Raw genomic sequence first — 72089 nt, 5'->3', positions numbered from 1 at the left:
GGGCGCCCAACACCCTGTGGCCGGTTTGTGGTTTTCCCTCCTCTGACCATATTTCACATGTGATGCTGTGACAATACTATTCTGTTGTTTTCCTTTTTATCTCATGCCATGCTAATAATATTGCATATGGCTGGGCTTATACAGTTCTTGGTAATGTTATATTGCATTCACATGTCGGAAATACCATAAAGATGAGATGGCAACTTGGACATTGTTTGGAACAACTTGGAAATTATTTGTTTCTATGGCAACACTCTTTATGACAAAACAACTATGTTGTTGACAACAGCAAAATATTTATCACTACATCAGTTCTCCTCTATACAGTATGTTGTTGCACAATGTTTAAGAACACCATTAATACATATCCATGTTCAATTTTAAGCACATGTTTGTTACTTTTATGCAATAAATAATGTTTATACTGTGTCAGCAGTTGACGTTGAATGTCAAATTCAGGTCCTGACCAGTGGTGTAGCCAAATGTGGTCACCCAAATTAAAATGTTGTTGCCTATAGGGTGACATTTTCATCATCTTCTGGGGTTTGTTTTTCATGTGAACTTTGTGAACACATCATCTCTTTATCCCAAATCTGGCAGTGGCTCAGGGGAAATGTCTTTGAAACAACATTTTGGAGCTGGAATGTGTGTTTTGGAAAGATGAGGGTGCGTGGTATCTGTTAAGGGCTGCTGCAGTTTGACAAATATGAGGAATCATCCCAGGGAAAGATCTATTCAGACAGCCATCATGGGCACTATGTCCTGTCACTTCAGACAAGACCAAGTAGGCCCCAAGCTATGGTTTACACAAATTTCCTCTGTAGGACTCAATGACTGAACCAGTTAGCCAGTTTTCATGCTGGAACGTTATTTCCAGCATACACTATCACTTTTAATCTTCTGTGGAACACAGAGGAGACATTTTGAAGAATGTTGATGCTCCACAATTTAGAAAAAATACAGAGACATAAAACATACACTCTCTCACACACACACACACACACACACACACACAGAACCAGGGCATCAATAATAAAAGCTCTACAGCCATCTTTTGGTCATTGTTGGCATTACAAGTCATCTGTTGTTTTCTAGCAGATGACAGCAATCTGACACACTCACACACACACACACACACACACACACACACACACACACACACACACACACACACACACACAAACATTTGCAAAATAAATTATACTTTACAATAGAAAGTTTGAAATTGCACAATACTTACTCTGATTCTTCTGTGTTATACACTAATTACATTTTAAATGTTAATTTCTGTTTCTTGGTATTCATTTTATTGACATTATTAAGCATTTATTTTGAGTTATTAAACTTCTATGATTGAAATGAATTATTGGTAGTAAAATGTTTCTTCTGTTTTCTCTTTGTAACATCATGGTCAGTTTTGATGACAAGTATAATGACACAAACTGCAAAAAGTGACACTTCAAACTAATTTTAAAATGCTAAACGTTGACAAATAATAGTTTGATAATGTCTAAATATGTATCCAAATGCATATCTTTTGATAAAATATAAAATTAGGTTACAACAAGCCATCAGACTACACAGTAGGTGGCTACAGCTGGCATGACGTGGTTTAAAAGTCATGGCATTTATATTTTGTTCAGAAGATGGCAGCAATATTCCTCCCAATTTATGTCACATTCAAACATTTTCTTCACGTTTCAATGTATAGAGGTGTAGGTTCTGAATTCAGATTTTTCTTTTCATATCAAATTAATGGTAAAATGTACACATGTACATGTAAATAAGATAAAAATAGCATAGAATCCCTAAAGAAATGCATCGTATTCTTTGTTCTTACTTCAGGGAAGAGGAAATTGTATCATGATCATCTTCATAAAAAAAAGGATATTCCAACAAGTCCTGCCTACTACATCAGGATTGGCTATTAGGAGCTGCTTGCAAGCGCTGTTATTGGATAGTTGAGGTAGGTACAGCAACCATGAACATCTTAGAGTAAATATTTAAGAAGTGCCAATAGGCACAATGTTCCAGGTTCAGTACACACTTTATATTCTGTATTCTGTTACTATTAAAAAATAGATTTACCATGTGGATTATAGACATTCCAGGAATACTGTAAGGATTAATTTACTGTAATGTAAGTCTTTCTAAATATAGTAACCTGGGATCATGCAATGCTAAGGAGTTCTTTTTTTTATTTTATATATATATATATATATATATATATATATATATATATATATATATATATAAGTGCTGTCGATTTAACGTGTTAATTCACACTGCCCCTGGACCAAAATAAGGAAGATTCCTGAGAAATGAAAGCTTGTAGTACCACCTGTTTACTCCAGAGGGCAGTAAGTGAAATTTCAGCTGTATGAGCAACACACAGTTTATACAGTGAAGAAAACACTTCAGTAGGCAGAACAACACAGACATGTGTTACGTTCTTGCATTCAAAACACTCGGAGCGCAAATGCGATCTAAGGGATCTCAAGATGTGTTGAAAGATTGAGTATTAAACTATATTTAACTTGACACAGTGAACTAAATATTTTACTTTTATGACACAACACACCCGAGACGCTACACAAGCATGTCTGATGTAGGTGTACATTGACGGGTCCTTAAACAAGCCCTCATAATAAATCTCCAACTGTTTGACAAATTCACTTTGTGAAATGGATTGCTGTGAACTGTATGCCAATGATTGACTTATGATCAAGAATATGGTAGTAAACAATACATTGTATTCTAAAGCTGCTTTTTATATTGTCTTATCAGTGATTAACTGTTCTACCACAAGAATGTAATGCATTTGAATTATCTCAATATTTATATATATATATCATTTTTAAATATTTAAAGATAACTATGTATAATCATTATATATTGAGTTATTGTTATATGAGGGGCTTTCTCAGCAAATATTTGTGTATCGCGATTAACTAATCGGGACACCATGTAATTAATTTGATTAAAAATTGTAATCGATTGACAGCCCTAATATATATATATATTTATTTTGTTTTGCTTTTTGCAGTCTCAAACAATTGATGTTCAATATAATGTACATTTGTTTTACCCCAAACTATGATAGGGGACATAATTAGCCTATTTTCCTTTTCTTCTGTTTCTTCTCATTAATAATTTTTGCCAGAAGGGTTGTGGTAGAATGCATAATAGTCATAAAAACAGAATACGGAACATTTAAAGATAACCCACAACTTTATAATGCAAACATAAACATCTTTTCTAATTTATTAACAAAAGTAATGTTCATTTAGGCAATATTTATAATATTCATAATATTTACGATAAACAAGGCTGTTGAAAAAATTGGAGGACACACTAAAGAAGGTGGACAAATACAATTTTTATTATAGAAAATAATATTTATTTTAATAAACTGATAACTCAGAATATTCTTTGGGATAGATTTACACATGGGAGAGATTATGTTAATATAATTTCAGATAAAAGTGGTAGCTAACGTGGCCAACCTTGTAGCTACATAAGTGTAACTTGGTAACCCAGATAAACAAATACTAGCCAAGAGAACCAAATACAAATATAGACCAAACTAATAGAGTTAGGCTGATAGTTATCTAGCTAGTATGCCTATTGGCAGTGTACAGACTAAAAAATAGATTTCATTAAGGTTAAATATAATAACTGCTTTTGTGTGGTCATATTGTTACACATTTTCTTTCTTGAAACAAACTATGCCCTTCTCCAATTTCTCCTGTTTTGATTAGCAGTTTGATATGTGATCTAGCTAGCCAATATAAATTTACCAACTCATCTCTGATTGGCTGAAATTCTGGTACATTGTAATGCTGTAAACTTGTTGAGTAAGCAAGTAGTCAAAGCTATGAGCACATGCAGAGTAGTAGGAGAGAGTGAGTGAGATCTTGCTCATGCAAAAAACAGTGGAGTTACATACATTTCAGAATTTCCATTCAAAAAAATGTATTCATGTGCAAAATTGATTTATGTTTGCTCAAAATGAATTCTTCTTTGCAATAAGATACATTGCTTTACAAAACACCGTTTAATGCACTCCAAATGTCATTGTGCATGCGCAGAACATTTTTGTGTGCTCCAAATAAAATCTTGCATGCTCAAAAGTTTGGCACATATATAACTCCATACACTTTAAGGCGCTGTAAGCGATTTTAGAGTTCTGAAGTGTCCACGTGACTGAGCCATTGCAGTGGGCACAGGCTCACCAAAACTGGACAATTCTGCTGAGGCACACAGATAGTATGCCCACTGCCGCTGCAGCTTTCTATTCTTGGCTGACAGAAGTGGAACCTGATTTGGTCTTCTGCTTTTGCATGCAGCAAAGAATCAAAAGCTAATAAGCAGCCCTGCAGTGGCCAGGATTTTTTGATACATATTATATATATATATTATAAAGGTTCATAATATTTTTTGTGTGAGATTAGTTCACAACTTTGTATTACTGCACTTCTTGTATGCCTCATTTGTAAATAAATAAGTGTACAAGAACACCCCTTGGGGCTTTATATAGCTTCATCTCTACAGGTATAAAAACTTACTCTGAGACATGTTGAACCTATACTGTTACGATTCAGACGAAGGTAGACGGGGAGTGAGGATCCAAATGCAGTTCTTTAATGAATGAAACAAACGGTGAACAGGATAACTCAGAACGAGTGAAACAAACGGTGAACAGGATAACTCAGAATAACTAAACAACACTGGAACAAACAAAACATCCACGAGGGGAAAACGAAACATAAACACAAGGAACATCCACGGAGAACACGGGCACAAATACAATCAGGACAACCATAACATTACCATTTGGATTTGACGACCGACAACGAATGAACAAACAACAGGGTTTAAATACAGAGGGATGATGACTAAATTACACACAGGTGAGAACAATGACACTGGCAGTGATGAGGGCAGGGAATAAACACAGAGCAGACAACGGGGAATCATGACATAACCCCCCCTCTGAGGAGCGGATTCCAGACACTCCTGAAATAGAACAAAAAAATACACAAAAAATAAAACAAAATCGTCCAAGGAATGAGGGGAGGACAGGCAGACCAAGGAGAGCACACGGGGAAACCAGACAGTCCAAGGGGGCACAAGGGGCAAAGAGACAGTCCACGGGGCACAGAGGGCAGGTAGGCAGTCCAGGGAGGCCACAAGACGGGGACTGGGTCAGGTGGCCTGGGAGGCGGCCACCGGACAGGGACAGGTTCAGGAGGCCTGGGAGCTGGCCACAGGGCAAAGACAGGTTCAGGAGGCCTGGGAGCTGGCCACAGGGCAAAGACAGGTTCTGGGGGCCTGGGAGTCGGCCACATGATATGTTCGGGAGGCGGAGCCGAGGGAGGTGGCACTGTAGGAGGCTCTAGAGGCGGAGACCTGGCAGGCTCTGGAGGCGGAGCCGTGGAAGGCTCTGGATGCGGAGCCGTGGAAGGCTTCTGAGGCGGAGCAGTCGAAGACTTGGGTGGCGGCGCCGAAGGAGGTGCAGGCAGGGCCGCAGGAGACTTAGGAGGAGGAGCCGAGGGAGGCGGAACCATGGAAAGCTCTGGAGGCTCGGGGGCGGAGCCGTAGGAGGCTCGAGGGGCGGATCCCTGAGTGGCTCGAGAGGCTCGAGAGGTGGAGCCCTGGGTGGCTCGAGAGACTCGAGAGGCGGAGCCCTGGGTGGCTTGAGAGGCTCGAGAGGCGGAGCCCTGGAAGGCTCAGGAGGCGGAGCCCTGGGAGGCTCGGGAGGCTTGAGAGGCGGAGCCCTGGAAGGCTCAAGAGGCGGAGCCTTGGGAGGCTCGAGAGACTTGAGAGGCGGAGCCCTGGGAGGCTCGAGAGACTTGAGATACGGAGCCCTGGGAGGCTCGAGAGGAGGAGCCCTGGAAGGCTCGGGAGGCTCGAGAGGCGGGGCTCTGGAAGGCTCGAGAGGCGGAGCCCTGGGAGGCTCGAGAGGAGGAGCTGCGGAAGGCTCGGGAGGTTCGAGAGGCGGGGCTCTGGAAGGCTCGAGAGGCGGAGCCCTGGGAGGCTCGAGAGGAGGAGCCCTGGAAGACTCGAGAGGCAGAGCCCTGGGAGGCTCGAGAGACTTGAGAGGCGGAGCCCTGGGAGGCTCGAGAGGAGGAGCCCTGGAAGGCTCGGGAGGAGGAGCCCTGGAAGGCTCGGGAGGCGGAGCCCTGGAAGGCTCGGGAGGCGGAGCCCTGGAAGGCTCGGGAGGCTCGAGAGGAGGAGCCCTGGAAGGCTCGAGAGGCGGAGCCCTGGGAGGCTCGAGAGACTTGAGAGGTGGAGTCCCGGGTGGCCCTTGGACAGTCATGGCTAATGGCGCTGGCTCTTGGACGGTCTTGGCTACTGGCGCTGGCTCAGGGACGGTCGAGGCTACTGGCGCTGGCTCAGGGACGGTCGAGGCTACTGGCGCTGGCTCAGGGACGTCTGAGGCTACAGGCCCTGGCTCACTGACGGTAGGGGCTGCAGGCGCTGGCTCACTGACGGTAGGGGCTGGCTTGCTGACCTTGGCGGCGTAGGTGCTGACTCGCTGACCGTGGTGGGCATTGACTGGGGAGCGGAAGCCTTTCTTCTCCTCCTCCTCCGGGTGGACAAACTGTTAGCACTGGCTCTTTGACCAAGGCAGGCATGAAGGGACGAACCACGGGCAAATGGAGAGTTACCACTGTGGGAGGAGCTACGGGGTCCTCCTCGACGACACCCACAGTGAACGATGAACCGCAGGCCAGCAGAGTCTCCTCAACGAAATCGCGGAGCGTCCAGCCGCGCGTCGCCGGTGGCAACCGCTCCTTGAACGCACCGTTCAGATTAGCCCGGAATAACACCACCAGGGAGGAGTCAGGGAAGTCTCGCAGTCGCGAGAAAATCACGGATGTGCTCTTCAACCGGACGGTTTCCCTGCATCAAGCTGAGCAGACTACAGTTGGCTTGTAGAACCGCTGGATCCATTATCTGGTCGGTCGTTCTGTTATGATTCAGACGAAGGTAGACGGGGAGTGAGGATCCAAATGCAGTTCTTTAATGAATGAAACAAACGGTGAACAGGATAACTCAGAACGAGTGAAACAAACGTGAACAGGATAACTCAGAATAACTAAACAACACTGGAACAAACAAAACATCCACGAGGGGAAAACGAAACATAAACACGAGGAACATCCACGGAGAACACGGGCACGAATACAATCAGGACAACCATAACATTAAAATTTGGATTTGACGACCGACAACGAATGAACAAACAACAGGGTTTAAATACAGAGGGATGATGACTAAATTACACACAGGTGAGAACAATGACACTGCCAGTGATGAGGGCAGGGGATAAACACAGAGCAGACAACGGGGAATCGTGACATATACTTTGTAGTGTTGAATGTTAAATTGCCCAGACAGATATTGTGATGACTGATCATTAGCGATGACACCTGCTGTTAACAAGCAGAATCTACTGAAGGAAAGAGGGAGAGACAACAAGAACACCACAACAATTGAATCTGTCTTACAGCCACACAGCCTTAGATAAACATCAACTGCAAATACTTTAATGTTCTTGGACATTAATAATATTAATAATAATTTCTCAGTATCTCACAGGAGGATGCTTGAAATGGCTCTAAAAACAGTGTGGCCATGTTCTAATTATTTATGCAAAGTTTTTTCCATATGTGTTCATAAGTTGTGATTAAGAATTATTTGAGGTGTTGCTCTATTTAGTGTTGCTGATGATGTTTTTTTAAAATGTTTCATTTTAAGTCTGCATTATGGTTATTAGTGTTCTGTATGGTGAGACAATTGAACCTAATTTTACACCATATTTATTCTCTTCCAGCCAGTGTAGAACAATTTCTTACACTATTGCAAACAGGAGAAACTGCTTTAATTTCTGTAGGACACAGGTTAGAAGTATATATACTAGGAAGTACACTTATGAAAGAATCAGGATTATTTACCACACTTATCATTCGGCTGTCATTATATATGTGGCTCACACATAGTGTAAGAAATTGTTCTACACTGTCTGGAAGACAGGAGCAAACTGGCCATAAGGAGCACTGTGCATTTTCTCGGTGGGGTGCTGGGTAATTTGGGTCAGCCTGCTGCAGTGCAAGTACCAGCCCATCGTACAGGCCTGATAAAAACTGTTTTTCCCAACATACAGATGTTCGGTTAAAACAGCACTACTCAACACGCGGCCTATGCACCTCTCTCGAGCCATCTTTTGCAGCTCGTGTTAATTTCATCATCAAATATATATTTATCAATAGCCTCTCACATGTCACAAATAAGTCATGAAAATAGAACTTTGTGGCTATTTGAATCTTTGAGGCTTACTTTGTTTAAAGTATAGCAGAAAAAGTGCTTGTCAAAACATAGGGCTTTTAAATTTATATGTATATTAAAGCAATATCACACGAGTATGAGTACGATATGGCCCTACATCAGTACTGCTGTGATTCAGCCGCAGACCAAGTGCCGTAGGTCATCACAGCAGTGCTGATTTAGAGCCATATTGCACAATTATGAGTATGACATTGCTTATATACAACAGTTCAATGAACAAGTAAATTTAAAAAAAAAATGGAAAAACTGAGTACGGTAATAAAAACGCATTTGTGCATGGAACTACTTTATTAAGCGGCGGATCAGAATTTGCTGTTGCTGGTTCAAAAGTATGTTTGTGTGTGTGTTAGAGAGAGAGAGAGAGAGAGAGAGAGAGTGTGTGTTGGAACTTGTGAGATCACCTGTTGATGATGCTGTAGTCTGTTATACTGAAGATAATGTCATTTTGGTGAAATGCATTGTAACGCTGTTCAGTGGAAAGGAGGAGGCGAGAACCGGCTTGACAATATAAATAATAGTTTAGTGAGCAAATTAAACAAAAGACACACACACACAATGGTCATGCACCACTGTCCGCAATCGGCCTTTATCCCTCTCGGAGGCTTAATTAGCCTGATAAGGGACCGGGTGTGTATAATCATGACCCGGCCCCGCCCTCCGCCTTGTCACATGCATCCTATATTCTCGGTGGAAAAATAGCGTTTGAGCGGGGATATTCCTCTCTATGTCGTGGTAGGAGGTGCGCAAGAGACCTTCACTATAGAAACCGCAATCTCCTCCGCCATTTTGTCCTCTCCAATGTGGAAAGTCCAGTACGAGGACTTTCCTCCTCCTTTCCATTGAACTGCGTTACACTGGTGATGAAACCCGGAAAGGAGGAGGCGAGAACCGGCTTGGCAATATAAATAATATTTTAATTATAAACTTAAACCAAATGACAAACACACACACATGACGGACATGTTCGTAAACGATCTCTCTCTCCCACACCACTGCCCGCAGTCAGCCTTTATCCCTCTCGGAGGCTTAATTTGCCTGATAAGGGACCGGGTGTGTATGATCACGACCCGGCCCCGTCCTCAGCCCTGCCACAGAAACATTTCAATAAAACATCATCAGCTCTTCTCAGTGTATGTTTTTATACCTGTAGATATGGAGCTATTTAAATCCCCAAGGGGTGTTCATTTACATTTATTTATATACAAATTAGGAATGCAACAGAAGTGATTCATTTTAAAGAGGCAATAATATGAGAAGTGATGTAATACAAAGTTGTGAACTGCATCGTCACTTCACACAAAGACCAACACATCCTTCAACACCCCTCCTGCACTTAAGATCTGTGAAGAAGAGATGTGCCATGTCTTCCAAAAACAAAAGACAAGGAAAGCACAGTGACTAGATGTGGTTTCATCTGCTTGTCTTAGATCCTGTGCTAACCAGCTGGCCCCCCATCTTCACACTGATCTTCAATAGATCACTGGAGCAGTGTGAAGTCCCATGATGCTTCAAATGCTCTGTCATCATTCCTGTCCCAAAGAAACCCAAAATCATAGGACTTAACGACTATAGACCTGTCGCCCTGATGTCTGTGGTCATGAAATTATTTGAGAGGCTGGTGTTGCCCTAACAGAAGGACATCACAAGACCCTTTCTAGATCCTCTTCAATTTGCTTATCGATCAAACAGGTCTGTAGAGGATGCAGTCAACATGGGATTGCATCATGTCCTGCAACATCTGGACAGACCAGGTACATTTGCAAGGATCCTTTTTATGGACTTCATTTCGGCTTTCAACACCATCATCATCCCAGCTATTCTCTGGACTAAATTACAGGTGTAGGCAAAACTACCTGGAGCTGAACATGCTCAAAACAGTGGACATGATTGTGGACATTAGGAACAACACCACACACATCAGAAGAATGCAAAGGACAGTTCAGACTGCTGGGAGGAATATTGGTTGACCCTTGCCCTCCCTTCAAGAACTTTACTCTTCCAAAGTGAGGAAAAAGGCTGGAAAAATCACTCTGGACCCCACTCACCCTACCCACTACATTTTGAACTGTTGCCTTCTGGCCGACTCTACAGAGCTCTGAGCACCAGAACCATCAGGCATGACAAGCAGAGAGGTGGCCAGAGCATATTACAGTGTCTGACATCTTTTTTGCAAGTTCACATACATCTTTAACATTATTTCTAGTAATCTCGGACTGGCGAAGTCAGACATCGTTTGTGCCAACATGAATAATAGCATTAGCCAGCACTTGTAAATTTGATCTGATGTAAGATGCTCTGGCACCAAAAATGAATTTAACAATAGTGGCTGGAGTCTCTATTTCCATGTTCTTTACAATAGAATAACCTATGACCAAGGCTCTTTCAACATGACTCTCAGTGGTTGCATCACTGAGTGGGGAGAATCAATTGGAAACCCTAACAGGAATGGGAGAGCGGTGTCGCTTTGCTGAGCGTGTATGCTGCCAAGATGTCACCCAAACGCCCTGCTGCAGGGGCTGTAGAGCCAGAACCAAGGTGTGTGTGTGTTGCTCCCTGTTCTACCCACAGTATCTATCGGCTTCTCTTTTTCACTGACCTCCACTAGCATTCGGATGCAGGTCTCTAACTCATTAAACTTCTCCATCAGCCTGACTAATTCCTTACATTTATCACATGTGAATCCCTCACTGCTGATGCAAGAAGCTATAGTAAACATGTGGCATGTAATGCAGGAAGCAATAATATGAGTGGATGCCATGACTTACTGCAATTGTTTGTTGTTGTTGGTTGTTCCCGAGCGGCAAGTGCTTTGAGATCGATGAAAGAATCTGCATAACACAGAGGAGAAAACAGGTGCGCGCTGTAAAATGCACGCAGTTTAATCATGATAAAAACAGAAAGCAGACGCACGCGAAAAAATGCAAGCAGTTGAATCACGATAAGAGAATAATTCAGGAGAAAACCTGATGCATGCTGTAAGTGGCAGATAGTAAAGATTAAAAGCTGAAAACTTTTAGATAAGAGATGCTAAAAAAGCTAGCAAGCTACAAACACAGACTCGAGCTAGGCGCCAGCAGCAACAATTAACATTCAAATTTTTAATCAACAACACTTTATTCAGAGGCATATATTTGTGTGTGTGTGTGTGTGTGTGTGTGTGTGTGTGTGCACGCATGTCCATCATGCAATCAGACAACACAGATTCAAATTTGCCACCAATTTCCAGTCTGCTTCGTCCCACAAAAACCTATGTTGGATGTGTCTTGGGTGATTTTGTGGGGAAAAAATATCATGCCCTTTCAGCGACACATATAACATGTGAATAATATTTTCAATGTGTCATACTGTGTGACTGCTCTTTTGTGTTGTCAAGTTGCCAACCTTTAAGCTAATGTTAGCATTCCTCTGATAAATTGCTACTGTAATGTTAGCTATCATTAGCTATCATTAGCTTGTAAAATAGCTGTGTAACCTTAACATTATTGGCAAGTCTTCTAAAGCAAATCTTCAATGTCTGAAACACAGTTAAGCCAATTATCTGAATTTTCAAATTGCTCTTATTCAGCAAGTTAATGCTAATGATATGTGGGTTGCTGTGGGAGAGGGTCCAAATTGTATGATGATTAAGGAAGGATACTGAAACCCGGTATTAAATGGGCCCATTGCTAAATTATTAAAGACCATAGCAGCAATATGCTCCAAAGTTACCGGTTCTTTTATCAATACTTTTAATGTTTTGGTGTAATTTATTATCAGACTACATGTACTCTCCCAGCCCAGTCTGTGTCGAAGATAGCAGAGGTTTGTTTTACACAAGCACAGCATACTAGCTCAGCTGAAAGCTGTCTGTATGTCATACTGGAGTGGTGGTGGCATAGTGGCTAAAGCACAGGGCTGTTAATCAGAAGGTCGCCGAAGGTCGCTGGTTCGAACCCCATGGCCACCACCATTGTGTCCTTGAGCAAGACACTTAACTCCAGGTTGCTCCGGGGGATTGTCCCTGTAATAAGTGCATTGTAAATCGCTTTGGATAAAAGCGTCTGCCAAATGCATAAATGTAAAATGTCACGTATGTAGTCTAACATATTTAGCTTAACTCAAATATCTATTACCCAATAATATCCATTATTATTTATCCATTTGAACCTTGTGGGCCATTTGTTGTCTTTTTTTAAGCCGAAGGGCTGGACTCCATTTACTGCAATTGTTTGGAAGAAAGCTCCCCTGGCAGTAATTTTTAGGTGAACTATTCCTTTAATCACAGTCATAGCCCCTGTCACTATCCTGATAGTAAATTTTATCTTAAGACTGAATGCAAAGATTGCTTACCTGATCACATCTTCATTACCTTGTCTTCAGGCTTTTTATCTGTGACCTGCACTCATTACTCGGCACAGCCTTACACCTTTGGTTTATTAACATCAGGACTAGGCCACTTCCCTTGAAGTTATATTGAATTTTGTTGAAGTTTGGGCTGTGGAGTTTAGTGGCCATGACATAAGTCCAAATATTGCTAAACGTCTTCATCAGCTGCTCCTGTGCTTCACAAGTGTGGAACAGAGTATAGCCTCCCAATACACATTCATTGCATTGGAGAAAATGGTCTCAAAATGACTCTAATTGCACATAATCGGCAAATGGAAGATTCTGCTAGTATATGTTACAAAGACTCCTGTAATCATGTCAAATTAGGCCACCATTTGAATTGTGACATGCCCCTTGCTAGAGCAAAGACTGATCTTACCACTTATAGGCTTAAAAAGTTTGCAATGGGATACTTTTAACAGAATACACTTGGTCTGGGTGGATTTTAACAGAATCCACTTGCTTTCTGTTTCCAGTTTTGCCATGCTATGAATGTTTGGAGGACTATTCAAAGTTACCTACATGTGTAGCATAGGAGCAGCTGCTGGAGAAGATCAGTATTTTGGATTTACAGCTTGGACAGTGCAACACAAAGTTCTACCAAGATTCAGTATCACTTTAAAGGATAAAGCCAGTGTAATTTTGGATTTTACTTACATCTCGCCACTACCAGAAATACTTCATATCATGTAACTAATTGAACTCCAAGGCATTCTAAATTTAAAACAAGTCACAAACTTGCAATTTTGCATTGGTCTGCACTTCATGAAGTTGTTTCCCAGAAAGGTGTAATTACTAATTATGCTGATCAAGGAAATACATAGGTCTGTGACTTGTTTTCACAGGTTTTTGGAATACAGTGGATTTCAGTTAGTTACATAATATAAGAGGTTTCTGATGGTGGCTATTTGGGCCATAGTTGAAATGCATTGAAGGTTTTGCTCTTTTCATAGGCCATGGTGACAATAAGTATAAACCTACAAACCCATTTCCAGAAAAGATGGGATATTTTGTAAAATGCAATAAAAACAAGAATCTGGGATTTGTTAATTCTCTTGAACCTTTATTTAAAAGACAAATGTACAAAGACATTTTGGCTGACTTGATTGTATTTTGTAAATGTAAACAAATTAGTAATTTGATGCCTGCAACACACTCAAAACTTGGAGTATATATTTTGGAATATATTTGGAATATATATATATATATATATATATATATATATATATATATATATATATATATATATATATATATATATATACATATTATGTATTTAGCTGCTAAATAAGGCAGAAACACATACAGACAATATCTTACAAATATTTTTTATTTTTTATCATAACCATAGTGTGTAAAATCCTAACATGCTGGGTTGTAAGCATTAAGAGATTTAAATATGATGCAGCCCTTATGGTGTAACGTTTTTAATTATGAATAAATCAAGTAAAAAATAACAACATGTGGCTGCTATACATGCTATGCATTCATACTTAAAGCAGATTGAATATGGGCCACTAAAAAATTACCTTCAAATCAGTATGCAAATATCAATTTGTGGGCTCAATAAATGAAGTCACAATTGGTTTTAGTTATAAAGAAGGCACTTTATTGCATGTGGTATCATTATATCTTGTGGGTGTTCTGAGTCCTTCTGTTTTCTAAAAACACAAATAATTCAATTTTTACCAAACATCTAAGGTAATATGTCATAACAGCAACATTTGTAAAACCATTTAGAGATTATACTCCATATTTAATTAACATACTGAGATATAGTTCACTGGTTTAATTGTAAATACTATGTGGCTTTCAATGAATTGTTTTATATGGTTGATTCTGATAATGAATCAAAACTCACCAGCTCTTCTTTCACAGAAGATCAGAAGAAGAATTACAGTAGGAGCTGTTAATGCTGCAATCTCACCAAGAAATATTATCACTACAGGAAAAGAGGCATGGACAAATTGATATTCAGATCCACAAAACTGTAAATTACATTATGACCATTTGACTATATTCACATTTTTAATGGTGTAAAGACATTCATACCTCTGCTTGATGACACACCCAAAGTTGGCCAGACTGCCAGTGTTTCCAAAAAAGACAAAAGTGTTACATCAAACATGCAGACACATTAATACAGAGCAGCAGTAAATATGAGTTCAAAGTGAGTGATCATCTATACTCTCTTTGAGAGCCCTGAGATGTTGATTATTACCTTTGGTTGGAATTTCTGATTTTTCAGGAGACAAGCTTTTTTCAGAGTTTATTGTGTTGTCCCTGATTGGGACGGCATCAACTGTAGAAGAATTAAGTTAGAAGTTCAAATTGACATGACGGTGAGAAGATGATGACATAGTTTTTAGTTTAAGCAAATTATCTGTATAGGATGTGACGGATTTGGTGACCATATTTAGACATTTAAATGGGGATTTCTGCCACAGCATGTCTGACAAACCCTTTTATGTACTTTATCAAAGATGCAATAGATGTACTTTTTTATTTCTTTAATTTATATATATTTTTGAAGCTGTGTGCAAAATATAAATGCAGGAAATATAATGCATTTGATTTGGAAATGTTAAAGTTTCTCACCCAAATACTTGGCATTAAAACTGGCTGAGGTCTGAAATTCACTTCCATTGAAAAGCAGACATCTCCACTCTTTGTTGTTGTCTTCATTCAGGAGTGTTATAGTCAGAGTGCTGTTACAGTGTTTCGGGGTGGATGATTTCTGAAATCTGGGGTCTGTTTGCAGATTTACACCAGCCTGATTCATCCAGACCAGCTGAAATCCTTTAACATTGACAAAATATTCACAGTAATATCCATCATATGAAAACAGATGACAGGAGAGAGTCACAGAACCTGCTCTGATCTCAGTCTGTGTAGATTGTTTGGAAACTGAAACAGAAATTAAGACATAAATAACATGAAAGTGAGAAGGGTGCTATTTTAAACGGATCATATAGCCATGCAATTGACTGAGATTCTGACCATAAAGAACATGCAGAAAAACATGAGAATAGTTTCCATTTAGTCTAATTTGGTCGTCCAGATTTTGCCCTTTGACATGTTCCTGGCAGCTGTAAACTCCATAATCATTTTCTGTGACTTTGTAGATGTTCAGAGAGCACTTAGACCCCAGACTCAGTCTGTAATGTCTCTCTGTGTCATTCTTCTTTATTCCATCAGCAAACAGTACAACTGCCCTTGAATCTCTGTTTCTCTCATAGATCCATGTGCAGTCAGCATGAGCATTATTACAGGGCAGAGTGACATTTTCTCCATAACTGCAGAACACATCAGCCTCTTTCATTCCACCTGTACCTGACACATTGTGGATAACAATATTAATATTATAATGTATTTCAAAATATAACAGAAGTCTTTTTTAAATGACTTAAGTACAAATTCTCTATATTTTTTTACCTTACAATATTACATACGCACTATTACACTAATTATGACTATTACTTGTCATAAAGAAAATGTTAACTCATTTACCTCTCAGAAGGAATAGAATAATCAGTCGCAACATACACTTAGCCATTTTCTTTCTCTGTTAGTCAATGTTATTCTTCGATGGTCTTAATACACAACTCTTAATAAATCTTCTGCCCACAGCACACATCAGACTACAATCTGAGCAGTTTGCGGAACCACAGACCGGTTGTAATGTCATGACATAAAAAAATAAAACAGCACAGCACTGCGCAGAGGCACTTAAAAAGTGGCCATATTGACAAACCATACTGACTTACAAGTGAGATACAATTTATTCACACTTAAAACGGACTTAGTTCTTATTTTACTTCTTTCTCCCTTTTTCTTTGTGAAGACGAAGATTTATGTTGTAACATAAATAATAACCTACGGTGATGTAATGGGAATTTTTAACTTTTGGTTTCACTTTAATAATTATGTATTTAGTGATATTAGTTGTGTTGGTTTTTGTTTTGGTCTTGGTTTAGTTTTACTAAAATTTCATATAGGGATGTTGATGGTTACTAGAGTGGTGGTGGTGTAGTGGTCTAAAGCACATAACTGGTAATCAGAAGGATGCTGGTTCGAGCCCCACAGCCACCACCACTGTGTCCTTGAGCAAGGCACTTAACTCCAGGTTGCTCCAGGGAATCCCCCTGTAATAAGGGCTCTGTAAGTCGCTTTGGATAAAAGTGTCTGCCAAATGCATAAATATATAATATAAATATAGATGGTTGACAGATTAACCAACAATGAGACAAAGCAATAGACTTTTAAATAAATGTTGTATCATAATTACATAACACTCCCCAAGGCTGAATGTTTTCTTGGGTGTTTGTCAGTTAACAGCTTCCTTCAAAAGAGAGAGTAGAAGAAACACTGGGTCAAAAAATCCACCCAGCTGTAGAACACCATGATTCCAAGTGGAGCTGTAAGTTTAGAATACATTGAACGGCACTAATAAAGTAAGTGCGACAGAGCTAATAAAAGGTAACAAGTAATTAACAATATGGCTTGCAATAATGCTGTGTGTTTCATGGATACACTAGAATGTTTTAACTTCACTCAGCATGTTAATTTTCCGACACACAAACACGGACATATATTAGATCTGGTTTGCACCTCAGGAGTACTTATTGAACAACTTGAGTGTACTGGTGTATGTGTAAGTGATCATAAGCTCCTCACGTTCAATCTAACTCCTCTTTCTTTACAGACAGTGAAAGAACGTGTTATCTGTTTTAGGAAAATCAGTGATATTGATCTTGATCTTCTTAGTCATACTATGGGTGATTTACCAGTTGCGGCCTCTATTGACCAGTATAATGCTGCTCTTACATCTATTCTGGATGAGTTTGCCCCTTTGATGTTGTTTCTTTTAAGAGATCATCTCCTTGGTATACATCTGAGTTGCGCAAGTTGAAGGCGATAGGCAGGCAGTTGGAACAGAAATATAAAAAGTCTGTGTGGCAGGGCGGAGGGCGGGGCCGGGTCGTGATACTACACACCCGGTCTCGTATTAGGCTAATCATGCCTCCGTGAGGTTTAAAGGCTGACTGCAGAGGGCCGTGCGGGAGAGAGAGATCGTTAGCGGACATGTCCGTCATGTGTGTGATTGTGTTGTCTTTTAAGTTTATCATTAAACCTATTATTTATATTGAAAAGCCGGTTCTCGCCTCTTCCTTTCCATTGATCCATTTACACTGGTGCCGAAGCCCGGGAAGGAGGAGGGATACGCCGTAGTAGAGTTCTCGCCACTACCGTCCACCCCAACGGAGCAGCCGCGGCCATCTGCCGGGGGACGAGGAGCCCAGCAGCCTGAACGAGGACGATGGCCGACGACCGTGAGGGGAGAAGGGGCTCCTAGCCAACCACCTGGATTGGTCTGGGCCGCTGCCAGGGGCGCAGGAGTCGCCTACCGGCCGCTGAAACGCGGCGGGGTTTAAGACCGCCGACCACGAGTGGGGAGGGGCTCACTGGCGACCGCCTGGAGCGAGAGGACCGCTGCCAGGGGCGGGGGAGACCCCTTCTGTTCCCCGAGAACGCGGCGGGGTGTTCCATCCGCCAGGGGCTGGAGGACTGTCTCGGATCCGCCCGGAGAGGTGCGGCTATCGTCCGATAAAGGGTTGAGGAGTGGCCGAGGAACAAGCTGCGGCATATCGGAGAACTGGCGAGTAAGAGTTTTTTTTTTTTCATCTCTCTCTCTCTCTCTCTCTCACTGTCGCTCTGCGTTGGCCTTTATCCTCTTTTAAATTTTACAGTTTTTTGGGGGGTACTACACTGTTACAGGAAGTACCCCCCATTTTAATTATTTCTGTTTCCCCCCCCTTGTCCCCTCCCTCGTCCAGCTAGATGGGGCTCCCCAGCCTGAGAGAACGAGGGAGGAATGTGGCAGGGCGGAGGGCGGGGCCGGGTCGTGATACTACACACCCGGTCTCGTATTAGGCTAATTATGCCTCCGTGAGGTTTAAAGGCTGACTGCAGAGGGCCGTGCGGGAGAGAGAGATCGTTAGCGGACATGTCCGTCATGTGTGTGTTTGTGTTGTCTTTTAAGTTTATCATTAAACCTATTATTTATATTGAAAAGCCGGTTCTCGCCTCTTCCTTTCCATTGATCCCTTTACAGTCTGGCCTAACAGTTCATAGATCAATGTTTGATCAGCATCAGATTGAGTATCATAAAGCTCTCAAAGCTGCAAAAGTGGCATATTATTCTACTATTATTAGTAGTAACATCTCAAATCCCAGAGTTCTGTTTTGAACAGTTAATAATCTAATTAAATCTCCCAGTAACTTAAACTGTCCTACCATTGAGCAGTGTAATGCATTTCTCAATTATTTTTCATCTAAGATTGAGAATATTTATAACGCCATTGCCTGTGAGGATGCTTCTGAATTTGTTGAGGTGCATTCTCCTAATCTCTCTGGTCTTGCTTTTTCAAGTTTCAGTACTGTTGATTTTGATTTTATTTCTAAACTTGTTTTGTCAATGAATTCTACTACATGCATACTTGAACCACTACCTACTCTGCCTGTCATTGTGCCCCACATCACTGCTATTGTAAATGCTTCACTCAATACAGGGAATGTCTCTTCTGCTCTAAAAATGGCTGCAGTTACCCCAGTTCTTAAAAAGCCTGGGAGTGATATCACCGATATGTCAAATTATCGACCCATCTCTAATTTATCTTTCCTGGCAAAAGTGCTTGAGTGTGTGGTTGTTGGCCAACTCCATACTCATCTCTGTATGAATAGCCTACTAGAAAATTTTAAATCCGGGTTTAGATCTGGACACAGTACAGAGACTGCTCTAGTCAGGATCCTGAATGACCTCCTCGTTATAGCCGACTCTGGGGCTTGTGGCATTTTGGTTTTGTTAGACCTTAAGGCTGCATTCGATATCATATGTCACAGCATATTATTGGAAAGATTGCATATGTGGAACGGTCTGTCTGGAACTGTGTTAAATTGGTTTAAATCTTACCTCTCCGGTTCCCAATTTGTTTACCTGGGTTCTAACAGATCTCTGACTGTGCCTCTGTGTCAGGGTGTCCCTCAGGGGTCAGTTTTGGGTCCTGTTTTATTTAGTGTTTATATGCTGCCTCTTGGGCAGATCATTCGGAAGTATGGCTTGAGCTTTCACTGTTACGTGGATGACACCCAGATTTATATCAGCTCTCAGCCTGATCTTAATTCTTCCTCTTCAAAACTTTCTGACTGTTTTTTGGAAATTAAAGCGTGGCTGAAACTCAACTTTCTAAAACTAAACTGCTCCAAAACTGAAATCGTATTAATTGGTACTCCAATTAATGTCAATAAATGTAAAATTTCAGTAGACAATACCCAATTGTCCCCTTCTGGACAGGTGCGTAACTTGGGCGTGATTTTTGATGCCCAGCTAACTTTTAATTCACATTTTAAAAACATAACTAAGGTTTTTTTTTTCCATCAGAGGAACATTGCACGTATTAGACCATTTCTCTCTAGGCCTGATGCAGAGAGGCTTATCCATGCCTTCATTACATCAAGGCTTGATTATTGTAACTCTCTTTTTGCGTGTTTACCAGCAAATTCTATTAGGACGTTGCAATATATACAGAACTCTGCTGCACGTGTTTTGACTCATACATCCTCACGCCATCACATTACACCCGTGCTCTAGCAACTGCATTGGCTTCCAGTTCAGCCACGTATTGACTATAAAATTCTGATTTTAACCTATAAAGCAGTACATGGGTTGGCTCCAGATTACATCTGTGATTTGGTTACTCCATCCATTCCCGCTCTCTCTCTCTGTGTCATCCTCGTTGTAAATTAAAAACCATGGGGGGAAGGGCCTTTTCCTATAATGCGCCTAAGTTATGGAACACACTACCCTCATCTATTAGGGATGCTGCTTCTGTGGATTGTTTTAAGAAACTTCATAAAACACATCTTTTTAGTCAAGTGTTCAATTTATAAGTATTCTTTTTTTTTTTTTAATTATGTATTTCTTTTTTTGATACTTCTATATATATTTTTATTCACATGTTTGATTATTTTGTTCTGTACATGCTGTAGCGCTTTGAGTCTGAGAAAGGCGCATTACAAATAAAATGTATTATTATTATTATTAAGTAATTGAAAGACCCATGACAAACCACATCACAGCAATACAGGATGTTTGATGAAAATAAAAATACATGTCAGAGAGGTCGCTTCTCACTTCCATAAATGGGCACTCATTGTTAAAATCACAGAGAATAATAAGTGAGTCTGTGTATTTTTGTTTCATGTCTGTGATCTGATAAGCCAGACGTTGCAGCGCAGTGCTCACACATGCTTGAGGAGGAATGTAAACACTCACCAGAATAAACAAGGAAATCAAGTAGAAAGAGTCATCCGAGTATCTGGACAAACAGACAGCTAGAATGTCAAGGATGTGCAAAGCTGTCATTGCTGCACGTGGAGGATTTTTTTATTTATTTTCAAATTGCAATATGATCTTTCACATTATTAATGTCCTGACTATACATTGTGATCAGTTGAGTACCAATGTCTTTACATAAAGAGCAAAATCTGTAAATGTTTAAAAACTTTTGGCTGCCAGTGTATATAGTATATACTGCTATATGTATATAGACTGTATTCATTCATTCATTTAAAATTACTTTTTGCAATTGTCCAAGAGAGATATGGATTACATCAACGCTCGTTTGTTCTTCCTTGCATTCGCGGAGGTCATCCTCGAATTTTGAACTTCTCAACCCGTATTCAACAACCTGAATATTGAAACCTGAATTTCACAACCTGAAATCTACACTTGTTTAATAAAAGCTTGAATTTCACAACCTGGATTTTTATAGGTGAATTTACACAAAATATTTTCAAATATTTAAAACAGCAAAATGTTTCGATAACATAAAATTACACTCAGTCTTTTTTTAAGGTCATGAATTCAGAGGCTTTTTCAAATTAAGGTTCTGGTGATATAAAAATGACACCATACTGAAGACCTTCATTTGGAAATATTTGGAAATAATCAAAAATATCACAGAAACAAACATTTGTAAGTTTATAAATGCTTTATTCAGCTACTGCCATTAATATCTCAGCACATGGCAAGTCCTCTGTAATTCTCTGCAATCTTTGACAGTAAGTGAGGCCGGCTCATTCAATTCTTCTGACAGTTCGATGTGCTGCATAGCCAGTACATTTACTTCAGCTGTGCGTCTTGCGTCATCAACCCAGAACTAAAGTGTGATTTAGTTTGATGATGTGAACTGTATGACTGGATACTTACTGAGAATTGGCTCGAAAGAATGATTCTTTCAAGAATCGGACATCACTAAGTGTTAGTGGTACTCCAGGAAAGAATTGAGAAACACTGACATAAATAGATTTTCAACGAGAACTTGAAAGACAGAACTACCGTGAGCTATGAGGTTGTTCATTAATGGCATATGCTTCCGTTGAAGCCAACCGGCTATGTTATCTCAACTACATGGTTTAAAAATCGTGTTTGATAGTGTAATTCATGGTACACAATTATATTACCCATGGTACAGCAGTGAAAGTCCACCAATTAGAGAAGGCCAATGAAACCCGCGCCGCATGATCCCATGACATACTGTGAATGATGTAATCGATGATTACATAATCGGTGAATGATGTAACCTTCACCCATAAACTACTTATATATTTGTACATATCAGAATATTTTTAAATATACTTAAAATGTATTGTTTCCATAACTATAACAACCTTAAAATAAAAGTTGTATATATATTCCCATTGTTTTTTATTCAATGACATCATTCACAATGCTTCATGGGATTGTAGTCTGTGCCCTCATGAAAGATGGTAAGTACACAGCCTCGTACCTTTGTATTTATGCCTAGTCAGGTCGTCACTTAATTATTATTTTTTTTGCCTTAAAACAAAATTTGTGATGTTGTGATTCAGCTCAGAGCTAGCTGGCTTGGTTCATGGCTCACAACTCTTTTAAGAAGGATTTTATTAAAAGTCTATGAAAAAATTAATGGGGAAAAATACTTCCGGAACCTAGATGGCTGAAAAAGTGGGCAGCCACTGTTGCGCTCTATTGACAGCCTCTCCTCATCACACTTGTTCTATCCACAGTTATGATGTTTACATCAAATCATTTCTGAGGCTCTTCACTCACTCTAAAGCAGATGTGCTGGATTTGATTAACAGAAATTCTGATATTTATTAAGCCTGAATTACTGAAAATATAATTTAAATTTTTAATTTTGCCTCACCACCAGCTGATTCTTGATGTATTATATGAAAATATTTTGATATATCAGAAATCGGTGAGTAACCTTTTACCTGAACTGGCTCTAGATTATTTGACCCAAATATGGGGTTGACCCGATGAACGCCCTAGGATGAGTTTGATTTGTATGTTTTTGATAAGTATGTTTTCGATACAATTCAAGCTGGTGGACATGATGTGGGCAGGAATTGTATTGATTTTGGCATGATCACTGAGATCAGAAGACAAAATAATTATAATTCTAGCCAAAATGCATCAAAAGTAACATACCAACAAAGAGTCTGATTTAGAGCTGATTGTAGAGCTAGAGAGTTTGAATGACAGAACCTAAAGTTAGTCAGATAAATGATCAGACCCACCAAAATTGCCAGATGAAAAATTGAAACACAATAAGCTGTCAGGTCGTCACTTAAAAGGTTTATGACAGAATATTTTTTCTTTGGAAGGTACACACATTATTCTGGTATTTAACAGTATCGACACGATATAAGAAAGACATTAAAAGGGATCTTTCAACTAAAAATGAATATTCTGTCATCATTTATGACATAATTATGTTACTCCAAATCAAAATTATTTTCTTTGCTCTGTGGAACACAAAAAGAGAATGTTGGGCAGTCATCCTTCATTTTCATTGCATCTTATTTTCTTTACAAAGACAGTGAAACAAGAGTCTAACATTGGCTTAACATCTTCTTTTGTGCTATACTGAAGAAAGTCATAATTGGCCTTTGTAAACATCAAAAGATTCAAATATGCTCCATTAATCTCTGAGAAAAATTACTTCATAAAATACTATTTAAAAAAAGTTCATAGTATCATATTTAATGCACATAGCATTTGGGCCACTGTAAAAATAGACTTAATTGAAAATTACATTGTTTTTACATTTTGAAAAGAGGGTGTTTACATATGTATGGTATTGTTATATCTTCAGGGTGTTCTGAGCCCTTCTGTTTCCTGAGAAGAACACATACACACACACAAAAAAAATACATTAACAAAAGCAACATCTGTAAAACTGTTTGGAAATAATATACATTTCTATATAATCCACATTACTGAGATTGATATTGTTTACATGTTTAATTGCAACAATTAAAACTGGTGTATATGTGACTTTCTATTCATTGTTGTAGATTGTTGTGATGCCACATACAAATGGATATATTTTTGCTTGAAAATGTCTTGGTTACTGATGTAACCTCTGTTCCCGATGGAGGGAATGAGACATTGTGTCGATGTAGTGACACTAGGGGTTCCAACTTGAGTCGCAATCACCTTTGCTTTATTCAGAAAAGGCCAACGGAAATTGGCAAGTGTAATTTGCATGCCACTCTCCAACTCAGACATATGGGTATAAAAGGAGATGGCATGAACCACTCATTTAGATTTGTGCTGAGGAGCCGAGAGAGAGTCCGGCCATGTCAGCGGTCGGTTCAGCATCACGGCAGGAGGGACACAACATATTGTTCATCCATCCCGAAACAGAGGTTACAACAGTAACCAAAACAGTTGATGTGCCATTGCTGGCGGGGCCCTGTCCAGAGCTCTGATACTGCCTGCCCATTGCACACGGCACACCAGCACAAATTTGAGGCATCCATCATGACCACGACGCACCTCGAGACCTGCTCTAAGTCGGGAAGGGGCTGATAGTCACACGCTGGGTGCCGCGGCGCCATGCCCACCTCGGGACTCCAGTCTGTAGCCAGTAATGGAGCAGTCTCATATGCATCAGCCGGAGAGGGAGTACCACCACTCAACGTTGTCTCTATTTAGTGACACTAGAGTTTCCTATACGAAATGCCGCAGGCGCTGAGACGTGTCATGAGGTATGGAGGTGTGGACACAGGCAAGCTTCAGTGTGCCTTGCAGCGAGCACTCGACCACGTCGTGACCTTACAGCGAGTTAGTTAAGGCTGGTCCCGTTAAGGGTGGGAGGAGGCACTTAACCAAGGAGGCTATATGTGGTGGCCTTTCCTGATTTTTGTATAAAGCAATTTCCCGCTGAGCACCTGCTTGAATAGCGCTGGGGAAGTGCTCTTTCCTCTCCAGGAGGGATAGCACTACGGAGAACACATCCTTTCGGAGGGAGGTTAACATGTGGAGAATACTGCCCTGCAAAAGCAAAAGACCTTAACTCACTAGAGTGTGAAACTGAGAAAAATGACTTTAAAGTTTCTGTTTTGTCCAGACAAAAGTATTATAGGTAGGACTCCCAAAATTTCACAACTAGTTGCTATACTGAAGAAATGTTTGTATGCAAAAAATCTTGAGCTCAAAATTTACCTTTGACCCTTGTTTGGCAGTTACTGTACTCTGCCTTTGTATCATGTGCCAAAAATCAGGAGTCATGCAAAGGCAAAAGGCCGTAACTGACATATAATCAATATTTACTTGCTGTTCACCATACTTACATCCATTATAAGAACACCTAACCAAGGTCTAGTCATCATGGTATTTGTTTTAAATTATATAGAAGACCTTGGTTGTTCCTATTTAGTGCTATAATGTTAAAGATAGTGCGGCAACACTAACACGTTAAACAGTATAACAGATAAGTTACTTTGCAGTACAGTATGTACAGTATGAATAAATACAATAAATATTTTCACAATACAGTAGCACACATTAGACCAATACATTAGAGACTGCTCATTCAAGTTTTTTACTGCGCCCAAATAAAATCTTATTGAAAGCTCATTTTTTGAAATATCAACCTAAAATTTGGAACACAATTTGTCCATAGGTATATATGACAAAGCATTCTTGAAATACAACCATTTAAGTTTGGATAGTGATTTTCATGTCTATGCGAAAAAAGGGGGAGGGGTGACAGTTAAAGGGTTAAGGGCCACCAAACTGCTCAAGATGCTCAGTCAACGAACTCGACTTGGATTTTTAATTCTGAGATAATATAGACAGAGTATACCGAAAAAAGTTGGAATTACTTTTACTATTTAGGTTAGCCTACTTTGTATGGACGTTAGCGATAACTAGCTGTAAAATCTGACGTGAACACCTGCAAGAAGGAAATATGGCTCAAACACGTATGGATTGATGTGGATACAGCAGATGACGTGCATTGCTATGGATTATATCTTCTATGGATTATATCAGATTGCATGGAAAGGAAGGATGCCTCTGTATTTAATATTTGGTTTTCAGCATCTGATGCGAGGCGAGTGTCAGCGTCAACGTTAACGCTAATTTACGTGACACAGATTAAATTTAGCTAGCCCGGGGCTGTCACTGACATTGACAGATCTGAACCATCGCCCTATCACATCGGTATCACAGAGTAATAATACAAACAAGCAGTTGGCAGTCTACACTTTAATTCAAAGATGTGTCGTGTGTATGTTACGCGGTTTGGTGACAATAAAAGAGCGGTAATCTTTGACAGTATGACAAAGCCAGAGTACAGTAACATCACAGCGGCACCGTAACATCTCTCTTGATGCCAGGCGAAACAAAGTCAGAACACCTTAACTCAACTTAAGCGTGCCGGAACAAAGGCTAAGAGCCGTAACAACTGTTACGGCGTTCTGCTGTGGTTTCTCATATGGTTTTGGATGTTACGGTTGTCATAGCCCTTTAATTTCTCGTTAAAACAATCAAATTGACTCACGATATTTATTCACATGATAAAGGAGGTCTTGAATACCCCAAAAATGACATTAACTCAATTTTGACCAAACATGATGTTACGGCGTTTTGCCTTTGTAGGGCAGAATACCTCACATGGACTTACCCACGGGGAAGTTCATATATGGAATGATACCACTGGGAGGGCCCTGTCTACAGAGAGGGTACACAGCAACAGGCAGAGCAAAGCCGAACAGTGGAAACACATAATACGGGATTACTGAGGGGGGAAATAACCACGTATGGAGCACTGAGCCCAAGTATGCAGGCTCACTTGAAAAGGGGCATACCACGAGTACCGGGCCTGATGGCGTTACTCCTCCACAGAGTTTGTCACCGAATAGTGCTTAAGAAATTAAAGAGGCATCCAGCGTTCACCAGTTGTGGGGAACTGTTGGGGTCAAGATAGCGCACATAATCACCTTGAAAGGGGAAAGGCGCCATGCAATCGATACACCTGACCGGCTGCCTGGCCTACCTGTTGTTACTTCATAACACTCAGGTCGAAACCGGTTCTATGCACAGGTTGTAGAACCTTGCATACGTCTGTTAGAGAGGCACGCTCACCAGTGCCCAGCTTTCTCCTTCTGCTGCCCTCCAGAACAGACAAAGCAACTAAAGCTCTGTGTGCATTCTAGATAGATGTGCAGGGTGCAAACTGGACACAGCAATGACAAGGCTCTGTCCTCCTCCTCTGAAGAGAGCGCTTGCAGATTCTCCCCTGATACAAAAAGAGAGTGGTGGTATGAGATTGTGCCGGCCCGAACTCTAGGCATTCGCTGGTGACAGAGCACGCCTGCAGGTCTTGATAGAAATGAGCGCCACCAGAAGGGCCATCTTCAGTGACAAAGTGCTGAGATTGGCCTGCTCCAGGGGCTCAAAGGGGGCTCTCTGTAGGAAAGGTAGGACCACAGAGAGATACCAAGAGGGAATCAGGCATGGCCTAGGAGGATTCCATCTCCTCACACCCTTGAGGAACCTGGGGATCAGGATGTGCTGCCGTGAGGGTCTCCCATCCAGTGTATCGTGATATGCCATTATAGCAGCCACGTACACCTTCAGGGTAGAGCCCTACAGGCCCTTCCTGTAGGGCTGGGCATTGAGACTTCAATGTCTGCTGACTCCAATGGAGGCGGTGGTGGGCTCTATCGCTCCCTTCATAGGGTTCCAATGAAGCCTGATATTAGCAGCCACCAAGGCAAGCACAGCTGCCAACTCAGCGTCTTCTTCGTCCTGAGCTCTACCGCCTGAGAGCGTTCTCTTCCGAAAGCAGAAGCCCACCCACTGATGCTGCCACTGACAACTCATACTTGTCGCGAACCGCGAACGAGAGATTAAATCCTCCCTGAGGCGGACCGCCTGCCTCGCTCGTGAACTCTACCGGGTAGAACGAGCATGCTGGGGGATGGGAGGAGCGTGGGAACTGAGCTGGCGGAGAAACTCCCATATCCCACATCCAAATAGCCCACAGCACTCACTGACCCAGCCGCCTGAGTTTCAACGCAGGACAGACGGGGTCGGGAAGCAGCCGCAGTGGCTCTCTGCTTCAGAAGAGAGGAAGAGGGCCGTGACCGCAAAGTTCTCATGGGCATGTTCTCACAGTGAGAACATGATCCCTCCGCAATAGCTGCCTCAGCGTGCTGACGAGCACTTGAGACTTCGAGACGAGATTTCATGTTCATCCAGTGGGGAGAGATAACAGCCACACCCAGTAGCACAAAGGCGAAAGTACATCTTTAAAAAGACGGCAGTCGTTTGTGCAAGCTCTTTTAGAGAAAATATACTCTTTTAGAATATACTCTTTTACACCTGTAGACTCAGGGAAGCACAACACTCGACCGTGCGAGGGTGACTACTGATATGAGTTGTAATTCTTGCTGCAGACAGCAAGGTGACGGGACAAACATGCACTCGGCTCTGAAGAAGTCTGAATGAGTGGTGCACGATATCTCCTTTTATACCCATATGTCAGGGGTGGAGCACGGCATGCAAATTCCACTCACCAATTTTCATTGGCCTTTTCTGAATAAAGCAAAGGTAACACAATGTCGAGTGATAGACAGGGAACAAATTTTTTTCACTACATTTTGGCCTTACATCCACACTGAGATGACTTTATATCAGAAAACATTTTAGCGTTTTGAAAACGCTCTCCCAAGTGGCCCCATTTTAAAAGCTATCTTTGCATTGTAGTGTGTACAGTTGAAATGGAGATGTCATGTGATCTATTCAACTTAAAACAATCAAGATGGCGGCCCATGTTGTAGCGCCGTTGTTGTGCCAGCTATTCACTTTGATTGTCTTGTTAAAGATAAATGTTACTTTGTACAACCTTCACATTTCATTACTAAAGGTGACAGACAGGAAGTTTACTCAGAATTGCTGTCCGGTGACGAAACATGAGGAAAATTGCATTTCGGACTGTACATGGAAGGCGATTTTTCACATGTGCAGTAAGGGGATTTGAGCATTTTAATATGGTTCAGTGTGGACGAGAAACTTTTGGAAAATGCCTGAAAACGCTGTTTTATTTTGTTTTGTTTTTAAATGTACCCGAATTTATGTGGACATCATTCAATTCAGATAATGAACCAAAACTCACTAGGTCTTTTTTCACAGAAGATCAGAAGAAGAATTACAGTAGGAGCTGTTAATGCTGCAATCTCACCAAGAAATATTATCACTACAGGAAAAGAGGCATGGACAAATTGATATTCAGATCCACAAAACTGTAAATTACATTATGACCATTTGACTACATTCAAATTTGTTATGGTGTAAAGACATTCATACCTCTGCTTGATGACACACCCAAAGTTGGACTGATTGTCACTTTCAGAAAAAAAGTGTTACATATGACATACAATAGAGATCTTAATGCTACAGAAAAAAAGAAATTCAGTCTTTTGAACACTGCTGGAATCTGATTATTTACCTTTTGTTGGAGTTGCTGATGTTTCAGCAGATGAGCTTCCTGCAGACTTTGTGATGGTGTCAGAAAAGGAAATTATACCAACTGGAGCTGTAGATGTGCATTAGTTAGTTCAGATCCATATCATAATATCAACAACATTATAATACAATGAGTATTTTCATTTACATTTTCATAAAGCATTTTACATTTTTAAGTATACCATAATGTCATAATATTCAAGGAATCCTATAAAAGGGAGACGAGGGCTAGTCATATGGTAAGTTGTCTATTATTAAGGACTACATTTAATTAACTAGGCGGTTTTGAATCAAAAGCCCAATTGACAGCATATCTTCAAACAGAAGCCCACTGTATGTTTAGTGGCTTGTCCTATTCACAGATATGAAGTTTCTATCAGGTCGTTTCTAAGGTTCCTGACAAACTCTAAAGCAGTTGTGCTGGATTTGTTTAACTCTGAAAGTTAATGTTAAATATACTATTAAAAATAATAAATATACTATGGAATTGTCAGTTTTCTCACCTAAATACTCGACAGTGTAGCTGGCTGAGGTCTTCACTTCATTTCTAAAAGTAGCCAAACATCTCCACTCTGTGTTGTTGTCTTCATTCAGAAATGTTGTAGTCAGAGTGCTGTTACAATGTCCTGAGTGTAATATCTGAAATCTGGAGTATGTTTGCAGATTAACACCAGCATGATTCACCCAGACCAGCTGAACTCCATCAACCAAAGGGTCACAATAATATTCATCATATGAATACAGATGACAGGAGAGAGTCACAGAGCTGCCTGGTCTGATCACAGTCTGTGTAGATTGTAGAGAAACTGTAATAGACAGAAGTCAGAAATAACATGATAGACTTTTCAGTAAAATATTTAAAGAGACAATGGTGCCCTTCTTAAATGTATTAAATAATTAACAAAAACACTGACCATAAAGAACATGTAGAAAAACATTGGCATCATTTCCTTGTCTTTGTCCATTTAAATTTTGCTGACAACTATAAACTCCTTTATGATCTTTAGTGACTTGATAGATCTTCAGAGAGCAGTCAGACACCAGTCTCCTTCTGTTATGTCTCTCTGTGTCAATCTTCTTTATTCCTCCAATATACAGTACAACAGTCCCAGAATCTCTGTTTCGTGAATAGATCCATGTAGTTGAAGTGCAGTCAGATAGAGTATTATTACAGGGCAGAGTGACATTTTCTCCATAACTGCAGAACACATGTTTCTCTTCTGGCTCACTCGAACCTGAAACATGATAGATAGTGTTCATTTAGTAATGTATTTTAAAATGTATTTAACTTCATAGGTAAAGTTTGCTAAGATGGTTTGGCCCCCAAAAATATTGTCAATAATTCTGATGTACTTATGTCAAGATCTCTATATATTATATATATATATATATATATATATATATAATATATATATTGTGGCAGCGGGGCGTGGTCAAGCGCCCGTCCGAGAGAGAAAAGCGGTAAGGGTGCTCACACCTGAGCTATAAATTATTAACACCTGTCTCTAATTGCAGTAGCGTGAGGAGAGCGGATAAAAAGCCAGCAGCCACAGAGCATGGGGAGAGAGCCTGACACGAAGCAAAGAATAGTTGTAAACTAAATTAAGTAAATTAACTGTAATAATAAAGCTTACCCCTTAAGCTGACATCTGTTTCCATCCCTTCCTTGGTCCACTTCACACTGGTGCCGGAACCCGTGACTAGAAGGAACATCTTTTTTTCCAAGTTATGGAGCAGAGTCGCCCCATAGAGTCCTCCCAGCTGGCGGAAGTCCTCCAGTCCCTCGCTACTCTCCATCAGGGACACCAACAGGCTCTGGTGGAGCTCCGACAGGACCAGGATCGCCGGTTCTTTGAAATAATGCGGGCTCAAGCAGAAGACCGGCTTGCCATCCGGAGCCTCCTCAGCCAGGAGGCTGCTCCAGACGCAGCCGCGACCCCGGACCCCCGCGCCACACTGCCCCCACCCTCGCTACAGAAGATGGGGCCGGCAGATGATCCAGAGGCGTTCCTGGACCTCTTTGAACGCACGGCGGAAATTTGGGGTTGGCCGTGCGACCAGTGGGCAGCCCACCTCGTCCCTCTCTTGTCCGGGGAAGCACAGCTCGCGGCACAACAGCTTCCGGCAGCAAGCCTCCTGGCTTATACCGACCTGAGGAGAGCCATCCTGCAACGGGTTGGTCGGAGTCCGGAAGAAAGTCGCCAGCTCTTCCGGGCCTTGAAACTGGATAAATCCGACCGCCCGTTTGCGTTCGCCCAGCGGCTCCGTGATGCCTGTCGGAGGTGGCTGTTTGCAGAGGACCGCGACGTCGAGGAGCTGGTCGATCAGGTGGTACTGGAGCAGTTTGTCCAGCGCTTGCCCCGGAAAATGGCGGAGTGGGTCCAGTGCCACCGCCCGGCGTCGCTGGAGGAAGCCGTACGGCTCGCGGAGGACCACATGGCGGCGATTCCCAGGGCGGATGAGCCCTCTCTCTCTCTCCCCTTCCCCTATGTCTTTCCCTGTTTTTCTCCCCTCCCCTCTTCCCTCTCGTTCTGCTCTCTCCCCAGGGTCCGTTCCTGCCCCCCACAGGCGCGGAGGATTCACGAGACCAGCTTCCCGGCCATGGGAAAACCCGCCTACCCCTGCCCCGTCCTTCAGCCGCTCTCCTCCTCAGGTGAGCACGGGTGCGGCCGTGGTGCCTGGGCCGGTCTGCTGGAGGTGCGGAGACCCAGACCACTTCCGGGATCAGTGTCCGCTGGTGGAAATAGTACGGGTCTCCGACTTCCCGCAGGCTGCCCCCGATCGGGCTGGAGCGTACCGTGTTCCGGTAAGGATCCAGGGGGGTACATACCAAGCATTGTTGGATACCGGCTGTAACCAGACCACCATCCACCAACGCTTGGTTCAACCCGGGGCTTTGGGTGTAGCTAAACTGGTGAGGGTGAGGTGTGTGCATGGGGATGTTCACAAGTATCCCATGGTGACCTTGGTGATTAAATTCAGGGAAAAAACCATAGTGTGGAGGCAGCGGTTAGTCCCGCCTCACCCATCCGCTAATCTTGGGTACCGATTGGCGAATTTTAAAGATATTTTAGAGGGTATTTGTGCGGATGGGTCCTGCATAAAGAGGTGTGCGGTGCGATGCTTTGGCAGGGGAGGCGGAGCCGGGGCCGTCCTCAGCTGCTCTGAATGACGAGGGAAGGGGCGAGGTGGCGCCCCTCCTCTCAGGGAATTCCCTGAGGGGACTTTCCTCTGGAGCAGTCGTGGGGCGAATCCCTTAAACATGCTCTTGACCAAGTGAGAGTAATTGATGGTCAACAGCTCCGGCCGGGCATCGCCATTTCATACCCATATTTTGCCATGATTAGAGATCGGTTATATAGAGTGGCGCAGGATGCTCAAACAAAGGAGGAAATAGCGCAATTGTTGATTCCACTGAGCCGCCGGAAATGGTCTTCCAGGCGGCTCACTATAATCCTATGGCCGGTCACCTAGGGGAGCGGAAAACACTTCTCCGTCTAATAGCCCGTTTCTATTGGCCGGGCATTGGCGGTGGCGTCCGCAGGTGGTGTCGCGGCGTGCGTGAATGTCAGCTGGTAAACCCACCGGCCACCCCAAAAGCGCCATTAGCGCCTCTACCGTTGATCGAGGTCCCCTTCGAAAGAATTGGGATGGACCTCATCGGGCCATTAGAGCGGTCAGCACGCGGACATCAGCCGTGTTAGTCCTAGTGGATTACGGCGATATCCGAGCAGTGCCTCTGAGCAACATCTCAGCACATAGTGTTGCAGGGGCACTCTTCAAGATAATCTCCGGGTGGGGATTCGAAAGAAATCCTCACCGATCAAGGCACGACTTTTATGTCCACGAACACTTCGCGAACTTTACGAGCTCTTGGGCATTAAATCGATTCAGCACTAGCGTTTACCACCCGCAGACTGATGGCCTAGTGGAGCGATTTAATAAAGCAGCTCAAGAACATGATTCAGTAAATTGCAGTACCGATGACGCTAGAAATTGGGATAAGTGGCTAGACCCCTGTTGTTTGCGATGCGAGAGGTCCCACAAGCCTCCACAGGGTTCTCCCGTTTGAGGCTACTGTACAGGCGACGCCCAGCGGTGTCCTTGGCGTCATCCATGGCGTGGAAGGAGGACCTTCTAATAGCAAAAATGAAATTCAGTTCGTTCTCGATCTTAGAGCAAAACTCCACACACTGGGGCAACTAACACAGGAGAATTTGCTCCAAGCTCAAGAACGCCAACGCCGGCTGTATGACAGGGATGCTCGGCTACAGGAATTTGCACCGGAGATAAGGTACTCAGTATTACTCCCAACATCGAGCTCTAAATTACTCGGCCAAGTGGCAAGGACCCTTTGAGGTCACACGGCGGGTAGGGGATCTCGATTATGAAGTTAAGCGTACCGATAGAGGGCGCACGTCAAATTTATCACCTCAACCTCCTGAAATTATGGAGAGAGGCGGCCTCTGTGGCGTTGGCCACGGTAGTTCCGGAGAGGGCGGAGCTCGGACCGGAGGTAAACAAAAACTACAATCTTAACACCTCGGTTACTTGTGGAGACCAACTCTCACCGCGGCAACTCACAGAGGTTTCTGGATTACAAAAGGAATTTGCGGATGTGTTTTCCCCTCTACCGGGCCGTACAACCATCATACAGCACCACATCGAGACCGAGCCGGGCGCAGTGGTGCGTTGCTGCCCCTATCGCTTACCCGAACATAAAAAGCAAATAGTACGGGAGGAATTAGATGCAATGCTTGATATGGGCGTAATAGAGGAATCCCACAGTGATTGGTCCAGCCCGGTTGTTCTTGTTCCCAAGAGTGATGGGTCTGTTCGATTCTGTGTGGATTACAGAAAAGTCAACGCGGTGTCTAAATTTGACGCGTACCCAATGCCCGTGTTGATGAACTGCTCGATCGGTTAGGTACTGCTCGATTTTATTCGACCTTGGATTTAACAAAGGGTTATTGGCAGATCCCTTGACACCAATGTCCCGTGAGAAAACAGCCTTCACTACGCCGTTTGGATTACACCAATTTGTGACGCTTCCTTTCGGTTTGTTTGGGGCCCGGCCACGTTTCAGCGACTCATGGATCGGATCCTCAGACCGCACACAGCGTACGCCGCTGCCTATTTAGATGATATTATCATTTATAGCAATGATTGGCAGCGGCACATGCAACATCTGAGGGCCGTCCTGAGATCGCTGCGTGGCGGGGCTCACAGCAAACCCTAAGAAGTGCTGCGATTGAGCGTGTGGAGGTAGGGTATCTGGGGTTCCACTTGGGTCATGGCCAGGTGCGTCCCCAAATTGATAAGACCGCTGCGATTGCGACTTGCCCTAGACCTAAGACCAAAAAGGGGGTGAGGCAGTTCCTGGGGCTGGCTGGCTATTACAGAAGATTTGTGCCTAATTATTCGGACGTCACCAGCCCGCTGACTGACCTCACTAAAAAGGGGCTCCAGATCCGGTCCAATGGTCAGAGCAGTGCCAACAGGCGTTTACACAGATTAAAGCTGCACTTTGTGGGGGCCGCTTTTGCATGCACCTGACTTCTCTCTCCCTTTTGTTTTGCAGACGGACGCTTCAGACAGAGGGCTGGGGGCCGTACTCTACGAGGTGGTGGAGGGAGAGGGCGCCGGTGCTGTACATTAGCCGGAAGCTCTCCTTAAGGGAGACTAAGTACAGCACCGTAGAGAAGGAGTGTCTGGCCATCAAGTGGGCGGTCCTCACCCTCCGATACTACCTGCTGGGGCGGGCCTTCACCCTCTGCTCGGATCATGCCCCACTGCAGTGGCTCCACCGCATGAAAGATACTAACGCCCGGATCACCCGTTGGTATCTGGCCCTCCAGCCTTTTAAGTTCAAGGTGGTCCACAGACCGGGGTGCAGATGGCTGCCGCTGACTTCCTCTCCAGAAATGGGGAGTGGTAGGCAGGCCGGATGACGCCTCGGCCTGAGTCGGGTGGTGGGGGTATGTGGCAGCGGGGCGTGGTCAAGCGCCCGTCTGGGAGAAAAGCGGTAAGGGCTCACACCTGAGCTAAATTATGTCTAACACCTGTCTCTAATTGCAGTAGCGTGAGGAGAGCGGATAAAAAGCCAGCAGCCACAGAGCATGGGGAGAGAGCCTGACACGAAGCAAAGAATAGTTGTAAACTAAATTAAGTAAATTAACTGTAATAATAAAGCTTACCCCTTAAGCTGACATCTGTTTCCGTCCCTTCCTTGGTCCACTTCACATATATATATACATATATATATATATATATATATGTAGTTGAGGTGCAGTCAGGATGAGCATTATTACAGGGTAGAATGAGATTGTAATGACGAGTCAATGGAGTTGAGATCCTTGTGCAGCTTTAATAACAATAAACTTAGTAATACTGACAGCCAGGGGTCAATCATCCAAAACAGTAATATCTAAGGTAATCCAGAGAGGTAATTAATAAACAGGTAAGAGGTCAGGGCAGGCAGCAGACAAACACAGGTTATATCCAGGGAAACAAGGCAGTAATAGTAGTCAGGCAGCAATGGGTCAAAACAGGGTAAATAGTCCAGGATCATACACAGGGAATGTAGTAAACTCAGAGAACACTCAGAAATGTCAACCAAGGCAAAACAAGACTTCACAATGAGAGAGAGTGTGTGTGTGTCTTTATATAGCTGAGTGGATTGGAAACAGGTGAACAGGTAATCATTGACAAGTAGAGGGATTATGGGAAATGGAGTCCAGAGAGTTAAAGTCAATACTTTGGTGATGGAGCCCTTAAATTCACTTTTCTAATACAGTGGTACAAATCTGGCTTCTAAAGTTATAGACTGTACAGTATACACTAAATAAATATTCAGTAATTGAATTCTCCACATTTATTCAGTTTCTGCCTTTACAGTATGTTCAGGATTCTATAACTTTCCGAAAAGTCATGTGACAAACTAGTGACAAAACTAGTGTTGTTGCTGAGAGTATAGGGTCCATAACTCTATGCCATACATCAATGTGTTAAGGACAATGACTGTATAGACTGTTGTCAGTTTGCTGTTTTTCCAAACTCTCTTTGATAGTTGAGTAAATGTTGTTTCTGCTCAACCAATCCATCCATCTCAGTATCCATGCAGAGATTATCTGTCACTGTGGAACCAAGATATACAGTATAAACTCATATTGAAACTCATATCGGCCGTTACACATATCATAATGGTGATTGCCAAAGGGATGATCAATGCCATGGCCCATAACATTCATCTTCTTTACACTGATGCTCAGACTGAAGTCCTGTCAGGCACGTGAGAAGTTGTCTATGAGGCATTGCAGCTGCTATTCTTTATGAGCTGCTACTGCAGCATCATCAGCAAACGGCATATCTCCGTAGAGTACATTGCAGACATTTGTTTTTGCTTTCAGCTGAAACAGATTGTACAACTTTCCATCTGAACTAGTGTGGAGGTAGATACCGTCATTCTACGAAGCATGCACCGCAGGCATACGTCAGCATAACTGCAAAGAAAATGACAAACAAGCCACCTTATTTTTCATTTTCTTTCCAGTTATGATGAAGCAAATTGTGAGGACACTTGGAAGGCAGCCTCGTATCACAGCCTCTGTTTGACATCTTTTGGAGGATGCATTGGGTGTTTCCTTTGTGGCCTTCATGCACATCCTTTGCACATGTCCCAAATTATTTTTAAAAAGAGCGGATGACAAGTCGAGTTAATTTTTTTCTCTCTCTTCAAGTTTCTATTCGCATTCGCATTTGCAGCAAAGGCAATATGCAGAAAAATAAACATTCGTAAATGTTTAATGTCGTAAATAAATAAAAAAGTAATTTAGAAAATACAACAAATTAGAAGATACAAATAACACATGTGAGCTCCATTTTCCGGGTGTAATATCAACAGAGGGATCCCAAAAGCAAGTTGTTCTCAGATATACAGGATGTAATACAGTGAATTGGTTTTCTCCACACCTCGGCTGTCTTCTCGAAGAGGTCAAGGTAGGCTACAGGTTTGTTGCTTCAGTTTACAAAAAAAAAATATTTCGTTTTCATCTTAGTTTTAGTTTACGAAAATAACCCTGCATGCTATTCCCATGATGGTCTAATAATGTTAAATTAAGTACATTTCTGTAATCATCCTAACTAACTGAGCTGTATAATGGAAAGCCTAATAACATTCAAGAAAGTGTAATAAATATACTATGGAATTGTCAGTTTTCTCACCTAAATACTCGACAGTGTAGCTGGCTGAGGTCTTCACTTCATTTTTAAAAGTAGCCAAACATCTCCACTCTGTGTTGTTGTCTTCATTCAGAAGTGTTGTAGTCAGAATGCTGTTACAATGTCCTGAGTGTAATATCTGAAATCTGGAGTATGTTTGCAGATTCACACCAGCATGATTCACCCAGACCAGCTGAACTCCATCAATATCAACCAAAGGGTCACAATAATATTCATCATATGAATACAGATGACAGGAGAGAGTCACAGAGCTGCCTGGTCTGATCTCAGTCTGTGTAGATGGTGAAGAAACTGAAACAAAATTGAAACAAGTTTCAGTAAATGTAAAGACAGAATGGTGCCTTCTCTAAGCAGTCATATTATTAACAAAAACACTGACCATAAAGAACATGCAGAGAAAAACTGGGACCATCTGCCAGTCGTCTGATTCCGTCCTTATATTGCTTGCAGCTGTAAAGCCCACGATCTTCTTTTGTGACTTTATAGATGTTCAGAGAGCAGTCAGATTCCAGGCTCAGTCTGTCATGTCTCTCTGTGTTATTCTTCTTTATTCCATCAGCAAACAGTACAACTGCCCTTGAATCTCTGTTTCTCTCATAGATCCATTCAGTTGAATTGTAATAAGAATAAGTATTATTACAGGGCAGAGTGACATTTTCTCCATAACTGCAGAACACATCGGTCAGCACCCCACTCGCACCTGATACATGATAGATGAAGGCGTTTATATTGTAATGTAAATGTTTGTTCCATTTATAATTAAATATAGCAGATAAAATACATTTTACAGCGGCAAAAAAGAACTAGGCTGGCTATTTTTGTATATATATATATATATATATATATATATACACAACTCTGGAAAAAATTAAGAGACCACTGCAAAATTATCAATTTCTCTGGATTACCATTTATAGGTATGTGTGAGTAAAATGAACATTTTTGTGTTATTCTATAAAGTACTGACAATATATCTACCAAATAAAAATATTGTCATTTAGAGCATTTATTTGCAGAAAATGACAACTGGTCAAAATAACAAAAAAGATGCCGTGTTTTCAGACCTCGATTAATGCAAAGAAAACAAGTTCATATTCATTTTTAAACACAATACTAATGTTTTAACTAAAGAAGAGTTCAGAAATCAATATTTGGTGGAATAACCCTGATTTTCAATCACAGCTTTCATGTGTCTTGTCATGCTCTCTACCGGTCTTTCACATTGCTGTTGGGTGACATTATGCCACTCCTGGCGCAACAATTCAAGCAGCTCGGCTTTGTTGGATGGCTGGTGGTGGAACGTTTTCACTCGATGATCATGCGCTACACAAATGCGTTTATACATTGCGCACATAAAGAGTTAACAGAACGCACACAGTTTAGATTTGTCTTTGTTTTGCCACATACTCCACACTGAAACAACATCTGTCTCACCATGTAATTTTAAAATGTTTTATCGAGCAATAAAAATATAAATGTATTTACCTCTCAGAAGGAACAGAATTATCAGTTGCAACAAAAACTGATGACACTTTTCATTCATTTTCAGTCTCCTTTAGCTTTCCGTCTTTCTTGGTATGGTCAAAAGAGTCTTTAGAGATCATCAGCCCATCCTGTTGCTGTTAACTTCCTGTAAAATGTGTCTAGTGTTTAGTCATGATACTGTGCTACAGCTGCTATTCAGTGGCACACTAGAGCATGCTGTGTTGAATCTACACTTTTAATAATCAATGATCATCCTATTAGTGTAATTTCACAGCAATATGTAGGAATCAACTAGCGCATGATGGGAAATCTCTTGAACTGAGTTACATTTTTCTAATTGTTCACCAGATTTCAAGTAGATTTACATATCATTACAAATTTCTCTATTACCTGACACCTAATATGACAAATATGCCTTTTGCGTAACAAATTGCTTGCTATGTTGCTTATTTGTAAGTTTCTTTGTATAAAAGCATCTGCTACATGTGTTACATCCCAGGGCGTATCTTTCTTTTATTTCCTTGTTACATCTGTGGATGTAGAAGTTGTATGTACGTATATTGACTATACATTGTTTGTATGTTTTCTGTTGTCTCCCTTGTGTTCCCTGTCATCCCAACCAGGTCAATTTACATCAGCTGTGAGTGATTAAGATCGAGTGCCGAGCAGCTCTGATTGGTGCACTACCAGAAGAACATTGGAATAAAGCTGAGGTGGAAAGCCTGCTAGGAGAGACTCTTTCCACCTGCTCCAGCATTGATAGCCTTTGTTTTAATGCTATTGTTAATTGGAAACTACAAGTTGTTCTTTATGTTAAACTTACCCCAATTTAAACATTGTATTATAAGTTCCTTTGTTGGGTGTGTGATCTTTTCCACCCATTGGTATCCACGGAAGCGTTAGAGAGGGGAGCGCCATTTTCTTTGTTGTTAAACCTGTTTTCTCTTGTTTATTGCTAGGTAGGGAGTGAGGCAAGATTTATATTGTTATTATCTATTTCTTTGTCTGTAAGGGTAAGTAGTTTGTGCCTCCCTTACAGCTAGACTCATTTTGTTTGTTATTTTGGCCTGGTCCCCTCTTGAAGACTTTATGCTTCCCTTTTGTTTTGTATTTAATAGAGGACAATAAATCTTGTAAACTGTTTTCGTAACCTGTTGTGGTTATTGTTGGCTGGGACAGGAGTGAAGACCACCAAACACGTTTTTTTTTTCTCCTATCTTTAAGGTCTTTAAAAAAAAAATTGTTTTCTTCCCGACCCCTAGATGGGGAGGAAACGTAACAATTGGGGGCTTGTCCAGTTGTCTATTGAAACATTACAATTGGGGGCTCGTCTGTTCGTCTATTGAGGCGTGACAATTAAGGGTTCGTCTATTGGGACATGACAATTGGAATCTTGTCTTTTTGTGCACATTTGGTAAGTCTTTTTTTTATTTTTTTATTGTATTGGCAGTTTTTGAACTTTTGAGTGGGGGAAGAGATCCCATATTAGTGATTATGGAATTTGACCTAATTATGTTCACTTTATCGCCCACTCTAGAAGAATTTGACCAATGTAGAAAGAAGGATCTGATTCTAATTGCAGATTTCTTTAATAGATCAGTTCCCAAAGAAGCCAAGAAATGCGTGTTAAAAGATCATTTGTACCGTAAGTTGGTAGAGGCAAGTATCTTACCTGAACGCTCTGGGGAGGGTGCGGGTAACGCAGAGTCGGATGGTGATACCTCATCCGTTAAAATTAATTTGGTAAGTAGTAGTATAAAGGTCCCTCACGAAGATCTTAAAGATGCAATTAAATTGAAAGAATTGGATCTTACTTTGAAGCAACATAAACACGAAACTCAGCTTCTGCGCTTGAGAGCTTTGGAGATTGAGGCAGGTCGGGATATTATTAGAGCTTGAGGCTCAAGCCTTGTGCAATAAACCAGTTCCATTACCTCGATTAAGATCTTTCTCTGATAGTGGTGCATTGCAAGCTAAATTTGATGTCATTAAATGTCAAATTAGTACCTCCATTTCACGAAACGGAGGTTGATTCATATTTTACTGCCTTCGAACGTGTTGCTGCTAAATTAAGTTGGCCGAGAGACATATGGACACTAATGTTGCAATGTAATCTCGTTGGCAAGTCTCTAGAGGTGTGCTCAGCTTTGCCAACAGAAGATTCATTGGACTACGATATTGTAAAGGCTGCGGTTTTGCGAGCTTATGAATTAATGCCGGAGGCATATCGACAAAGATTTAGGGCTTGTTCAAAAGCAGCCAAACAAACATTCGTGGAGTTCACGAGAGAAAAAAGAACACTTTTTGAGAAGTGGTGCTTGGCCAGCAAAACTACAACTTTTGAGGAGCTGCAAGAGCTTGTTTTACTGGAGGACTTCAAGTGTTGTGTGTCCGAAAGTCTTGTGTATTTAAATGAGCAAAAAGTCTAAATCTAAACTTTCTGATGCAGCGGTTTTAGCTGATTAATTTGTGCTCACCCACAGAACTGTGTTTCCGTCTGTTCGTTCTGAAAGTAAGGAAGGAAGGAATCACTGCGGGTTAGTGTTTCTAGACCTGGCCATGACTAAGTTCATCCCGAAAAATGCAGCAGGCAAAAGGGTATGCTTTTACTGCCTTGACCCTGACCATTTGATCTCAGACTGCAAAGCATGGAAACAAAAAAATGCCACTAGCAAATCTAAAAGTGTTTCATTTGCACAAACACTCTGTTCCCGATGTGGATCATCCTTGTTTACCAGCTACCTTTAAGCCATTTGTGATGGAAGGCACAATAGCCCTTTCCAATGACACTGAGTTTAGACCGATTATGATGTTGAGAGATACGGGGGCAGCGCAGTCATTAATTTTGGAGAGCGTGCTACCTTTTTCGGCTGAGTCATATACGGGCAGTGATGTGCTAATTCGTGGTGTGGAATTAGGCTGTATTTCAGTACCTTTACATCATGTGTATATAACCTCTGAACTCATTACAGGTGCTGTGAAAATGGGAGTACGTTCACAGCTGCCGGTTGAAGGTGTGAGCATGATATTAGGTAATGACCTAGTTGGTGGAAAGGTTTTTCCTCATCAAATTGTGTCTGCTAAAACTGACGCTTATGACCAAGCTGATGTCTCTAGACAGTTTCCTTCTGTTTTTCCATCTTGTGCCGTAACTTGTGCTCAAGAAAAGAAATTTGGAAATGTAGTTGACATTTCAGATTCATTCCTAACTACTCAGGGAAAGATGTTTATTACACCCCAACATCCAGGAACTGCTGAGCCTTCCAACCCAATCCTACAGCCCATAAAGGTAAGCCGAGAGCAGTTAGCTGCTGCTCAAAGGGCAGACCCAAGATGTATTGACTCTGTAGTAGATAAGTCACAAGTCTCAAAACGTACGGTAGGTTATTTTTGGGATAACAACATACTCATTCGTTGGTGGAAGCCGCAAGACGCTGATGATGATTGTCATGTGATATATCAGATTGTATTGCCTTCTGGTTACCATGACCAAGTTTGCAGCTGGCTAAGACTCATCATAGCATCACTAGACACTTCATTTGGCCCGGTATAAAATCTGCAGTGACTAAGTTTATCAAATCATGTCATGCTTGTCAAATGGCTGGAAAGCCCAATCAGACAGTTACACAAGCTCCACTTCACCCCATTCCAATCATGGAAGAACCCTTTGAAAGACTTCTCCTTGACTGTGTAGGTCCATTGCCAAAGTCCAAATCAGGCCATCAGTACATTTTAAGCATTATGTGTACAACCACCCGTTATCCTGAAGCCATACCACTGCGTACTATCAAAACCAAGGCAGTAGTAAAAGAGCTAATCAGATTTTGCTAAATCTTTGGTTTACCTAAGGTCATTCAAACTGACCAAGGGTCAGATTTTACGTCTCATGTGTTTGAGCAAATGGTAAAAGAGTTGGGCGTGGAACACCAGTTGTCAAGTGCATATCACCCAGAGTCACAGGGCGCACTTGAACGGTTCCATCAGACTCTCAAGTCGATGATGTGTACCTACTGTGTGGAGAGCAGTCAAGACTGGGCAGAAGGATTACCCTTGTTAATGTTCGCTATAAGGGGAACAGTGCAGGAATCTCTGGGGTTTAGTCCTGTTGAGCTTGTGTTTGGTCACACAGTGCGAGGGTCTGTGCCAGTTTTTAACCAAAGATTCCTCTCCAGTGTCTATCTTTGATTATGTGAGCTCTTTTTGCAAACAACTTCACAAGGCATGGGAAATTGCTAAGGCCCATCTTGCTGAAGTTCAATCTAAGACGGAAGCCCATTATGACCAGCAAAGTGTTGTGCGCAGTTTTCAACCAGGTGATTTTGTGTTAATTCTACTCCCTGTTCTTGGCTCGGCAATGCAAGCAAAATTCTCTGGTCCTTACGAAGTTGAGAAAAAGCTAAGTGACACTAACTATGTTGTATGTACTCCTGATCGGTGTCGTAAGACCTGAGTCTGTCACATAAATATGATTAAGTCCTATGTATCAAGAGATTCATCTAAACCTGATTTACCAGTTGAACCAATAGCGGTGGTAAATATTGTTGATAATCCATGTACCCCTGAAGTAGATGACTTGGTAGATACAAATACCCAAATCTGTTGTGGGAGATTATCAAATTCTTCTGTTCTGAACACATTGGACTCGCATCTGTGTCTACCTGATGACCAATGTATTGAAATTGTTGAGTTGATCAGAAAGTATCCTACACTGTTTCATGATGTTCCCTCCCAGACCACTGTGCTGAGTCATGATATAGATGTAGGTGAGTTTTACCCATCAAACAACATCCGTACCATATGAATCCTCATAAAAGGCAGTTAATGAAAGAGGAAGTTGATTATTTATTACGTCATGGTTTTGCTGTGTCCAGTCAGAGCCCGTGGAGTTCACCATGCTTGCTTGTTCCTAAATCGGATAGCACCCTGTTGTAGCCGTTGCACTGTCCAGAGCTCATAATACTGAAAGTTAGAGGGTAAATAATAAATGGTTACAAGTTTTGCTAGTGGCAAGGCCTGGCTTGTAAGTAAGGTTGGGTGTGTTTGTTAAAAATGTAAATGTAAAAGCAACTTTCAGTCACATGAAACATTCAGTACCACTGGAATTAACAAAAGTTTCTTGCTCAAGGACACAGTTCATGGACCTGTTGGGTACCAGCTCAAATTTTGTATTACTAGATTACACATCACCCCCTAAATGAGCTGATGTTTAGCAAGAAAATGGGTAATTTCTAAGTTTGTACTGTTGGGCAGTAATTCAGAAGTTTCACATCTTGTTTTATAGCATGTTTCCATTGAAATCTAATTTCTAAATAAAAGTGGGAAAGTTGTTAGTATCCTATAGAGGATGGATACCCGAACCGAGCCCGACGGTACCCGATGGGCCGGGCCGGGTCGGGTTCGGACACATATTTTGAAATGACGGTCGGGTTCGGTCACGTCGGCGCGATAAGGCATCGAACATTTGAAATTTAAAACAGCTTATTATAATGTTTAACTGGATGCAAATGTTTATTTTTGTGATTAAAATAAATTGAAAATATTACCCTAACATCCATCTTCATGTGTGCGGAAATTTGTTTATGTTGCTGTGACAACGCGCAACACGTGCGTGCATAATATTGCATATTTGGCTACATGTGGCTGGCAGCGCAACGATGGAAGACGTTAAAAAGAAGTTGGCCTCAGGAGATTTTAAAACCACCGAAAATGAAGGAAAGTCTAGTGTGTGGAAGTTTTTCTACATAGTTGTCAAGGCCGATAGTGATGAACATGTTGGTTATGTTCAATGTAAGGGTTGTGGATTTCTCATGAAATATGACAGCAAGAGGACCGGGAATTCCGCCCTGCAGCGTCATGTGGATAGTTTGTAAGTCACCTGGGCTACTGCAGCCGAGCATCACTGTCTTTGCTAGTTCCTCAAGAAAAGGAACTAGCAAAGTGGCCGTGTGCGGCGCACGCTGATGCGTTGCGCACATCTGTAAACATTACCGAATGCCTTCCAGTTGCTAAATAAAAGCGGACTTTCTACACAAACAAACGTACGTGTCATTAGTATGAGGAAAAAAAAACTAGATTTTTAACTGTGTCAGGCCGGGCCGGGTTCGGACACATATTTTGAAATGACGGTCTGGTTCGGGTCGGGTTCGGTTACTGCCCTGTCGGACGCGGGCCGGGCTCGGACAGAAAAATGAAGCCCGATCCGCACTCTAGTATCCTATGAGTCATTGGGAATTCCCATGTCTCACTGGCAAAAAAAAAAAAAAGTGTATTTGCTAGTGTTTGGAAAAAAATAAAAAATGTTCACACACCACATAATTGAATGTTTCTAAAGATTTTAGGTAGTTGACCTTCAAAGAGTCTGATTTTGAGCTGATTGTAGAGCTAGAGAGTTTGAATGACAGAACCTAAAGTTAGTCAGATTAATGATCAGACCCACCAAAATTGCCAGAAGAAAAATTGAAACACAATAAGCTGTCAGGTCGTCACTTAAAAGGTTTATGACAGAATAATTTTTCTTTGGAAGGTACACACATTATTCTGGTATTTAACAGTATCAACACGATATAAGAAAGACATTAAAAGGAATCTTTAAACTAAAAATGAATATTCTGTCATTTATGACATAATTGTTACTCCAAATCAAAATTATTTTCTTTGCTCTGTGGAACACAAAAAGAGAATGTTGGGCAGTCACCTTTCATTTTCATTGCATCTTATTTTCTTTACAAAGACAGTGAAACAAGAGTCTAACATTGACATAACATCATCTTTTGTGCTATACAGAAGAAAGTCATAATTGGCCTTTGTAAACATCAAAAGATTCAAATATGCTCCATTAATCTCTGAGAAAAATTACTTCATAAAATACTATTTAAAAAAAGTTCATAGTATCATATTTAATGCACATAGCATTTGGGCCACTGTAAAAATAGACTTAATTGAAAATTACATTGTTTTTACATTTTGAAAAGAGGGTGTTTACATATGTATGGTATTGTTATATCTTCAGGGTGTTCTGAGCCCTTCTGTTTCCTGAGAAGAACACATACACACACACACACACACACACACAAAAAATACATTAACAAAAGCAACATCTGAAAAACTGTTTGGAAATAATATACATTTCTATATAATCCACATTACTGAGATTGATATTGTTTACATGTTTAATTGCAACAATTAAAACTGGTGTATATGTGACTTTCTATTCATTGTTATAGATTGTTGTGATGCCACATACAAATGGATATATTTTTGCTTGAAAATGTCTTGGTTACTGATGTAACCTCTGTTCCCGATGGAGGGAATGAGACATTGTGTCGATGTAGTGACACTAGGGGTTCCAACTTGAGAGCCCCAATCACCTTTGCTTTATTCAGAAAAGGCCAACGAAAATTGGCAAGTGGAATTTGCATGCCACTCTCCAACCCAGACATATGGAAAGGAGATGGCATGAACCACTCATTTAGATTTGTGCTGAGGAGCCGAGAGAGAGTCCCGGCCATGTCAGCGGTCGGTTCAGCATCACGGCAGGAGGGACACAACGTATTGTTCCCTCCATCCCGGAACAGAGGTTACATCAGTAACCAAGACATTCCCTGTCTGTCACACACTCAACATTGTCTCGATTTAGTGACACTAGAGTTTCCTATATGAAATGCCGCAGGCACTGAGACGTGTCATGAGGTATGGAGGTGTAGACACAGGCAAGCTTCAGTGTGCCTTGCAGCAAACGCTCGACCACGTCGTGACCTTACAGCGAGTTAGTTAAGGCATCTCCCTGGTCCCGTTAAGGGTGGGAGGAGGCACTTAACCAAGGAGGCTATATGTGGTGGCCTTTCCTGATTTTTGTATAAAGCAATTTCCCGCTGAGCACCTGCTTGAATAGCGGTGGGGAAGTGCTCTTTCCTCTCCAGGAGGGAGAGCACTACAGAGAACACATCCTATCGGAGGGAGGTTAAGATGTGGAGAATACCTCACATGGACTTACCCATGGGGAAGTTCACATATGGAATGATACCACTGGGAGAGCCCTGTCTACAGAGAGGGTACACAGCAACAGGCACAGCAAAGCCGAACAGTGGAAACGCATAATACGTGATTACCGAGGGGGGGAATAACCACGGATTGAGCACTGAGCCAAAGTACACGGGCTCACTTGAAAAGGGGCATACCACAAGTACCGGGCCTGATGTCGTTACTCCTCCACAGAGTTTGTCACCGAATTGTGCTTAAGAAATAAGAGGCATCCAGTTGTGGGGAAATGTTGTGGTCAAGATAGCGCACATAATCACCTTGAAAGGGCAAAAGCGCCATGCAAGCGATACACCCGACCGGCTGCCTGGCCTACCTGTTGTTACTTCATAACACTCGGGTCGAAACCGGTTCTATGCACAGGTTGTAGAACCTTGCATATGTATGTTAGAGAGAAACCCTCACCAGTGACCAGGAGGATGCAACACCTCTAGTGGAGTGCGCCCTGACTCCCAAGGGGCACGGCAGGTCTTGTGATTGTTAAGCCAAAGAAATGGCATCCACAATCCAATGAGCCAGCTTTCTCCTTCTGCTGCCCTCCAAAACAGAAAAAGAGCTGCTCCAAGCAACTAAAGCTCTGTGTGCAGTCCAGATAGATGTGCAGGTTGCAAACTGGACACAGCAATGACAAGGCTGACAAGAGCACTTGCAGATTCACCCTCTGACACAAAAAGAGAGTGGTGGTATGAGTGTGTGCCGGCCCGAACTCTAGGCATTCGCTGGTGACAGAGTGCGCCTGCAGGTCCCCAACCCTCTTGATAGAAGTGAGCGCCACCAGAAGGGCCATCTTCAGTGACAAATTGCTGAGATTGGCCTGCTCCAGGGGCTCTCTATAGGGAAGGTAGGACCACAGAGAGATACCAAGAGGGAATCCGGCACTGCCTAGGAGGATTCAATCTCCTTGCACCCTTGAGGAACCTGGTGATCAGGATGTGCTGCCATGAGGGTCTCCCATCCAGTGTATCGTGATATAGCGTTATAGCAGCCACGTACACCTTCAGGGTGGAGCCCTACAGGCGATGCACCTCGAGACCTGCTCTAAGTCGGGAAGGGGCTGAAAGTACGGCGGCACCTTGGCGTGATAGTCACACGCTGGGTGCCGTGGCACCATGCTCACCTCGGGACTAGAGTCTGTAGCCAGTAATGGAGCGGTCTCATATGCATCAGCCGGAGGGTGACTACTGATATGAGTTGTAATTCTCACTGCAGACAGCAAGGTGACGGGACAAACACACACACACACACACATATGCGCTCGGCTCTGAAGAAGAAGTCTGAATGAGTGGTGCACGATATCTCCTTTTATACCCATATGTCCTGGGTGGAGCGCGGCATGCAAATTCCACCCACCCATTTTTCATTGGCCTTTTCTGAATAAAGCAAAGGTAACACAATGTCGAGTGAGTGACAGACAGGAAACACATCTTTTTCACTACATTTTGGCCTTACATCCACACTGAGATGACTTTATATCAGAAAAAAAAAATAGCGTTTAGAAAATGCTCTCCCAAGTGGATACATTTGAAAATGCTATCTTTGCATTGTAGTGTGTACAGTTGAAATGGAGATGTCATGTGATCTATTCAACCTAAAACAATCAAGATGGCGACCCATGTTGTAGCGCCGTTGTTGTGCCAGCTATTCACTTTGATTGTCTTGTTAAAGATAAATATTACTTTGTACAACCTTCACATTTCATTACTAAAGGTGACAGACAGGAAGTTTACTCAGAATTGCTGTCCGGTGACAAAACATGAGGAAAATTGCATTTCAGACTGTACATGGAAGGCGATTTTTCACATGTGCCTTAAGTAAATCCCCCCAGTAAGGGAATTTAAGCATTTTAATATGGTTCAGTGTGGACGAGAATCTTTTGGAAAATGCCTGAATATGGCAGTGTGGACGAAAGCATTACGAAAATGAAAACGCTGTTTTTTTTTTTTGTTTTTTTTAAATGTACCCGAATTTATGTGGAGATCATTCAATTCAGATAATGAACCAAAACTCACTGGGTCTTTTTTCACAGAAGATCAGAAGAAGAATTACAGTAGGAGCTGTTAATGCTGCAATCTCACCAAGAAATATTATCACTACAGGAAAAGAGGCATGGACAAATTGATATTCAGATCCACAAAACTGTAAATGACATTATGACCATTTGACTATATTCACATTTTTAATGGTGTAAAGACATTCATACCTCTGCTTGATGACACATCCAAAGTTGGCCAGACTGCCACTGTTTCCAAAAATGACAAAAGTGTTATATATGACATACAATAGAGATCTTAATGCTACAGAAAACAAATTCAGTCTTTTGACTGCTGGTTGCTGATTATATTAAGTAGCTGCTGATGTTTCAGCAGATGAGCTTCCTGCCGACTTTGTGATGGTGTCAGAAAAGGAAATTATACCAACTGGAGCTGTAGATGTGCATTAGTTAGTTCAGATCCATATCATAATATCAACAACATTATAATACAATGAGGGTTGGTATATCTAGAAAAGGCATTTACATTTTCATAAAGCATTTTACATTTTAAGTATAACAATGTCATAATATTCAAGGAATTCTATAAAAGGGAGACCAGGGCTAGTCATATGGTAAGTTGTCTATTATTAAGGACTATATTTAATTAACTAGGAGGTTTTTAATCAAAAGCCTAATTGACAGCATATCTTCAAACAGAAGCCCACTGTATGTTTAGTGGCTTGTCTTATTCACAGATATGAAGTTTCTATCAGGTCGTTTCTAAGGTTCGTTTCTAAGGTTCCTGACCAACTCTAAAGCAGTTGTGCTGGATTTGTTTAACTCTGAAAGTTAATGTTAAATATACTATTAAAAATAATAAATATACTATGGAATTGTCAGTTTTCTCACCTAAATACTCGACAGTATAGCTGGCTGAGGTCTTCACTTCATTTTTAAAAGTAGCCAAACATCTCCACTCTGTGTTGTTGTCTTCATTCAGAAATGTTGTAGTCAGAGTGCTGTTACAATGTCCTGAGTGTAATATCTGAAATCTGGAGTATGTTTGCAGATTAACACCAGCATGATTCACCCAGACCAGCTGAACTCCATCAATATCAACCAAAGGGTCACAATAATATTCATCATATGAATACAGATGACAGGAGAGAGTCACAGAGCTGCCTGGTCTGATCACAGTCTGTGTGGATTGTAGAGAAACTGTAATAGACAGAAGTCAGAAATAACATGATAGACTTTTCAGTAAAATATTTAAAGAGACAATGGTGCCCTTCTTAAATGTATTAAATAATTAACAAAAACACTGACCATAAAGAACATGTAGAAAAACATTGGCATCATTTCCTTGTCTTTGTCCATTTACATTTTGCTGACAACTATAAACTCCTTTATGATCTTTAGTGACTTGATAGATCTTCAGAGAGCAGTCAGACACCAGTCTCCTTCTGTTATGTCTCTCTGTGTCGATCTTCTTTATTCCTCCAATATACAGTACAACAGTCCCAGAATCTCTGCTTCGTGAATAGATCCATGTAGTTGAAGTGCAGTCAGATAGAGTATTATTACAGGGCAGAGTGGCATTTTCTCCATAACTGCAGAACACATGTTTCTCTTCTGGCTCACTCGAACCTGAAACATGATAGATAGTGTTCATTTAGTAATGTACATTAAAATATATTTAACTTCATAGGTAAAGTTTGCTAAGACGGGTTGGCACCCAAACATATTGGCAATAATTCTGATGTACTTATGTCAAGATCTCTATATATTCCATGTAGTTGAGGTGTAGTCAGGATGAGCATTATTACAGGGTAGAATGTAATGATGAGTCAACGGAGTTGAGATCCTTGTGCAGCTTTTATAAAAATAAACTTAGTAATACTGACAGGCAGGGGCCAATCACCCAAAACAGTAATATCTAAGGTAATCCAGAGAGGTAATCAATAAACAGGTAAGAGCTCAGGACAGGCAGCAGACAATCACAGGTTATATCCAGGGAAACAAGGCAGTAATAGTAGTCAGGCAGCAATGGGTCAAAACAGGGTAAATAGTCCAGGATCATACACAGGGAATGTAGTAAACTCAGAGAACACTCAGAAATGTCAACCAAGGCAAAACAAGACTTCACAATGAGAGAGAGTGTGTGTGTGTCTTTATATAGCTGAGTGGATTGGAAACAGGTGAACAGGTAATCATTGACAGGTAGAGGGATTATGGGAAATGGAGTCCAGAGAGTTAAAGTCAATACTTGGGTGATGGAGCCCTTAAATTCACTTTTCTAATACAGTGGTAAAAATCTGGCTTCTAAAGTTATAGACTGTACAGTATACACTAAATAAATATTCAGTAATTGAATTCTCCACATTTATTCAGTTTCTGCCTTTACAGTATGTTCAGGATTCTATAACTTTCTGAAAAGTCATGTGACAAACTAGTGACAAAATTGTGTTCTTGCTGAGAGTATAGGGTCCATAACTCTATGCCATACATCAATGTGTTAAGGACAATGACTGTATAGACTGTTGTCAGTTTGCTGTTTTTCCAAACTCGCTTTGATAGTTGAGTAAATGTTGTTTCTGCTCAACCAATCCATCCATCTCAGTATCCATGCAGAGATTATCTGTCACTGTGGAACCAAGATATACAGTATAAACTCATATTGAAACTCATATCGGCCGTTACACATATCATAATGGTGATTGCCAAAGGGATGATCAATGCCATGGCCCATAACATTCATCTTCTTTACACTGATGCTCAGACTGAAGTCCTGTCAGGCACATGAGAAGTTGTCTATGAGGCATTGCAGCTGCTATTCTTTATGAGCTGCTACTGCAGCATCATCAGCAAACGGCATATCTCCGTAGAGTACATTGCAGACATTTGTTTTTGCTTTCAGCTGAGACAGATTGTACAACTTTCCATCTGAACTAGTGTGGAGGTAGATACCGTCATTCTACGAAGCATGCACCGCAGGCATACGTCAGCATAACTGCAAAGAAAATGACAAACATCCACCTTATTTTTCATTTTCTTTGCAGTTATGATGAAGCAAATTGTGAGGACACTTGAAAGGCAGCCACGTGTCACAGCCTCTGTTTGACATCTTTTGGAGGATGCATTGGGTGTTTCCTTTGTGGCTTTCACCCACATCCTTTGCACATGTCCCAAATTATTTTTAAAAAGAGCGGATGACAAGTCGAGTTAATTTTTTTTCTCTCTCTTCAAGTTTCTATTCGCATTTGCAGCAATGGCAATATGAAGAAAAATAAACATTTGTAAAATATACTAATAAATAAAAAAGTAATTTAGAAAATACAACAAATTAGAAGATACAAATAACACATGTGAGCTCCATTTTCCGGGTGTAATATCAACAGAGGGATCCCAAAAGCAAGTTGTTCTCAGATATACAGGATGTAATACAGTGAATTGGTTTTCTCCACACCTCGGCTGTCTTCTCGGAGAGGTCAAGGTAGGCTTCAGGTTTGTTGCTTCAGTTTACAAAAAAAAACAATTTTTGTTTTCATCTTAGTTTTAGTTTACGAAAATAACCCTGCATGCTATTCCCATGATGGTCTAATAATGTTAAATTAAGCACATTTCTGTAATCATCCTAACTAATAGTTATGTCATTTTTTTTATTTTTTTTTTGTCTTGGGACACAAAAATAATTTTCAGAATGTCGGAGCTGCAGCTCAAAAAAATACCATGAAACAATGATAAAAGACTTCGGAAGACATATGATGGCTTTGTGTCAAGACCCAAGTGTGTCTTGGGGCCGGGTCATGATTATACACACCCGGTCCCTTATCAGGCTAATCAAGCCTCCGGGAGGGATAAAGGTTGACTCCTCCGCCCCTGGCAGCGGCCCTGACCGCTCCAGGCGGTCGGTTAGGAGCCCCTTCTCCCCTCGCGGTCGGCAGCTATCGTCCGCTTCCATGTGGCCGGGCTCCTAGTCCCCCAGCAGATGGCCGCGGCTGCTCCGTTGGGGTGGACGGTGGTGGCGAGAATTCTACTACGGCGTATCCCTCCTCCTTCCCGGTTTTCGGCACCAGTGTAAAGCAGTCAATGGAAAGGAGGAGGCGAGAACCGGCTTGTCAATATAAATAATAGTTTAATTGGTAAACTTAAAACAGAAGACAGAAACACACATGACGGACATGTCCGTAAACTCTCTCTCTCCCGCACAATCCTCCGCAGTCGACCTTTATCCCTCCCGGAGGCTTGATTTGCCTGATAAGGGACCGGGTGTGTATAATCATGACCTGGCCCTCCCCTCCGCCCTGCCACACCAAGTTTAAGTCATTATTCAATGATCATCATCCAGATCTGCCATTACACTCAAATCCAGCACTTATTTAAACTTTAAAAAATGAACACATGAAAATGTTTTATGACAGGTGTGACATACAGAAAGTGATGTCATTGGCTCTCGTGTCTTGCGACCAATTGCTTCCATTCTGTTCCTCAAAAAGAGAAGCTATTGTATAGTTTCAGAAAACTTTAGAAGAAACATTAGTCAATTGGAATACCTTTATAGTGTTTTATAGGACAAATGACTGGCTGTACCTTTATCTGCCTGTTAAGTGTTTTATATAGTTGAGTTTGAAGTGGGTTTAAGGGTAGGGGTGGGGAAAGTGGCTCAAAAATATCTATATAATAGTATAATGTAACTAACCTAATATTTGTTATATAAATATAATAAAACATTGTGGTTATGCAGACACACAATATTATCTGAAAATTGCAGAATGTCACACGACAAAATAAAGGTCATTACAGTGACATTTACCTTATAAGGCTGTACTGGTTATGCACAATGGAAAAAAATTGGTCCCTGCAGATGTTACCTCCATGGAAATATTTCTTCTTTATCTAATCCATAACATTTTTTAAATCCAATAAAATAGTTGGTGTTACATCAATTGAAAGGTAAATTTACATCTTTGAATGGAATAAAAGCAGTTCATTTATGTCACCACATGCAGCACACCTAGCCCAAACATTGATTTAAAGTGCATGAGCTGTATAATGGAAAACTGAATAACATTCAAGAAAGTGTAATAAATATACTATGGAATTGTCAGTTTTCTCACCTAAATACTCAACAGTGTAGCTGGCTGAGGTCTTCACTTCATTTTTAAAAGTAGCCAAACATCTCCACTCTGTGTTGTTGTCTTCATTCAGAAATGTTGTAGTCAGAGTGCTGTTACAATGTCCTGAGTGTAATATCTGAAATCTGGAGTATGTTTGCAGATTAACACCAGCATGATTCACCCAGACCAGCTGAACTCCATCAATATCAACCAAAGGGTCACAATAATATTCATCATATGAATACAGATGACAGGAGAGAGTCACAGAGCTGCCTGGTCTGATCTCAGTCTGTGTAGATGGTGAAGAAACTGAAACAAAATTGAAACAAGTTTCAGTAAATGTAACAGAATGGTGCCTTCTCTAAGCAGTCATATTATTAACAAAAACACTGACCATGAAGAACATGCAGAGAAAAACTGGGACCATCTTCCAGTCGTTTGATTCCGTCCTTATATTGCTTGCAGCTGTAAAGCCCACGATCTTCTTTTGTGACTTTATAGATGTTCAGAGAGCAGTCAGATTCCAGGCTCAGTCTGTCATGTCTCTCTGTGTTATTCTTCTTTATTCCATTAGCAAACAGTACAACTGCAATTGAATCTCTGTTTCTCTCATAGATCCATGTGCAGTCAGCATGAGCATTATTACAGGGCAGAGTGACATTTTCTCCATAACTGCAGAACACATCGGTCAGCACCCCACTCGCACCTGATACATGATAGATGAAGGCGTTTATATTGTAATGTAAATGTTTGTTCCATTTATAATTAAATATAGCAGATAAAATACATTTTACAGCGGCAAAAAAGAACTAGGCTGGCTATTTTTGTGTGTGTGTGTATGTATGTATGTATGTATATGTATATGTATATGTATAATATATATATATATATATATATATATATATATATACATACATACATACATATACATATACATATACATATATACACACACACACACACACACACACACACACACCCAACTCTTGAAAAAATTAAGAGACCACTGCAAAATTATCAGTTTCTCTGGATTACTATTTACAGGTATGTGTGAGTAAAATGAACATTTTTGTGTTATTCTATAAAGTACTGACAATATATCTCCCAAATAAAAATATTGTCATTTAGAGCATTTATTTGCAGAAAATGACAACTGGTCCAAATAACAAAAAAGATGCCGTGTTTTTAGACCTCGATTAATGCAAAGAAAACAAGTTCATATTCATTTTTAAACACAATACTAATGTTTTAACTAAAGAAGAGTTCAGAAATCAATATTTGGTGGAATAACCCTGATTTTCAATCACAGCTTTCATGTGTCTTGTCATGCTCTCTACCGGTCTTTCACATTGCTGTTGGGTGACATTATGCCACTCCTTTCGCAACAATTCAAGCAGCTCGGCTTTGTTGGATGGCTGGTGGTGGAACGTTTTCACTCGATGATCATGCGCTACACAAATGCGTTTATACATTGCGCACATAAAGAGTTAACAGAAGGCACACAGTTTAGATTTGTCTTTGTTTTGCCACATACTCCACACTGAAACAACATCTGTCTCACCATGTAATTTTAAAATGTTTTATCGAGCAATAAAAATGTAAATGTATTTACCTCTCAGAAGGAACAGAATTATCAGTCGCAACAAAAACTGATGACACTTTTCATTCATTTTCAGTCTCCTTTAGCTTTCCGTCTTTCTTGGTATGGTCAAAAGAGTCTTTAGAGATCATCAGCCCATCCTGTTGCTGTTAACTTCCTGTAAAATGTGTCTAGTGTTTAGTCTTGATACTGTGCTACAGCTGCTATTCAGTGGCACACTAGAGCATGCTGTGTTGAAGCTACACTTTTAATAATCAATGATCATCCTATTAGTGTAATTTCACAGCAATATGTAGGAATCAACTAGCGCATGATGGGAAATCTCTTGAACTGAGTTACATTTTTCTAATTGTTCACCAGATTTCAAGTAGATTTACATATCATTACAAATGTATGACAAATATGCCTTTTGCGTAACAAATTGCTTGCTATGTTGCTTATTTGGAAGTTGCTTTGGTTAAAAGCATCTGCTACATGACTAAATGTAAATGTAAAAGCAACTTTCAGTCACATGAAACATTCATTCCCACTGGAATTAACGAAAATTCTCTTGCTCAAGGACACAGTTCATGGACCTGTTGGGTACCAGCTCAAATTTTGTATCACTAAATCACCCCCCAAATGAGCTGATGGTTAATGTAATGAAATTTGTTTATCAAGGAAAGAGGTCATTTCTAATTTTGGACTGTTGGGCAGTAATTCATAAGTTTCACATCTTGTTTTATAGCATGTTTCCATTGAAATCTAATGTCTGAATAAAAGTGGTGAAGTTGTTAGTATCCTATGAGTCATTGGGAATTCCCATGTCTCACTGGCTAAAAAAAGAGTGTATTTGCTAGTGTTTGGAAATAAATAATTTTTTTCACACACCACATAATTTAATGTTTCTAAAGATTTTAGATAGTTGACATTCATGTCAATTCAATAAAAATGGAAACTATAAGACAGGGTAATTGACAAAAAGAAAGAAAAAATTTGTTGAACCAAAACATGAATCAAGCAAATAAAGTTGATCATCTCCTAACAAGGCCACATGTCAAGGTCTAGGTAGATTAGATGTTAATGGACAATCAGTTCTCATAGTCAACGTGTTGAATGCAGGAGAAATGGCCAGGAGTAAAGACCTGAGCGACTTTGACAAGGACCAAATTGTTATGGCCAGACGACTGGGTCAGAGCATCTCTGAAACAGCAAGGCTTGTGGGGTAATCCCAGTCAGCAGTGGTGAGTACCTACTGACAGTGGTCCGAGGAGGGAAAAACCACAAACCAGTGACAGGGTTGGGCACCTGTTACAGTGAAAAACTCAATTTTTTCTACACTTGGAGAAGTGATCAAGACCCTCACCGGCATCCAACAGAACCAGCACCAAGCCCTCGTTGAGATTTTCAACTCCAGCTCCAGGTCCAACGGAGGACCGACAGGTGTACTGGAGCCTGATCACTCACGAAGGGGGTTGCTGCTGCGATCCCGGAGCCTACCTCAACCTAATAGAAATGGGGCCCGCCGACGATCCTGAAGCCTACCTCGACCTCTTCGAGAAGACAGCCGAGGTGTGGAGATTGCCACCTGACCAGTGGGCGGCCCGGTTGCTTCCACTACTCTCCAGGTAAACACAACTTGTGGCCCAAAAACTTCCCACAGCCAACCTCCTTGTCTATAACAACATGAAGAGAGCCATCCTGCCATGGGTCTGCCAGGCTGCCCCAAAAAGTGCAGTCAACACTTCCACTCCTTGAGGCTGGGAAGGCACGGCAACCCATTCATGTTTGTGCAACAGCTCCGTGACACCTGTCAGAAATTGTTGCTGGCTGAGGGACCCCGTGGTGCTCGAGATCCGATCGTAGATCAGGTGGTACTGTAACAATTAATCTCCCAGCTGCCCACAATGGTATGGCCGCGTGGGTCCAGTGCCACCATCCAGAGTAGCTGGAGGAATCTGTTTAGCTGGCTAAGGATTACATGACGGCGTTCCCAGGAAGCAGTGAACCGGAGTCTCTCTCTTCTCTCTCCTACCCCCAAACTGCACCCAGTCCTCTTTCCGGTCCATCCCTGCCCCCAGGAAACAGGGTGGTCTCATGCCCAAATATTTTCCCCAGTTAGGGGGGTCTTCCCCTCAACTGTGTCCCCTAGACCCCGAAGCCGCCGCCAGGCGCCGCCATTTGCGGCATTTAGAATTTCAGCCGCCGCCAGCCAATAATTTCGTAAGCCAAATTGAGCCGCCATCTGATAAAGTTTGGCTGAGCCGGCTAGAATTATTTGCATCAAATAATAATTCTATCACATAGAGACATACACACACGAAATATATAAACAATACACAAGATCTATTTTCCCACTGGATTCATAACAGCACAGTCTTGTGCTCGTTGCTAAGATACACAGACTCACAGTGAATTGACGACCAATTAAAATTGCTCATTTTCCGTACAGAAGAAGCAATGCATTTTTTTCTCGCACTGAGGTGAAATGGCGGAAAGAAGCAAGCAAGGTAATTTTGATCTCACTTCTCACATACTTTCCTAATTCCTACTTACTTTTTTTTTTAACTTAGGCCTACCCAGACTTTTGTTAAATCTTCAGGGCACGGTTGTACAAACACCTGAATCAAAGATTGATGTTATGAACCAAATATTCTGGAACAGAGAGATTTATAGCACTGAACGTGATATTACTGCAGTAACAAACCACCGTTTCCACATTGCTAATTCATGACGCATGCTTCAGTGTACATTGAAGTGAAATGTGCAAAACTTTGTCCAAAATAATACTGATAACAGTGTGTGTTTATATTAAGGCGAAACACGGCAGGCAAAAACATCGTTTTTTTTTTACTGGTCAATTTTGAGATTTTTGGATATTTGTCTTCAATAACATGTCTTCTTTCAGACTTGTGGTGAAAAAAAGTCTGAAATACACATTTAGGTCTTTATTTGTTTTCTTTATTACATTGTATTGCATTTTGTAGAAATATAGTGCAAGCCATGCATTGCTTGGAAATATTGAGATCTAGTAAATCAGTATAACATAGACATCTGTAGACATGAAGTGGCAGCTTCAGCCATTTGCAGCTATGAAAAGTTTGGCGGCTGCAGCAGCCATTTAGGTTTTGGCCGAGCCGGCTTCATCAGCCAGCCATTATTCTCAAAACAAATGGCTTTGGGCTCTAGTGTCCCCTGCTAACCCTGTCTCTCTCCGCTACCCTCCCATGTTGGTGAACCCAGTACCACGTATGTGGTAGCGAAGCCTTGATACATATCAAGCTTGTAACACTTGTTACAGTGATAGCGGAGGGAGACCTCAAAAGCAGCCAAGCGCAGCATTGCCCTGTTTTCTGAGTGTTTAAGATGTTTAGGTTATTAAGAAGTTTATGTTTTCTGAAATTGCAACTTGCATTTAACATAGGAAACAGGTGACAGTTTACTAGAACTGTTACACCCCCGTCAGAAGAAGGCCTGACCTGGCCGTAAAACCTTTTCAAATTTTCTACATGGTATGTTTCAATTTGTTTAGGTTCGGCTGACAGCTCAACTCTGTAGTGTACTTTATAAACCTTGCATGAGACAATGGTTAAGTACGAACCCAGATGAGTTCCCCTTCCTGGAAGGTCATTGATACACTTTTTCTTAAGTGCATGAAGTGGAGCAGCACGTTCTGAAAAATATGGAATAAATCGGTAATATCACCCAGCAAGACCTAGGAATCGCTCAACTCCTTTAATGTTTTTGGGCACAGGAAAATTCTTGACAGCATCCACTTTGGAATCCTCTGTCTTGATGCCTTCCGCTGAAATGACGTGTCCTAGGAAGGTCAGTGATTTCCTTACCAATTTACATTTCTCAAGGTTAAGGGTTAGGCCGGCCGATTCCAGCCCAGCAAACACCTTCTTCAGATCCTGGAAATGCTGGATGTCTCTGGAGTACACAACAATGTCGTCTATGTACACGAAACAACACCCGCCAATAAGATCTTGTAGAACTTTGTTCATGAGCCTTTGGAATGTTGCTTCAGCATTTTTCAATCCAAAAGTAGACGAACAAATTCATACTGGTTGTACTTTGTAACAAAAGCAGTTTTTTGACTGCTACTTTCATCCATCGCCACTTGCCAGTATCCAGTCTTGAGGTTCTAGGGTACTGAATACTGTTGCTCCATAGACAGACTTCAAGATCTCTTGTATCTGAGGCATGGGGAAACCATCTAGTGGGGTTTTAGCATTCAGTGCTCGAAAATCCACACAGAAACGTGTACCCCCATCCTTCTTAGGCACTAGCACTATTGGAGCTGCCCATGGGGAGACAGATGGTCGTATTATTCCTTTATTCAGCATGGCTTTGACTTCTTCATCAATTAAGTTTTGTTTATTGAATGAAACAGGATAAGCTCTTTTCCATACTGGAACAGGGTCGTTAGTTATAATCTGGTGCTTAATGATAGAAGTTTTAACCTAATGTATCTGTACAGACGGTCAGCCAATTAAACAGCAACCCCTCTAAACGCCTCTTCTCTGTACGGGAAGCATCCGCAAGACTCACCAAATCCTTGATTGCAGCGGTGGTACCACTAGATACTGGCACTATTGGCAGTGCATAGTGTATGTTAACTGATGAGGGTTGGTCATAAGAAGAGAAAGGATGTACTGTTTCTTTCTCTCCAGGCAATGAATATGTGGAGGATTCAAAATCTAGGCCTAATATGAGCCGAAAGGCTAAGTCTTCATCTCTCATGATGAATAGTCGCAATGGGTTTGTGCAACCTTGCAGGGTACATTCCCATGTAACTTCGCCCAATGCCCTCTGGGTATGGCCATTGGCAAGGGTAAATGTCTGTCCACGACTGGACCACCAAGACTCAGTCTCTTCCTTCCATCTCCTCCACAATGACTCCTGGATTAATGAGTAAGAACTACCTGTATCCAGGACGTCGTCACAAGATTGGCCACGCAAAGTTATAGTTAAGGTTAGAAGCTTGACATTTCCTCTTGTCACTAATGCCATGTTGTGACCTCCAGGCTTACCTCTGCTGTACTTATCTTGGCCTCGTCTTCTGGAAGATTGTTCAGCCTGACGTTGCTTCCAGAGGGCCCTTTCCTCAGCAATGTCCCGCTCTACCAAAGCTCCTGTGTGCACCAAGTCATCAAAGGTAGTCACTGTGCCTGCCCTCTCAAAATACTAGCGATACGGGGATTACAGTTTCTTAAGGCAGCTTGCAGAATCTCTCTCTCAGACATCGTTGGTTTCAGTCTAAGGCATAAGGCTCGATACTGGAAAGCGAATGTTCGAAGATTCTCATCACTCCCTTATTTTCTCTCTCTTATCCTCCTTTCCGCTTCAACCTCATGATCATCAGGTAAAAAGGACCGCAAAAAGGCAGTTTTGAACTGACTCCATGTTTTAACTTGTGCTTTTTCAGCCACCCACCAGTCCCTGTGTTAGTACCGATGGCAGAGTTGCTAATATTTCAGCATCACTCATGGGTCAGACAGCTAGATACTCTGCACATTTTTCCAGATAAGCTATCGGGTCTTCAGCTCCTGTGCTCCCAAACTTAGGGAATTCGATTTTAACGGCCATTCTATAAGGCAGCTGGTGTAGCATGGGAGTTGACTGTACATATGGTGTTGAGGTGGTCATTGGTGTGAAGGTTGCTCCAGGTGTAAGACAAAGCAAAGACTTAAGATGCTTGTCTCTTCTCCCCATGCAATCCATTATTGATTTGCCCATCTCTTGTAGCTGGTTTTCTAGGGTTTTCTCTAGGCGGCTACTCTTTTCTTCTACTAGACCAACAAGCTCTTCCTCCAACTTCCTCACATTTTGGTTGAGTGATGATTGAGTGGTCATTAGCTGTATCAAGTCTGGCATCAGCCCCTCTATAGCAGTCAAACGATGGTCATATTGCTGAAGATAATTCTGAATAGAGGTGTCCACTTCATGAACACGTTCAACGCTCTCTTTCTCCATCTTATCCATTTTAATCTCCACTTGTCTTATCTTTGTCGAAATAGTAAGACTGATCAGGCTTTCATCTTCCTCTTCAGGTGGTGGAGGTGGTAGATAACTTGAGTCATTGTCCTCTTCTGGAACAGCCACTCCACTCTCTGGCTCTAAATACAGGCTACTGAATGAGTGTATCAGCTCTCGAACTGGCTCACGTTGGGTTACAAAAGTTTCAGAAGTGTAGTCTGGATCCATTTTGGGACTAGACTCAACGTTGTCTCATGCAAGAGCCTCAGCCAAGTCTTAAACTAAATTAAGAGGCAGTTATCAGTCACAACCGTTTCATATATTTTCAAAAAATTTCAACCATACACTATACAATAACAATAAACATATTCTCAGTTCACTCTTGATTAAAGTTGTTGGGATGGTGGTTTCAGGTGGTCTCTGTTCGGGTGCCAAATTATGTAACACTTACCTCAAAGGTTACATAAAAAATGAGGGGGGATCAAATCACCATTTACCAACAATTATATTTCCCTTAAGCAAAGTATACATTTTGTGATCATACAACATGTCTTAACAACATTACATGAGGCAAAGCATTTAGAAACAAAACCTTATAAATGGGCATCCAATATCAGAGTTCAGAGTTACCACAATAGTCCTTGGTCCATCACACCATTACAGATGTTTAAGATGTTAGAAGAACTTCATCCACGTTTGTTCAACAAAGGTTAATCCAAGGAAAAGGGGTCTTCTCGTTTAGGAGTTCGGATATAGTTCGACATTGAAGATAATAACATAAAGAATTTGATCCAGTTGAGAAGCCCTCAAAATCAAGCAGATACCACACAAAAAAGAACGCTATTGAGATGTTGAACACAACTGTTCCTAAACCGGGTTTCCCAAATGAAAGCATGGAGAAAAAACATGTGCTCTCAGCTAACAGGTATATGTAACTCAGACTTCCCTCTCCCTTTTATTCTCTGACCTGAAGAGATTTCCCAGATAATGTCTCCCTAGTGCCCTCTACTGGCAGGGAGTGAAATTGCAACTTGCATTTAACATAGGAAACAGGTGACAGTTTACTATAACTGCGAACTGTATGAGTTATTAGGTATTATATCGATTTGCACAAGTGATTACCACCCACAAACAGATGGGTTGGTGGAACGATTTAATAAAACCCAGAATAATATGATTTGTAAGTTCGAGAGGTCCCACCAGTCTCCACAGGGTTTTCCCCATTTGAGCTGTTGTATGGCCATCGGCCACGTGGCATGCTTGACGTCATGCAGGAAGCTTGGGAGGAGGGACCTTCAAACAGCAAAAATGTAATTCAGTACGTTTTTGATCTTAGAGCAAATCTCTACACTTTGGGTCAACTAACACAGGAGAATTTGCTCCAAGCTCAGGAACAACAAAGCCTACTGTATGACAGGGGCACTTGACTATGGGAATTCACACTGGGAGATAAAGTGCATGTATTACTGTCCACCTCAAGCTCTAAATTACTCACCAAGTGGCAAGGGCCCTTTGAGGTCAAACGGCGAGTCTGAGATCTTGATTATGAGGTAAGGCGAAAGGATAGGGGTGGGGAACATCAAATTTACCACCTCAATCAACTTCCAGAGCACAAAATTGTTCAGGTTGTTCAGAAATAATTAGACGCAATGCTCGAGATGGTGGTAATAGAAGAGTCACACAGCTATTGGGCCTGCCCAGTGGTTCTGGTACCTAAGAAAACGGGACGGTCCGATTCTGTGTGGACTATTGAAAAGTGAATGTGGTGTCCAAATTTGATGCGTAAAGAGTTATTTGCAGATCCCCTTAACTCCAATCTCCTGAGAAAAACTGTTTTTTCCACACTGTTTGGCTTACACCAATTCGTAACCTTCTGTTCGGTTTGTTCGGGGCCCCCGCCATGGACAAAATTCTCAGGCCACATATGACATATGCCACAGATTATTTATACAATATTATCTTTTATAGCAATGATTGGCGGTGGCACATGCAACATCTGAGAGCTGTCCTGAGCTCGCTGAGATGAGCGGGGCTCACGGCCAACCCGAAGAGGTGTGCAATTAGGTGGGTGGAAGTTCAGTATCACTTGGGGTTATGGACAGGTGCGACCCCAAATTATCAAATTTGCAGCGATCGTGACCTGCCCAAGGTCCAAGATTGAAAGTTTGTGCCTAGTTACTCTGTAGTCTCCAGCCCGCTGTCTGGTCTCACTAAAAAGGGGGCTCCCGATCCGGTCCAATGGACAGAGATGTTGGGGAGAGGTTGGGAGGTCAGGATGGATTTTGCTCTGGCCTGATTCGGGCGGTGGGGGTATGAGGGGGCGTGATAGTGTGTCTGTTTGCGGGAGAGAGGAGTGGTGTGACTTGTCAAACTGTTTGCCCTGATTTCTAACAGCTGTTTCTTGTTACAGTGATAGTGGAGGGAGACCTCAAAAGCAGCCAAGCGCAGCATTGCCCTGTTTTCTGAGTGTTTAAGATGTTTAGGTTATTAAGAAGTTTGTTTTCTGAGAGTTTTGTTACTGACCTGAGTGAGCTAAGAAAAGCAGAGTGTGAACAGAGAGCTAAAGGTAGACAAATAAAGCATTACCTAAACTATCAATGCTCCATGTCTCCTTTCCATACCTGAACCTTGAACAGTATTACAAATTGTTTTTATTTAAAAAAACGTTATGACTTTTATTTTAATATTAGCAACATGTTGTTGCACATTTCTATTTCAGCTATAAAGTGTACCTCATATGGACTTAAGTTTTTGACATACAAATCACAATAATGGTGACAACCAAAGACAGCATATTAAGTATAAGATGAGCTCTGAATAATCACAAAATGACAAATAACTGCAAGTTAAAACAAATAATAATAGTAGCGTATATAAAATCTGCAAAGATAAAGCAATGAGCAGTACAAAGTAATTTGTATTCTTTATTCATAACTCAGGAAGCTGAAGTGCAACTTGCTGAATATTGCTCATGCCTCATAAAAAGATTACTTTGTGATACATAATTTTATGAGCTTTTAAAACTATATATACAGTTGAAGGTAGACGTTTACATACACTTCAGCCAAATTTAAACTCAGTTTTTAACAATTCCTGACATTTAATCATAGAAAACCTTCCCTGTCTTAGTTCTGTTATGATCACTACTTTATTTTAAGAATCAGAAATGTCAGAATAATAATCTGTGGTCCAATGGTGTTTATGTTTGAGTACTATTGTTTGTACAGATGAACGTGGTACCGTCAGGTGTTTGGAAATTGCTCCCAAGGATGAACCAGATTGTTTTTCTTCTGAGGTCTTGCTTGATTTCTTTTGATTTTCCCATAATGTCAAGCAAAGAGGCATTGAGTTTGAAAGTAGGCCTTAAAATACTTGACTTAAGGCTTGACATCAGTATTTTTTAAAGAATGTGAGTTCTCTGTTTGCTATAATCTATTTATCTGTTATAATAGGCACACAGGCACTGAGTTATAGATTGGTTAATGTTAATCAAAATCTGATATACCTCAGATTCAAAAACACTGCAAAGTGTAATTCTATCATGTATTGCAGTTAGTGTTTATAGGCAATTGTAATTTGCACTATTCATTATATCACCTGAAATTCACTCTGCTTGCTCATGATTAAAAGTGAAACATCACCAGCTAACAGTTTAAAGCTGATTATTATGTTCATGTTAAAGGAGGATTTAAATGGGTAAAAAAATATTTGATTCCAATAGATAAACAAAATCTAGTTTTAAAGAATAGATCAAAACAGATTTAAACTTTTAGTGTGTCTTTTCAATAACTTATTCCTATAAGTGTTGAACCTTTTACATTTGCCAGAATGTCTCCCTCACCCAGATATTTGAACTGTTCTCAACAATAATTTATCAAAGTCAGACCAATTCTTCATTGAACTTTCTTTCCTAAGAGCTTAAAACAAAATTCAATTAATTTTGTATTTATGTGTAAATCCGTATTTGTTAAAATGTTAATAATGATCAAGGATGCAAAATTGTGAGAGGTGAAATAGGAGACAAAGTCATAACAAGTTTTAAATTTTTTCAGTTTTGTATTGTTGTATTAAAAAAAAAAAATTCTTAAATGTTAAACGAGGTTAAGGTTTAAGTACCATTCACCTGGGGGATGGGTAATTTTTTCAGCTTCATTACAGAACAGAACAACATACAGGACGTCCTGAGTAATATTGTACAGTTCGCATTTGTAACCTTGCAAACTAGGGGATTTCAATGTCGTACCAACAATGATGCGCAAATCGTGTCGTTTTTGGCAGCTATTCTGCTCCCGCCAAATGATGAGGGCCACGAATTCCTTTGAGCACTAAAGCTAACTTATTTTTAACACATTGTAATATTAAATCATTTTGGCTAACCTAGCTAATGTGATTTCTGTGTGGCTCTTATTACATTCAAATTCTCAGGTCCTTGGATTATGAGAGCATCTTCACAGCTGGAAGGCATAAATTCCATTGAACTTTAATGTTGATTATCTTTTTTCTTTCAAAGAGCGAATAATGCATGTTCTTCCATGGCCATCATAATGGAGCAGCTCAAGAGCAGAGTGCTGATGTAAAACAGGTGTTATTTGCACATGTGACTGTAGAAGGTGCTCCTGACTCAAGTGAGTCATGAGAGAGAACCCAAAGAGAACGCATCTAAACCATCTCTCGCTCCAAACAAACAGCTGTCTGTATCACTTTGTCTGAGAAATTTTTTTTTTTTTCAGAAATTGTAATCCTAAACTTGTAATCCTGAAAGTAATCCCATTTTTTTAAGTAACTAATCTGATTGTGATTGTTTTTAATGCAACCGTAAACGATTACAGTTACCTAATTTTTTGTATCCTGCTTATCTAACGTCATTACAAGTAATCTGTTACTCCCCAAGCCTGCGATTACATCACATGAGAAGCAGCGTGTACAAAGTCCCCTCGTGGACATGCTTTGGAGAGCAACAGAAAGTAAATACGTATAACCACTGGAGTCCTATGGATTACTTTTATTATGATTGTCTGTGCTTTTTGGAGCTTTAAAGTGCTGATCACCATTCACTTGCATTATGTATATGGATTTAGAGCTGAAATACTTTGTTTGTGTTCTGCAGAAGAAAGAAAGTCATACACATCTGGAATGGCACGAGGGTGAGTAAATGATGAGGCGATTTTCATTTTTGAGTGAACTAACCATTTAAACACCTTTTATTGGCTTATTGACATGACAGGAGTCTAAATCTAATCTGAGTGTACATAATTTTTTTATCATATTTCTAAACATATACTATTTATGTCTTAAATGATGGGTTATTTCATCAACCCAACCGCTGGATTATGACATTTTTTACCCATTATGGGTTATTTATATGGATTTTGACTCAACACATGAGTTGCACAAAATAACCCAAATTCCATCTACCCAACATACATCGGTTGACCCAGCACGTGGGTTGTTTGTGCTTTGAACGTCATCACATCATCACCAGACTCAGAGTCCACCAGATCGAATCCATACACCGAGCGCTCGTCACAGAGAACCTGACTGTTCATCCAGCAAGGCAAATAAATTAAGGTTTGTGTACACTACATGTCATTTCTAATATATAACGCATACATTTTAACAACTGTAAGCTGGGTTGGTCGGAAGCGAAAGAGGATGAGGCAAAGATGACACGGATATATATAGATGCAATGACCGTGAAGTGTTTATTTATAGAATTTGCGGGAAACGGTCTAGTGTCCGGAATACAGTGAGTCTACGTTTCCTATTAAAGTTATATTTTTATATTGTCGAGGCTAGTTGGTTGGTTTGTCTAATAACGTAGCTAACGTTAGCCATTTGGCCGTTATCATGGATGCACTGGCTATAATTGAGCGCGCTCTTTTTTCCCTGAAGCATTTAATGTGAAATGCAAAGGCATAACACAGTGTTAGACTGATTAAAGTATGTAAAAACAGTGAGATAACCTGATATGTCTGACTAAATGCATTTATGTGCATTTATTTAAGTAAATTTGGTGACCCACAATAGATAAGAAAAAAAATTTTTATATAAAACGGCGGCCTGGCTAACTTAGCTATATTATTTTAACTGGCTAAAAATGAGCGCGCTTTTTTCCCCCCGAAGCTTTTAATGTGAAATGCGAAGGCATAACACAGTGTTAGACTGATTAAAGTATGTAAAAACAGTGAGATAACCTGATATGTCTGACTAAATGCATTTATGTGCATTTATTTAAGTAACTTAATGTGGTTACCCACAATAGATAAGAACACATTTTTATATAAAATGGCGGCCCGGCAAAGGACAAGGGCCAGTTGAGAAATATGTAATAAAAAGTTTGGGACTGCTGTAGGTGTACAGCAACCACTGCTGTAGACTGTTATACTGACAGTCGTGCCCTGAAGGTTATGCTGTGAGCAGCCACAAACATTCTTGTGAAGCATAGACAATTTACATGTATGCAATTTGTCATATGAATTGTATAGGGAGAGAGGGAGGATTGTTTTCTCTATATTTTGTGATGCTAAATAAAATGGCTGTTATCTTCACATTGGATTACATTCTGCTGCTAGTCTGCATTTGCATGGTGACATCTGAATAGTTAATACAATAGCAATTGTATATTTGCTTAACCTCTTTTTGTGTTTGTTTCAGATCAATGGACAGCTTTGTCACTGACACGTTGACAGAGTGGCAGCTGACAGACCTTGTTGAAAGATTTCAAGGTAAGAAATATTTGTTTTCCCATCCACAGCATATCAAGTCTGCATTGCTACTCAAGCCCTTTTAAGACATGAATTCTTATGAAATACAATTTCCTCTTTTTTTCAATAGCTTCCATGTAATGTGTCAAAGTGACTCCAATATGTGAATAGGGCACATGTCTTTTGTAGACTTTCAGTGCTTCATTCTATTTTGTAATAACGAATGATGGAATATGCATGTTTATTACTATATCTTCCATTTAATTACCTATACATTTTAGTTTTGTACTCCTCTGTTGTAAAAACAGATGTCTTTGTGTTTTCTATTTTTGTCTTTCAGAGGAGGGGATTGATGAGGAGAGTTTTCTTCTTTTAGATGAGGCTACCATCAACCAGTTGATCCCAAGAGCTGGCCCTAGGCTGAAGTTCTTAAACAAATTTAGAGGACTTGTAAGATCAACATAAGAGGCTCAATTCTTCATTTTCCCACACACTGTTATTATTTCTGAGTATTTAATAGTTTCTTTGTGAAGATGGCTTATACTTGCTTTAAGTGCAAAAGGCAAATTTCAGTGGGTATCAAGAGTCTTTTTATGCATTTACGTGCAGTACACCATGTAAACTCAGCATCAACACATTTCCAGTGTAGTGAGAGTGGTTGTGGTAGGACATTTTCTTACATGTGGTCTTTTAAAAGACACTTGGAAAAGGAGCATAAAGTTGGAAATACTCTTGATGACCCCTTTGAAGGTCCAGCCCCACCTGTTGATGTACAGAATGTTGAAATGCTGATTGCGGAAATGGGGCCAGGAGATGAGGAAGTTGAGGAGGATTGGGATGAACTAGAGCCAGATGGTATTACGAATCGGGTGGCCCTCTTTTTAGCCCACCTTAAATCCAAATCTTCTATGACATACTCAAACTTAAACTTTGTGGTTCAGCATACCTCCAGTTTAATTAGCGATATTGTCAGCAGACTGCAATCAAAGACTATGTCTTTATTTCGTCAGTTTGGTCTTGATCAAAGCCCAGAGGTAGAAGAGCTTGGGGTGGAGTTCACAGAAGCAGCTGAGCCTTTCAAAGGAATGGAGACAGATTATAAACAGATGCAGTATTTTGCTAAATCTGGAAACTTCATTCAGCCAGTTGAGGAGCTTCTATCTGGGGTTTCATATGTTCAGCCAATGGTCACTGCCACTGGCATTGTCCGGCAAGTTGCGGTTCCTGATTCATATCACCGTATTCCGTTAAAGAGCCTTTTGACCAAGATTCTTGAAATTCCCGGGATTTTTCAGGCCATGCTGGAATGGCAGCGCAGAGAGGGTGATGCAATTCAGGATGTTTTTGATGGGGAATTTTGTAAAACACATCCATTGTTCCAGAATGAGGTTTCAATCCCACTTGTGATTTACCAAGATGATTGTGAGATAGTAAATCCACTTGGTTCTAAGACTGGGATTCACAAGTTAGGACTTATTTATTTCATCTTGAAGAGCTTGCCACCAGACCTGCTATCAAGTTTGCAGTCACAGTTCCTTTTAGCAGTGTACAAATCTGATGACGTAGCGACCTATGGCCTTGATGCAATCCTGCGCCCTATCGTGGAAGAGATCAGGTGTCTAGAGAGTGATGGCATCTTTGTTAATACCCCCAACTATCAAGGTGTTGTCAAGTTCACGGTGGTCCAGGTAGTTAGAGACAATTTAGGCTTGCATGGCGTTCTTGGCTACATTGAAAGCTTCAGTGGAAACTATGTGTGTCGGTTCTGCAAAGCAGATAAAAGGGGTGTGAGATCTCTGACGCTGAAAGATCCTGCACTGTTGCGTGATCGCAATAGTTATGAGGCAGATTTGTGTACCGCCGACTCCTCCCAGACAGGCCTGAAAAGAGACAGTGTCTTGAACAACTTGTCTTTTTATCATGTATCAGACAATGTGGCAGTTGACATCATGCATGATGTACTGGAAGGGGTGGAGCCCTATGAAGTCAAACTTGTGTTGAATTCACTAATTGAGCAAAAGTATCTCACACTAGAAAAGCTCAATTACAGAATAACAAGCTTTGACTATGGATTTTGTGATAAGAGTAACAAACCTTCTGCCATAAGCAATCTCAGAAACCCTGAAGCCCCCTTGCGGCAGTCAGCATCTCAAATGTGGTGCCTACTTAGGTTACTGCCGACAATGATAGGTGACCTTATCCCTATGGATAACAAGCATTAGGAACTTCTTCTCCTCCTACTCTTGTGCATGGAGTTTATCTTTTCTCCTTCGCTTACTGTAGCAGCAACACTGTACTTAAGCAAAATCATTGAAGAGCATCACTCCCTCTTCCTGGAGCTCTATCCTCACCTACATTTACGGCCAAAACACCACTTTATGCTCCATTACCCAGGAGTCATTCAAAAACTCGGACCATTGAGGCAGTTCTGGGCGATGAGATTTGAAGCTCGACATGCATTTTTCAAACAGGTTAGCCATGTAACTTGCAACTTCAGAAACATTTGTAAAACCATGGCATTTCGCCATCAGATGATGCAGTGCTACAATTTCCTGTGTGGAAGTGTGTTGTGCCACAATACAGAAGTTGGTCTTGGGTACACTACATTTCTGGCCAACATTGAGGGATTTAAATAGATCCGAAGTGGTCTAGAAGGTATTCCCCTTTTTAGTGAATTGTATGTGCCAGCCTGGGTTACATTTAAGGGAACTAAATATAGAGCAGGCATGACCGTATTCCTGTCCTATGATCCATATGGGGAGCCTCAGTTTGGTGTCATACAATCAGTTTTACTACTGGAGCAAACGTCACATACACCAACAATAAAGCTTGTTGTAAAGAAGTGGGAAACACAGTGGTTTGATAGGCATTTATTTGCATACAGTGTGATTCCCACTCAAGTTTTGGCAGCTGTAGATGTGAGAGAGCTGCTTGATCACCATCCCATCCATGCAGTCAAGTCGCACAAAGAGGATGATGACAGTTTATACATTTCCCTGCGCTATAGACTTTTTTAGATAATCAGCTGACTGCCACCAGGTGTTTGTGTGTGTATGACACTTGTAAATAGTATTTTGACAGGTTTATAGATGTTGAAACGGCCTAGCTTGACATTGTCCACCATATTAGTTTAGTTTTTAGCCATACATGCTGCGTAAAGTGTCCATTGCTTGCAGATGATCAGTATTGGACTAATGGGATGGGAAGAACTACTTCTGGGATGGGATGACATTACCGAACTAATGGGATGGGAAGAACTACTTCTGGGATGGGATGACGTTACCAAACTAATGGGATGGGAAGAACTACTTCTGGGATGGGATGACGTTACCGAACTAATGGGATGGGAAGCACTACTTCTGGCATGGGATGACGTTACCGA

General features: G+C 41.2%; 3 protein-coding genes across 3 annotated transcripts; all 3 read right to left on the bottom strand.

Annotated features, from left to right (window-relative positions):
- Positions 1-14076: 14076 nt before the first annotated feature.
- Positions 14077-16348, bottom strand: LOC127649465 (uncharacterized). The gene is made up of 7 exons (XM_052134560.1): positions 16231-16348; positions 15721-16053; positions 15319-15627; positions 14942-15022; positions 14773-14805; positions 14582-14662; positions 14077-14381 (listed from the first exon to the last, which is right to left on the bottom strand). Exons 1-7 carry the CDS (start codon positions 16274-16276, stop codon positions 14347-14349), a joined length of 918 nt encoding a protein of 305 aa, XP_051990520.1. The 5' UTR covers positions 16277-16348; the 3' UTR covers positions 14077-14346.
- A 13164-nt stretch (positions 16349-29512) lies between these two features.
- Positions 29513-48464, bottom strand: LOC127649022 (uncharacterized). Its single transcript, XM_052133905.1, has 8 exons — positions 48379-48464; positions 48012-48183; positions 47196-47262; positions 38207-38531; positions 37814-38172; positions 30505-30825; positions 30071-30396; positions 29513-29518 (listed from the first exon to the last, which is right to left on the bottom strand). Exons 1-8 carry the CDS (start codon positions 48462-48464, stop codon positions 29513-29515), a joined length of 1662 nt encoding a protein of 553 aa, XP_051989865.1.
- Positions 48465-49339: 875 nt separating this feature from the next.
- On the bottom strand, positions 49340-56198 carry LOC127649021 (uncharacterized). The gene is made up of 5 exons (XM_052133904.1): positions 56055-56198; positions 54837-55148; positions 54443-54751; positions 49554-49592; positions 49340-49443 (listed from the first exon to the last, which is right to left on the bottom strand). The coding sequence occupies exons 1-5, from the start codon at positions 56110-56112 to the stop codon at positions 49340-49342; spliced, it is 822 nt and encodes a 273-aa protein (XP_051989864.1). The 5' UTR covers positions 56113-56198.
- Positions 56199-72089: the final 15891 nt, after the last annotated feature.

This window comes from Xyrauchen texanus, chromosome 9 (genome assembly GCF_025860055.1).
Source record: "Xyrauchen texanus isolate HMW12.3.18 chromosome 9, RBS_HiC_50CHRs, whole genome shotgun sequence".
Lineage (NCBI taxonomy): Eukaryota > Metazoa > Chordata > Actinopteri > Cypriniformes > Catostomidae > Xyrauchen > Xyrauchen texanus.
This window is presented reverse-complemented; position numbering and strand designations above follow the sequence as displayed.

Bases quoted from the DNA above. Each gene is read 5' to 3' on its own strand.
- LOC127649465 (XM_052134560.1), bottom strand. From the start codon at position 16,276: ATGGCTAAGTGTATGTTGCGACTGATTATTCTATTCCTTCTGAGAG. The intron at 16,054-16,230 runs GTAAATGAGTTA...ACAATGTGTCAG, and splicing joins TATTCTATTCCTTCTGAGAG to GTACAGGTGGAATGAAAGAG. The intron at 15,023-15,318 runs GTGAGAAACTTT...ATTCTTCTACAG, and splicing joins TTTTAATGCCAAGTATTTGG to TTGATGCCGTCCCAATCAGG.
- LOC127649022 (XM_052133905.1), bottom strand. From the start codon at position 48,464: ATGGTGCCACGGCACCCAGCGTGTGACTATCACGCCAAGGTGCCGCCG. The intron at 38,532-47,195 runs GTGCTCAGCGGG...ATCATGTATCAG, and splicing joins CCCCACCGCTATTCAAGCAG to GTGCGAGTGGGGTGCTGACC. The intron at 30,826-37,813 runs GTGAGAAAACTG...ATCATGTTTCAG, and splicing joins CTACACTGTCGAGTATTTAG to GTTCGAGTGAGCCAGAAGAG.
- LOC127649021 (XM_052133904.1), bottom strand. From the start codon at position 56,112: ATGAATGAAAAGTGTCATCAGTTTTTGTTGCGACTGATAATTCTGTTC. The intron at 49,593-54,442 runs GTGAGAAAACTG...TTTTGGAAACAG, and splicing joins CTACACTGTTGAGTATTTAG to TGGCAGTCTGGCCAACTTTG. The intron at 49,444-49,553 runs GTATGAATGTCT...CTTTTCCTGTAG, and splicing joins GGATGTGTCATCAAGCAGAG to TGATAATATTTCTTGGTGAG.